Here is a 72,089-nt window from a genome sequence, read left to right on the forward strand (position 1 = left end):
GCTGTGGGCTGTCCTTACCTGACATGTCACTGCTAAATATTTCAGAGAGGCTCCTCTCACACCGTGCCCATATGGCCATGCTTGACCCAGTCATAGGGGTGGCTAGAGTCAATACCCTGCCACTGAAGAGAAACAGTTGGCTTATTCTGAGATGGGAAAGCAGAGGAAAATGCTTGCTGATAGTGGTTTAGCAGGTAATTTCACCAGGTATCAACATTTACAGAAGTTCTGATTTCAGAAGTGTGTTGGGAGATTGTATCTGCCAAATCCCCATGAAATACAATCACTGCCATTACTTGCAGTGGAGCAGTACCAGGGGTATGTCTACACCGTGTGTCTTCAGCAGCAGCTGAAATATGGGATAGGTGGTAGTGGTCGGCATATCCACCCACAGCTTCACCACCTGAGCCTTGCAGGCAGGTGAATAAATAGGAATGTGTGCAACCAAACAGATATTCATATTTCCCTAAGTCTTCTGTTTACAAAGAAACCCAGCAAGCTGCTGGCAGTCAAACCTTCAGCCAATGCTTCATTTATTAGTGTGATTGTTTGCAAAAAGAGTGAATTTCACATGAAATAAAAACAACAATTCATGCTGCGTTCAGTAAACACAAAGCAGACTTCCATTTGCCTTTGTTTCCTCTTGGGTGCCCATGCTTTATATAGGCTACAGCTACAATAGCTTTAAGATATTTGTCTCATGGTCTACTAATGTCATTATCACCCTTGCAGATAGAGCATATTTCACTATCTCTTTTAAAAGTTCCGTAACATTTTTACATCTGTCATACTCCTTTTCCCCTGGTAATTAGTGGGTGAAAACGAGAGAGCTTCACCTCACTGTCCTCTGAAAAAACTCACAAATTTCATGGTAGCTCAGTTTTACAAACTGTACAACACAAGAACATTTCTAATTAATGCTGTTATTTCCCAAAGAGAAATGTTCTTCACAGAACAAAAAACCCTGACTGTTCAAAAATTACTCCAGAAAGTCAAGCAGAATGATAAGCTAAATGAAGTTTTGATAGAAGCAGGTGCCTTGCCACAATGGCAGAGCTTTTTAATTGCTTCTGTTGAAATAGTACTTCTGTTGAAGAATTAGGTCTGTTTAAGTAAGTAGAAGAACAGTAATTTCTGAGGCTAAAATGCACTTAGTGACAACAAGATGCCTACTCCAGCCTAGTGCACATGAATACAGCAGCAGTGAACATGAGGGTGAGCAGCAGACTCTTCAAGATGGAAACTGCAGAGGAAACCTTCTATTGACAGCACAGACTGACACCCTTTGAGGGATGCCCCTGTTTTAATTAAACTCTCCTTCTTGTCACCAGAATGTAGGTACTCAAACAGTCCAAGCCAGACTGAAGTTTCAGCCCAGAAAGGCTCATGGCTTAGCTTGCAAAGGTGATATTATGTGCTGGGGGGTCCTGTGTGGCCAGCTGTGATGCCCCAGCCTTGGTCACATCATGCGCTTGACCTGGCCCTGAGCTCCTTCAGGAGCAACTGGAGGCTGGTGGACAGGAGCTGAGGGACGTGTGTTTGTGGTACTGGCTGATCCCCTACTGCAGTTGCACCCAGGCATGATACCGAAAGGCTTGAATTGAGCTGAAATTTTGTCAAAATATGAACTGGTACTTCTGGCTGATCTCTGTTAACTTTTGCCCCAGGCCTAGTGACCCTCGTGTCCTGCCACCCTGGTTTCCATGACACAGAGTAAGAAGCTGGGGTTGTGGGCTGAGAGATGGGGTCAGGTAGCCAGTTTCCGAGCAGCCGGCTGTCTCTCTGGCTGGTGAGTACTGTGTTCCTCTCAAACTGCCCCAAGTCATTGCAACACAAAAATTATTCATTGGAAGACTTTGCCTTGAGGGAACTGCAAGCTCTATTTCTTTAATGATTTTAATGGTCAGAATTGTGCCAGGTCAAGCCATTTAACTGTGTATTTAATTAGTCATCTGTATGCATGCAACTTAAAGGCGTTCAACTGTGCTATTTTATAGGAATTAACTAAGTGGGCAGTAAATCATCTATGCCAGCGATAAAAGTATTTATAGTGGTACTCTTTTTTTTTTTTTTACTATTATTGCTGCATTATTTGTACCGGCAGAGGTCTGCATAAGAATAGTTCTGCTGGAAGAGATAGGAGAAACACAGTTTGGGGTTTTGGGATTTTGACTAACATCGACTAGAAACAGCAGTGGGCAACACAGAAGGAGCTGGAATGTGAAGTTCACAGACAGACAACTCAAAAAGTTATTGCCAGCTGCAGGCTTGCTGTGTTAAAGAAAATAAACACACAAGCAACTTGGCCCTGTGGAAGCTCATAATTTAAAGAGGAACAGGAGAAGAAATATGACCTGAACTGGTAGGTAGTAGTTCTCTGGCTTGAATAAATCTTAAGAGTATTTGGGTGCTAATAGTTCACAAGTTTGCACTGGCAAAATGCTGCCTGGAATCAGCACAGTTAGCCTCCTGTCTTGCTTGTTCTGCGAGTGAACAAATAATTTTCTATATAAGTACCATTGAAATGCTGCAAGGAATTATGGGACCATGATCCTGCATAGATATAACGTGTGTTTTGAAGCAGGGAAATGTTTTTGCACCTACATCACAAGGAGAGTCCCTCCTAAACAGAAGCAATGTGCTTTTTGTTAGTTCTGCACAAATGTTTTCTATGCTGCCTTTCACAATAAATCTTTCGGGAGAACACTGGCAGTTCATAACGAGCACTGACCTGTGAAACAGAAGAAAACAGATATTGTTAAAAACCTTGGCTCGCTTGCTCAGGGGTCATGTGACAGGGCCAGGTAAATTTTGAAGCTGTGCACAGGGAGTTGTTTGAGCAGTACAACCTGCAATAACAACACAACCGACCCGAGTGTGTAAGCCTCTTTGCACTACCTGGCATGTTTAGCCCGATAAATAACATCACGAGACATGCATTCCCATCGCGCTGTTATTGCAGCATGACCCAGATGGGCGGCCAAGGGCTCTCCGAGTGCGTGGCTTGCTCTCAGAGAAAACAGGCAACGGAGTCAGGTGTCATAGAACCGTTGCTGTTTACACAACCCTGCCACCCTCAGCTCAGGGTGGAAGCAAACAACAGGAGACATCCTTTCTGACCACAACTTTTCAAGCAATTCTTGACCTCTGATCTTCTCCCTTGTCTTTCATTCAGGTCAAGCGCTTGCTTGCTACCGGCTTTCTTGTTTTTCTGGTGTTCCTGCTACAGACACCTAGGCGAACATATGCTACTGTCTGCAAGCACAGTATGTAGCCTGAAGATATACAGTTTAGCTTCTGCTCAGACATTCCTTCCCACGTGCCCTCTACGGGTGCTGTGCCTCCAGGAGGTGTCCATGGGGAGTGAGGGCCATGGACAGGGTGCAAATCTGCAGAGAGGTGCTGCAAAGCACTCCTGCCTTCCTCAGCTGCTGAGAGTTGAGAACGGCTGCCTGGTCTGACTGGAGGGATGGGGCCCACACTTGTGCCATTGTGGGAGGCGGCTGTATCCAGATCTTGCACAAGACTGGTGAGAAGTTGAACTGGGACATTGTTTCTTCCTTTCAGTCATCAACTCTCCTAAAATACTCAACTATAGGTACGATAAAACACTTCATAAATTCATGTCATGTTCAGAAAATACTTCTATCCAAACAGTTAATCCTGAGGAGAGAGAAAAGATTTTTGAAAGTGTGGCATTTTTTTCTTTATTAAAAACAGGAAAATAGGCCTTTAGGAGTAGCTTTTCCCATTCTGAATCTAAAATATGTTTGGTTGAATAAACCATTTTCTTTGTCCTGAAATAAATGAAACAGTTCATTGCACGTAGAGCAGAAATAGCTGCTGGTCAGCCCCAAATGATCGTCTCAGAAGGATGGGCATCTGCCTGTGAGCAATGTCTTTCCCTGCTCTCCTGCTCTTAAGCTTCCTTTCTGCTTCTCTTCACACAAATTCATCCCTCCTTCCCAGCTGAACCATTTTTCACTGTGTTTGCTCTTCCTCCCTATTAATTTAATCAACTGAACAAATCTGCTGCTCTTCTGAACGGACAGGTGCCTTCTACCTCACCATCCTGCAGTCACCCGGCTCAGCCCCTGGCTTAGACGATCTCCCTGGCGGAGAGGTGGGTGGGTGGGTGGGTGGGTAGGGGCACATAGCTGCTGGCCAGGAGGAGTACTCGGGCGTTTACTTCTCTGTCATGAGCCAACTGGGGTAGGAAAATGCTCTTTGACAGATCCGTTGATGTGCTGCTCCACTGGTGGCTCCTAGACGTAGATTCAGACACCTGCTTTGCTCCTCACCCCCTGCCCAAACCACCAGTCCTTTGGAAACGTAGGACTCATTCCTCTGGTCAATGCTGAGCGAGCTCTTTTGTCCTTCTGCACAACTGCACAGGATCAAACCAGAAAGGACAAGAGTTTTCCATCTCCTGCAAAGCCCTTGGAAGCCCTTGTGAGCTTTTGCTGTGCTCGCTCACCGCCAGACCCTGCAGGAGCTCTGTTTGCTCTTCCTGTGGCTGCAATTACCAGCGCTCCCCTTGGCAGCTCTCCCGCCCTGGTACATTCCTTTTTGTTATGCTAATATACTTCTAACTAGCTCCAGCTTCTAAGACTGTAATACACCCATTTTGATTCTCTAATCTTCTTCTCTCCGTGCATTAGGGCAGAGAGCAGTTTGCCAAGGGCCTGGCAGAACATGTTTAGCTGACTGATTCTAGTTGTTCCTATTAGATCTTGGCATGCTTCTGACATTTGTCACTTCCACACAAATCACACTCCTAATCCTGGGGTTTAGCAAAGTTTGGATGGATTTGGATTCTACTACATCTTTTTTAGGGGAGATGATAATGCTCTCTGATGAAAGATCTCTGGATGGAAAGCCTCTGTGCTAAGTACAAGCATGAGAAGAACATCCTTTCGGTCCAACATTCTCTCTTTTTTTAGTTTAACAACGGATGCCCGTGTTGAGATGGCACTGTGAGTGCATTGAGGTTCTGGACTTGTACTCAGTACCTTGGGGGTGAAGATGTGATTTATGGTTGTCGTAGAGGCATGTACAAACATGGACATAACTTAGATCCTTCATTCCACAATGTGGCCCTCACAGAGCTGATCACTCAAATTAAATTCCCAGGGAGCTCTGCTTCCTGGTGGAAACCCTTTGAAGTGTTCGAGCCTCATGGGACTGTCTGTCCTCAGGAAAAAACATGAGTATTTTCTTAGGTCTTGAACATACAATATGACTAAAAATGTTTCAACGTGATTTTATACCTATATTCCTCTTTCTTTGCAAAGATGGATGGCCTCTGGAGTGCCAGTCTTTAGCATTCGTATCACTGTACCTTTTCACTACTGCTTTTTTTTGTTGTTGTTGTTTCCACTGATGCAGGACGAGCACTTGGATATATGGCATTATGTCTAAAGGTCACATAACAATCAGTTCACTGTATCAAGTTTGGACTGCAATATCACGTGAGGGATATTATGCCGTTTTACATATAAGCAAAGCGCATATCCTACCATAAACACCTACAAAAAAGTGGGGGGAAATGTAGCCCAGCATGCAAGACAGCCAGAAAATTGTAGTGTGAAACACAACAAAGGCAGTTCCACCAACAAACACAGAAGGGTTGGGCTAGTGTTCAGATAAAAATGTTTTTAAATTCTTCTTCTAAAGTAAAGCCCTCACCTTTCCTTACAAACTTCACCTTCCATTGCGATTGCTGATGAGGCTGTGGTTTGAACCTCACTAAGAATCCACTGCCATTTGGGGATGGGGAAGTTGGAAGGGGAAGATTCCCATGGGGTGTCTAACTTTGAAGGCATGGACATCAGTGAAAATTCACATGCAATTGTTTTTTGTGTGTCAGAAGTTGAGGGTAAGGTCTGTGGTGGCTGGTGTAAACAGCTGCACACCAATGCATCACATGTGAGCACATGGGAAGTAGATGGGATGTTTTTTAGTAGCATGAGCAGAGATGAAATGGCACAGCTGGAGTGGGATTTCTTCTGGAAGACAGACTGCTGCTGCCTCTGCACAGATTGGTAGGCTCTCGCTGGGGTTTAGTCTGTTTGTTTAACCTCTCCGACAGTAAGTATGACTTGGAAAACCTTCAAGTTCTGTGATAACACAAGCTTTGACTGGGTACAAAATGGGACACCTTTCAAATGTGTTCGGGTGGAGCGGATAACTGGCCAAAGCCAAAGAGCCCTTCCACAAAGCGAGTCTTTCCAGCCGCCTCTCAAGATGTGAGCACCAATGTTGAGCTTATCCTGTTCTCAGACGGGCATGATATTTCTCGCCTGTAGGAAATCCTTCCTTTATCTCTGTCTAAAAGGAGAATGGGGGCACTGATGCTCTCTGAAATCTGAAGCAAGAAGCCTTTTTCCCTGCCTTCCCTACTTCTGTGTTGCTCCCCAGTAAAATCTCATGTGGATTACCTTTAGTGTGCTTAATGGCTTAACAAGAAACTATTATTGCAAGGAAATTAGATGTGTTTAGTGTTTGGAAATTTGCTTTGTTGTTGGTGGTGGTGGTGTGTTGGTCCTAACTTGCCTTAGAAAAGGAAGATTTTCCCTGCTCCTGCTTCAACATCATGGAGGTTTTCTCACTCCCAACTGCTACAGTGCTTCATGCAGCCAGGGAAGAAAAACATCTGCCTCACAGACTACTGGCAGGACAAGGCTTTCTGGCTAGGCATCCTGCCCCCATTATTTATATTTTAACAGCACAGCAATTAAAAAAAAAAAAAAATGCACAAAAAGGAGCCAGCGAAAATGGCTGTAAAATGATGCCAATACGTGATCAGAGATCAGGGAGTGTTTGTGCCCCCAGCCTCAGTAACCCACTAAGTATTAGTGTAACAAGTTAGGTTTTGAGAGAGACTCCTTTGAGCAGTGGAGAAACTTTTGCCGTAGTCCCACTATACCACGCAAATCAGGTTTCCAAAACTGATGTGCCCTGGTAGGCACTGCTGGGCACTCAGTTTTCCAGCACTGCTTCCCACCCTCACAGGAAAGAAGCTGGGGCAATGCGCAAGGCACTGAGACCCCTGCCTCTCTCTGCCCTGTCCCATGGCCCGTCGAAGCCCCATTTTGTTTTACTGACAATGAAAATGAAATGACATGAATGACAATGAAAATCATTCACCTGATTTGTGCATGTAATCAATTACTTCACTTGGCAAGAACGAGGTGTATCTGTGTACGTGGTGGCTATAATCACCACGATAACTGGCATACGGATTGCAGTTGATTTTCAGCTGTGGTTATGTCATGCCTTGTACTGGTTGTTTTTATAGACAATGTAGAAGTCAGGCTACACTTCAGATGGGGTTTAGGTTTGTAGCAGTCCTCTCTTTTCGAACAGAAAAGCATTGGCAACCCCCAAATTTTAGATGGTGATAATTTCAGTGGGGAGGGTAATCCAGCTCAGAATATTCCAAAAAACTAACAGCAACAAGGAAATGCAAACCATGCTTTTATCTGATCTTCCGAGGAGCCTGACCTCTGCTTAGCCTGATGCAAAGCAGCCCTGATGAACGCATTGCCTCGGTAGTGCTGGCTGAGCTATTTCCAGCACAAGTCAGAGGTGATTAGAACAGTAAAAAGCCCTCTCCTGTAATTTTATTTTAATGATTCTGTGGGGGTCACCAGCAAAACTTTAGTCCAAGCAGTAATGGAATATATGTTCATTTTATTTTTCTGTCATTCAAATACTGTAGTATAAGAAAAACACACAGTCATAATCACATAAAATTCTGCGTATTAGCTACTTTTCTTTTACAATAAAGCATCTCTGCAAGAAAGACAGAAATGGAGAACGTGGCATAAGCCCTGATGACCTCATAAGCCATGATAGCTAAGGAATACACTTAATTCCTTTCTGTGATAAATCTGGAATTCATCTTCCATTTATGTCGTCTTTTTAACAACAGCAGCATGGTTACTGCTTCGGGGCCATGAAATGCTCATCATATGGATGGTAAATTTGTTGTTGCTCCTGCATTTAATTTGGTGAGTAGCCAAACTTCACTTTCTATTTCTCCCTTCCTAGCACCCTGCCCTGCACCTTGAATGCCCATACAGGGCAGCTAAGCCCCGTGTCTTGCCTGGCAGCAGCTGGCACCTGCATTTTGGACAAGCTCTAACCACAAACTGCATGTCCCCATGGCACTGGGGAGGTTGAGGACTTGGCAGCTTTCCATGCTTGAAGGCCCCCATTTTCTGCAGGGGTGGGAAGCAATGCTGCTTCCCCAGTGCAGGAGGAAAGCCCTCCTGTGTCTCCTCCAGGCCCTGGCTGCAAAGGAGACGAGGGGATGCTGTGGCAGAGTTTGCAGCGAGCCCACCAAGCCCAGGTGCATGGCAGTGTTCCCAGTCGGCATGACTTGCCCAGCGTTCCTCCCAGCCACTGCGCTTGCAGGAGGTGTCTGGAAACCACCCAAGCAGCTCGTGTTCCTGCAACCAGGGCCTCCACTGTCTGGGCTTGGCTTTTTGAAGCCTTGCGTTAGTGATACTGTGTCCATAAACCAAGGTGGCAGGCACCAGGAATACAGATTATGCCGCAATTTGCAATCAAAGCCTTGATGTCAAAGTGGGAGAGTGGCATGCCCTTCCTCCCGAGCCTCTGTGCAGTGGGTGGGCTGAGGGAACACACCCTCCTAGGGCACAGGGGCTGGCCAGCTCAGTGCTCCTCTCCGGTGCAGGGCATTGACAGCACAGATGCTGCGTGAGCGCCCAGATCCAAGCACCGGACAGGATTGCATTGCGCCATGCACCATCTAGGTGTAGATTAAGCCCAAATTAGACGACACATGGAGTGGGGACCTACAGAGGAATACAGCTAGAGACACTGATGGGGACCAGAGGGAGTGATGAGGCGGCCCAACCTGTCTGCACGGCTGCAGCATCTGCAGAGTGGGGCTGAAGACATCAGTTTTCTTTTTAGCATTGCAAAGGAAAATTTTAGTGACGGTTTGAAGAGGAATAATGAGCGAACTTGGTGTATACTTCAGGGATGTTCCTGTCAAGATTAAGTGCAGCAGGAGAGAAAGCGTGGGAAGGCTTGTTTGAACCCTTACAAGGCAGGCAATTAAGGCCAGCATTACTGACACCACAGAGGTCAATGCACCTGTATGGAATAGGTAGTGATGGGTCTCAGAGGAAGGATAAAACACTGTCCATCCCACCCCCAGCCACCCTCCCAGGCTGATGAATGCTAGCTATCTTAACCCTTAGAGTTAGTACAAACTTCCTGCTGCCAGTGCCAGCTCTTGCAGAGTATCACAGGGTTCCTTATTAGCCTTCAAAGTGACGTTGAAGAAAGCCTGAGATAATGACGCAGATCAAAAGAGACAGGTTTGTTTAAACAGTATTTTCACAGGCAATATACTATTTCAATGGGTAACAACATCTAACAAACAGGAACCTGCATGAAGGTGCCCGACAAAGCTTAGCTTTTATCCTCTGCAATTGAAATAAATGATTACACAGGCAATATTACAAATCAAGAGGGAACACCCAGGCACACTGGAACTTCAGCGCTGGAGCAAAATTTTGGCATTGCTACAGCCAAATCAGGCACTGACCATGCTGAGGCTGGGATTTTTTGCGAGTCTCTAATGAATAAACAGGACAAATGCAGTTTTCAGCGTTGACTCAGACTGACATGAGTCATTTGAAGATTCCAGTGGCTCCTTTGAAGCACGCTTAGTTGAAGCTCAGACAAATAAAGTGCTGATGTAGCTGATTAATGAAATACAGCCTTAATTTTACTTGTGGGTTGAAATCAATGCAATCATTAACCTGTTTGAAGTGCTTTACTGAGTTAGGAGCTAAGACTTTGTAAGAAGATGCCTGCGGATTGAGCTCTGATAGTATTTTGCATGAACTTGATAAAGCTTGGAAAAGTAGCTTTTCTAGTTGACATAGGTGTCCACAGTCCTGTGGAATAAAAGTAACACTTGGAATAAGTCACTCCAGAGTATTGGGAAGGCATGCTTTAATGTGCTTTCTTTCATCACTGAATGCAGCTGCTTGCGGGGTAAAACCTAGGAAGGTGCTGAAAAGAGTACAGCAACAGCATCCAATAATTCAGAAAAGAAAATAAGGATGGCATACTGCAGGGAACTCTAAGCATCTTCTGAATATAATAGCCATGATACGGATTTTGTTCTGGACACCTTGATTAATATCTCCTACTCTCACGTAAGGTACCATGGGACCTTTTAAAGACCACTTTCTTTTACAGAGCCTCTTAACAGCATAGCTCTTCCTAATCATCTGCTGGAGCAGGATTTCAGTATTGACTGGAAAGAATACTATATACTAAATCACCAAAACTATTTTCTGGAACGACTCACTTTTATTTTGGTGATCTTCTATCCAAGTAATAGCATAGGCCAACATTTTATGACAATGGCCTGATTTCTTTTCTCTGTTCAGTTTTGTTCCTAATAAGCTTGTAGTTTTTCCATCAAAGCAGATTAATTTTCACTCTCAGTTCACTGGCGGAGGCATCCCGTTGCACCACACATAAAACTCTGTGCGTGTCTGTGGGAGAACACATGTGAGGGTGTGCACAGCCCAGCTATTAAGAAATTGGCCTGCTTGCCTGTTTTTTGATTTTTGAGGAAAAATAAGCCATCTTTAATTTGCTCTCAATTTCTCCCTCAAGCTGTTGTGCAAGCTGACATAACAGCTGCCTTTGGTCTAAAGACCCCTGTACCCCTTTTCAATCTCTTTCTGTGGACACCAGCCTGCTTCTTGTGTTGCTGACGCGTCTCCTCGCAACCCTCATGCAGCGAGGAGGCCGTGGGAAGAGGAGGCAGAAGCATGGGGATGCTGCCAGAAACAGAAATCTCCAGCAAAACATGGCCTTGGCACCGGTGGACAGCATCGGTAGCCGTTAGCAATGCAGCTGCCACCTTACAATAGGATACTCCAATAGACTGGATAAGTGAGCCGTAGTTCCTTTGCAAACAGGTCTCCATTTCACTAAATGGTTAGAGTATTAAAGTTGGTGGAAGCCAGCAACAAGGTTGCTCCATACACCATACAGCTGCTATAGGCTGTATGAAACTTCAGATTTTAATTTGGTATCTTTTATTCTCTATTTTGATTGGGAGGAGAAATCTGTTTTCTCCTTTTCCTGATACTTATGTACCTTTTTTCTAATGGATTAACCTCATTCTCCATCTGGAGGCCTGGGATTGCACCATATTTTCTTTGCTTTTACAGCCAGCTGGAAAATCTCCAACCCTGAATAGGGCTGTATGCCTTTGGCTTTGACATTTGGTTTCTAGTCTCCACTAATAATCAGGGTTAATTTCTTTGCTTGTCCCAATGATCTGTGGGCTTTGAATTGCCCTAATTTATAAAATGCTTCTGTCTCTTCAGTGGCCCTTCTGTCCTATGGCTGGCATTCCAGCAGCATCTTGCTCTGTGTTGGGAGTGTGAGAAGTACATCCTAAAATAAGTATCTCTCTGCTTTCTTTTCTCTCCCATGGGGAGGATGAGGGTGTGCTGAATGTATGCACACTGGTTACCTGGTTTTATGTCTCCTCTTCCCCCAGAGCTCAGACTCTCTCATCTTTCTCCTCAAACTGGAGCTCAACTTTTCCTGTGAAAGCCAGAGAGATATACTGGCATCATCTTTCACAGTGTATCTGGCTTTTTTTTTCCCTCACAGCTGCCCTGTACAATCTGGGCAGTGGGCAAAAGAGCAAAATTTACACTATCAGGAAGCAATCTAAAGTTTTGTTCAGCCCTGAATCTCCCTCTTCCCCCCAGACCTCCTTCATGTGTAAAAAGAAACACCCATCCCAGCACAACAAGTACTTTGGAATGGAGCAGACATTGCCATATTAGGCATAAAGATGAAATCGAAAGGTTAAATGATAGGAGTGTTAGAGAGCCAGAAATACTAGGGTAAATAATAGCTACAAATTGCTTCAGTCTCTCAGAAGCAAGAGGCAGTGAGTGTCATCTGGCCCCTGCCAAGAAGACCATTTAAGAAACATGGCAAACGGAGAAGGGAGCTGTGTCATGGTGAACTGAGGAAGATGATACAGAAAGTCATCTTTCACAGCTCTTTCACAAGAGATCAAATGACTGATACTAACTGATGTATCGCAGAGCTAACTGAAAAGTGGAGTGGGTGGTAGATCCTCCAGATCTCCTGTAGAGGCTTCCGCTGGGACAAGACATTACTCATTCAGCAACCCTAAAATAAATGAAACAGATGATAAGCTGAAAGTAAGAAATATAAATTCTCGTATTCACTGGTCCTACTTTCTCTGTACACAGACAAAATGACCAGGACAAGCAAAGGAATTAAACCTTCTGTAACAGGACACCAGAATGGCTGTAAATTATTTTAAAATTCTTTTAGTCTGACAGCACCCTGTCAGTCCGTGTTCTTGTAAATGAGGATTAGGTGCACAGCTTTTTTCTGAGGAGACAGCAGCGGGGCATACGTGCAGCAGTGGGGTACAGCAGGCAATCCTGCAGGCCAGGATAGCGTATCTATGGAGAAACCACCAAAATCTCACTTGCATTGTGCCTCGTGCTGCTGAATGCACGCGACCAAACCAACACTGTTTCTGTGAAGCAGAAAGCTGTTGGGGTTTGCTAGGAGACATTAAAACCATCATCGTTTGCGCAGCTTCTCAGTGAGCTTTTGATAAGACCACCAATGAGGGATGAGTGGGAGCAAATAACTGACTATGAGACAAAGGAGAAAGTCCTTTGCCAATTAATATCTGGGTAAGCACAGGAAAAGAAAAGATCCCAGGGTTTGTTTCCATTTGTGGTGAAATAATTCAGATGAGGGATGACATAAGGAGGTATGGATATTTGGAGCTTATGAGATTTAACTTATTTATGCTGAAAAAAGGGTGACTCTTTTAGTATGTCTTACATCTGTGAGCAATCATATATTTCACTGAAGATGGTAGATAGCATATCTAAGGATTAAAAGAGAGAAGAGTTCAATGCCCTTAAGTTAAATGACAATTGATCTGATAGGTCCTACCCACAGAATTGAATGGGTATCAGAGGAAGTGAAAAGCCAAGGGGGAGCAAGTTTTCTGAGCAGTTTTGGCCAGCAAGAGGCTTAGAGGGGTGACCAGGGAAGTGCCCCATGGCACTGGGGGAAGCAGGACATTTGTCAGTGCTTCGTAAGGAAAAACAGACTGTGTTAGAGAAAGTCTTGACTAAAACATCAATTTCTCCTCCTCGCAGAAGCAATCTGTAGCATCCAGAATTGAGGTTAAGCATTTGGGCTAATCGCTTAGCAATATCGTACTGAGCTGGGAGAATTAAAAATGGTGACCCAGGGAAACTGGCTAGGAACATTAGGTTGCTTTAAGTAGTAACAATGCTATGCCACAGTACTTTTTTTCCCCCCTTCTCTTTTACCCCTTAATTTCCAGCTTTCAAGCTGTGCTGGTCTGGAATAACTTGTCAGCAGAAATATAGAGGGACAGTCCTCATTGCCCCTTGTTTTATGAAAGAGCTTGTATAGTGCCATTGCCTCTGGTGGAGGGGAATATATTCTGCAGGACAGAAGCATTTCTCCAAGCCTTTGCTCTTCCATAAAGCTCCCTAGTAATGTAGCCTTTGGAAAATGGGGCAGTGGCTAAAAATTACTAGTTTAAATGGGATACAGTACATCAGATTGTCTCCCTGATGTCCACAGCCTAGGGCAGAGCAGTGGCTGAGCACTGAACATAATTTACTAGAAGGAAGAGAACTGACCAAGCAAGGAATTGTTAGTGCATTTGGAATAAGTTTCCCATGTAATAGCAAGACTTACATATGTTTTCGATGAAGTTTTATTGGGAGAAGGAACAAAGGAATGCCTTGCTCTAGATAAATTCAGCAAGTCATATTGTGTTTTAAATATGCAAGGATATTTCGGAAAAGACAAAAAAAGAAAGCTGTCAAATCAGAGGTATGTGTGGAAGGGCTGCTGTGCCCAAAGGCAAAATCTCCTTTTTTTTCTCTGACCATTCACAGCAGGTTTATGTGACTGTATATTTGGCTATTTAACAAACAATGGACCACCCCCCTCATGCAATGCACAGTACTTGTGCAACCATCTGGGAGACAAAGATGCTTTCCCAACAGGCAAGGAGTGTCAGGAGACCGGTGTCAGTTTTTAAAACATTATATGTCCCTTTGGTCAGACACTCCTATCCTTCAGCTACACAGGTTGAAAAGAGCAGAATTTGTCCCAGGGGATGCAGCTTACTCTTTCTCATCTCTCCTCTAATACAAACATTTAAATGCTATAATCAATAGATCAAAATGGAGTGGTTGCTGGGTAACTGACAGTAGACAAATTACTGTCACTTAACTGTTTGAAGAACAAGTTATCTAATGTGTCCCAGTTTGTTTTTTAGCGATGGGAGAACTGGGTTTTTCAAAGGAAAAAAGAGCTTTTGCTTGGAGTTCAGACTGTTTCTAAGTGGGACTGTGAAACTATTCAGTTCATTTTCCTCTCCAGTTTCTGGTTGGTGGTACTCCAAGCTTTCCTACTGTTCTAGATACTGAACTATCTATTTCTTCTACTTAGCGAATTAAACTCCCCAGACATCTCGAGAAAGGCCTCAGACTGTTAGATTTACTGTTGTTCTTTGTCATCAGGTATTTGGTATTTTCTGTCTTATAAGCTAGAGTTTTAAGTTCTTGGCATGTTCTAGAAAGAAATTGCAGTTGGGGCCAAAAAGCAGCAGCAACCCTGTCAAAGAGCTCTTGTTCCTGAGATTCCCTTCTTATTTTCTGGTCCTCGGATACATGCCAGAGGCCCGAAGGCTGGTTTTACCAGACCAGCCCAAAGTCAGCTGGTACAAGAAGGCTGCTTAAGCAGTGCTGTAACATTTACCCTTGTTCTGTGCTAGTGCTTAGCACCGTAGATTATAAATAGAATCTTGCCCTGTGATCAGTCTCACATACAGCTGGGAAGTCCCCAGGAGCTTATAGTTAAGATCTCTAAAAACCTCTGCGACAGAAAGCCTAAATTATTGACTCTGCGGTCAGGGGGAGAGGAGTTCACCAAACCTCTACAGCTGTTTTGTAATGGGCTCCTCTTCTGACAAGTCCCAGCTCAGGGGACACGGTGGCCCCTCTCCTGCAAAGGCATTGCCTCCGTCCTGCTGTGCTCTCTCTGAAATACATGTCTTCTGCTCTGGTGTTTTTGTAAGGCAACTTGCAAACCAAGCTACAGCAGTGTTTCTAGCTGGGGTAGCTGCCTGTAGCTTGGGGTGCAAACTTGGGTCAGGGAGACCTAGCAAGACATTTATCATGCTGGTGTAGATATACATGTAGCTGGCTTTGGGCTCCACACTTAATCTTTGCTGCATCCTCTTGCCTCCTTGGTTCACGGATGGTGGGGGACTCCCCGACAGGGACATGGGGTAGGTGGTAGGTGTTCCTCAGCTGGGGCAGTCCTGGACTTTTCCCGGACCCACATGGGAGGTGCAAAGGGAAAAGGAGCCTTTCCTTGTGGTAGAACCTGGGTTGGGACTGTAGCCAAATAATTGCACCCCCTGTGCCATCTCCACCAGAAGATGTCTGCTGTGGACCCAGGTATCCGTGGGTGTTCTCTGCTTTGCTTTCTGCCTCTCCTGCCTGTGCTTTACACATGTACAGAAAAAATCTGGGAAGCCCCATGAGGAGACAACCCAGTTCCCTGTGCCAGGAGGACATTACTTCTCTGGCCCCATGGCACTGCTGTTCCCGGCACTTGGACCCCCAGTCCCATCCCTGGCCCCCATGAAAGCTGCAAAATGGCATTTTCCAGACCCATAGGTCACTATCTCGTCACTCACTGACACTCCACTGAAGAGCTTTGGATAATTTAAACAAAGACACCTTTTGTGAAAGTTAATATTCAGCAGAAAGCAAGACGTGCCTGCAGATGCATTTTGGCCAGGCCTTGCTGGCAGTACCCTCAGCCAGCCACCCTGCCTGCCGGCAGCAGCGCCTGCCAGCACAAGCACTGGCTGCATCCCACCAGAAATTGCTCTACATGGACTGGAAAGGCTGGGATGGCTCAGGCAGTGGCGCCCACCTGTCTGACAAGGCTTGAATGACCGTGTGCCCCTTCTCCAGTGGGCAAAATCTGGGGACATGGCCCAAGGAGTAGCCTGGGTCACAACTGTTCCCAAAAGAGGGTTTGAACAGGGCCACTCTGTTTTGCAGAGAAGGGCATTTGTGGTCTATGCTAGGAGGACCAGAGAACAACATTTTATTGATTCATTGTATTTATTAATGAATTTTATTTATTAATAAAACATAGCTATAGGGACCAGAAGAGCCCCCTGAAGGCATTTCAAAACAGGCTCTGTGTGTCTGGCAAGGGGCAATTTGTGCAGGCATGAAGGGAGCCTTTGTAATCTGCAGATCGTGGGGGTTTTATGCTGAGAGAGAAAGAGGTAGGCAGAGCCCACTGCTGTTGTTGTGGGAGCAAGGAGTGCAGCACGGATGGATTATCCGGAGAAGACTGGGTGGAATTTTCCTAAGGTTTAGGCAGCATAACGAGCCGGGGCTGCAAATGACTGGAGGCAAATGATTCATTGTGCTAAGTACCATAAAGCCAAGAAACCAGATGTCTTGACTGGGCAGAGGACAGAACAACACAATGTATTTAGTAGATTTATCAATAGAATAATGAATATTTTGTTGAGATTGTTGTAAGTTTTTTTTTTCTGATGTCCCAAAACTTTGTACCTAGATAAAGCACGAAACACTCCAGTAATGGTTACCAAAGTACTTTCCAGACTGAAACATGAACAACATGAAAAAGAAGACTTTAAATCTGAATATACTGAGATTATTACCCAGTACTGTGCAGCCGATTCATACCCATACATTGGCATTGATACCAGTGGGACTGAATGGATCTGAGCAAATTGAATATGCAGCCCAGTGATTTTATATTGATGTATAAAGCAAAGGGCTAAATTTAAAGTTCATAATGACTGGAACAAGAGCCTGTTTTCCTCAGTATGTATAAAAAGTGCCATATGCCTTGAGAAAGTGTGTAATATTTGTGCTAATGTTTTTACTCCAAAGCTTCATAGTGCTGCCTGTACATGTGGATGTAGTCTGCTCCAGCAAGCTTACAGCCTGGCTGAACGTTATGGCATGACATCTGCCCTCTTAAATACCACCTCACTGGCACAGAAGGGTTTCATGGAGACGTAGCTGAGTGTTTCCTCCAAGCTGCACAGAGCAAGATGGTGGCTCATAAGGGGAAACGGAGTGATTTAGATATGGCCTAGGTCTCCCGCAGGTGGGCATTAACGGGTCCACTTGGTTCCCACCACAGGAAGGGTTGGTGAGACTCTTTGTGGGGACAGTCAGATCTGCTTTCTTCTAGAAAGTGTTCAAGACAGACCCAAGCTTTGATTACAAACCAAATACCATTCACCCATTGAAAACTAGAGAAAATATGCTTTAAATAGGTGTTTTCCCAAGGGACTCTTTCTGCTATTGACATCCCACAAAATACGTGGAAAACTGCATTTTTTCAGTAGTGTCATGTGCTGAAGTCCTTTGTTCCAGAACCCTCACTACTATTGTAGCGCCCAGCTCTCCAGCTGGGGTACAGATCTGCCCTGGATGGGCCACCAGAGCCTTTCTGCAGCCCTTTGAAACTACCAGGCACTGTCAGAGTGGTGGGAGACTAGAGGGTTTGGTTCTGCATGTGAAGCTCTTGAGGAAGTTTCCTAAGCGAAAAGCCACTGTCAAATGGACTGTGGGATCCATGTAGACTATGGCTGTTTCTGGTCTGCCTACCTCTTGCTGCCCAAATCAGAAAGAAGACATTCCCTGAGGAAAGCTCCCCATTTTGTAAGCAGTATTGCTACCACATGTTCTAACGAGAGTACAAGATGAAACACAAGCCTGTGAAGCTTGCTTTTGGGTTGAGTAGATAGTTTTTCTAATTGTGCATCACGTCCTGACTCCAGTCCTCTCCACTCCGCTCACTCTGATCCATTACTGCATAACTGGCAGGTCTGTGTGAAAGCAGGCATGGTAGCTGTGCTTCTTCTTTGGTCAGAAACAGGTGTCAAATCAGTATAGCAATACAATCCTAAAATAGCAAAAATAAAAGGAAGAAATGCAGATAATCAAGTTTTTTGGGGGTGGGTTGGGAGGTTGTGATGGTTAAAGAACACTGTGCATTAATCACTTTCCATAATACTCCTGAAAGTGTCTTACCAAGGCTTTATTTTTTATGTTTACTAGTTGAACCATTGCTGCAGCATGCATTTAACTTTTCACCTCTGATGGAGCAGCCCATTCCGGGAGTTGAAGATCTTCCTGATTATCCTTTCTGTGGAATCTCACTCTGTTTCATGTCTGCAGTTCACTGCGCAGTTAGCTCTACTTGAAAAAATATAAAGGAAAAAAAAAAGAGGAGAAAAAAAAGTCACTGTTAGTATCATGAGTTTTTTTTTCCACTTGAAAAGGAATCTTTGCCCCTTTCATGACTTGAAGTGTTTTATGAATCCTACTCCACTCATGACAGAGCATTCAGGCTTCAATAGAGGAGCTGCAGCTCTATTTCATCCTCATCAAAAAAAGGAAACTTGTTTAAATGCCTTCCCTGTCCCGGAGAAGCTTGTAGCTTCTGACTGCCCAAAGACATGTCAAATTGGGTTAACTGCTGTCTCGTTATTACTGTAAACTGCACTGTCTGATAATCAGACTGGTTGAGATAAGCCAGTCTGCTGAACAGGCAAAACACTGGGAAATCCCACTGCGGGACAGCTTATAGCAAAACAGGGCACTGTTTCAAATGAAAGTCTCCAGATAGGATATTGGCAACTGCAGGGGATGTGACTGAAAATACCCAAGATGGTTTGATCATGAGCATCATATGACATTATTTTCTGCCTGTCTTGGGTTCCCGAATGTAACAGAGAATCTCCCTCCTGCGAGGTGAGCCATTGCCACCAGTACATTGAAGATTAGGATCTGCCAATGGCAAGCCATTTTAATTCCTTTGCAGAGAGATCAAAGCAGAGAGACCATGCAAAAGCCTGAGTTCCAGTGGCCCAAAATAGCACACAGATTTTGGATTAGGATTAACATTGCTCAGGCTGCTCATTACAGCTAATGCTTTTGGGGAACTGATCCTTACATCTCCTTTCTCCCTCATGCTTCGTTTGGGTCTGAATACAGAATGATAGAATCATAGAATCATGAAGGTTGGAAAAGACCTCTAAGATCATCAAGTCCAACCATCAACCCATCACCACCATGTCTTGAAGTGCCATATCTACACGTTTTCTGAACACCTCCAGGAATGGTGACTCCACCACTTTCCTGGGCAGCCTATTCCAAAGGCTTTACTACTCTTTCAATAAAGAAATTTTTCCTAACATCCAGTCTAAACCTCCCCTGACACAATTTGAGGCCATTGCCTCTCATTCCATCACCTGTTACTTGGGAGAAGAGACCAACACCCACCTTAATACAACTGTCTGTCAGTTAGTTGTAGAGAGCAATAAGGTTTTCCTTCAGCCTCCTCTTCTCCAGACTAAACAATCCCAGTTCCCTCAGTCGCTTCTCATAAGACTTGTACTCTAGACCTTTCATCAGCTTCGTTGCCCTTTTCTGGAAATGTTCCCACACATCAATGTCTTTCTTGTAGTGAGGGGCCCAAAACTGAATACTGTATTTGAGGTGCGGCCTTTCCAGTGCCGAGTACAGGGGCACGATCACTTCCTTACTCCTGCTGACCACACTATCCCTGAATACAATTCCTGATATTCAGGAGTGCTTTGATGCTGTTTGAGATGCTCACAGGTAAGGGACCAGGTTTCCAGGAGAGCTCATTCAGAGTTGTATAGTGCCTGCTACATACCTCTGAAAGTCTTTCTGGAATATGTGGGCCACACAATGTGGGGCAGAAAGTGTGGAGAGTGGCAACTTGAGGAGGTTGGGAATAAAGAGTATGTGAGGACCTGGACCTACTTCTTCCACTCCTATTCAAAAAAATATTCTGTCGATGACGAGATGGGACACCGCTTCCAAAAAAATGACACTTCAGGAACCAAAAAAGGCATCCATGAATCCTGAGCCACAAAATTATGTAATTTCTTTGTGCCTAGGGAAGAAAAAACTTTTCCCAGTAGGACCCACCACATTACTGTGGAAACTATTTCTATCAGCTGGAGCACCTCTCCTTATGTCTTCTACAGTGAGTGGTGAAAGGATTGAGAGCAGCAGCAGACCCTTCTCCTGGTCTTGCTGTGCCCATGCATGCCTCCTGAGATGCTGTAGGACTGGGCAGGAGTAAGCAGTTCAGGCCCTTCTCTTGTTCAGTAGACCTCTCCCAGGTGGTCTTCTGTCACCTTTGAGGCCTACCTGGGTACAGCCTGCCCAGACTCTTGAGAAAAAGCAAAACACAAATGCGTAGCAGTTTTACCTCTGGGCTCAATGACCTGGCTGCTCCTGAAGCAGTGAGTCTAGCAGAGGACAGGTTAGATGGACTGCAGCTGGGTAGTACACCTATGATGCACACATGTAGGGTTTACTTCTGATGCCCTTCATCCTGTGTGTGACGAACATGTGATGCCTGGGGTAGGGTGTGAAGGTGATGGAGAGCTGCTCCGTGCCCCTGGTTGCTGTGACTTCCTGACCATCAGCCATCCAGGTGGTCAGCAGAGCTGGTAAACCTCTGCATTATTCCCATCCTCATATGGCTTGTCTGTATGAGGCAGCTGATAGTCTAGGTCCCCAGAAAGCTCCATCCATGCTGGTGTCCCCACATCTGATTTCCCCTGTTCAGTTAGTCTGCTGCAGCTTGACACTTGCAGTCACAAGAGTCTAAACTACCTGCCTTCTGAGGTCACCAAATTCTGGTTGCTGAAATACCTCTGTGCTAGCTGTCAACAAGGAAACTTCTGGTTGATAGCCAAGGACTTCTTCCCGTGCAAGACATTACTGTAAAAGATTAAATTCCCACCTGCTCTGTTAAGCAAGAGGATTTCAGCCATTTGCATGTCTTGCAGATCAAACCCAATGATGAACCCAGAATATTTTGGCATATAAAATCTTGTGAACAGGAATGTTCTTGTTGGCCCCTGGGAGTGATAGTTTGGCAAGGAATAAATTCAGATTATTGCCTCCAGGGAACAGGGGATTTTCCTCCACTGTCTTTGTTTAGAAAGAAGCACAGAAAAATTTTGAAGATGTACGCAGAGATAAACTACAGAGTAAATATGAGATAGAAAGAGAGAGGCTGGGAGAGGGCACTGCTTGGCTGGGAAGCTGGAACTGTCGGAAGAGAGGGATAGCTGGTAGTGTTGTTGGGCGTGCACGTGTGTGTGCATGCTTATGTTACACAGATGTAATTTTTGCTTTTTTCCCACTCATCCATAGATAGGTCAGAGGTTTTGTTTATGTTGTGTGAAGACATCGGGCCTGCTGTCTCTTTGCTTCTTCCTGAGTGTGTATGGCCAACATATTGTGCTAGTAAGTGTCACTGGTGCCAGCATGGTGAAGGGCCGTGGGTGTTGGATGGGCAGTGGTGTCAACGATGGTGTCTGAAATGAGGGAAGATTAATTACTTCCACAGCTTGAAAATATTAGCATAATCCTAAGGCGCTGTTGATTAGCTGGTGTAAGAGAGCTGCATTCAGACCGTGTAGTGTAACATAGTGTGGTGTGGGAGAGTGCACACAAACAACATGAACTCTTCCTTCTGCACGCACCTGGGTTGTTCTTCACCTGGGGCCAGACCCTCAGGGCACTCAGCAGCACCCTGGGAAGAAATGTCCCTGAGCAACTTTCTAAGAGTACCTTGAAAGTGTGAAAAAGTGATTTGCTGCATTGAATGGACCACCTTCAGTCTGCTGGATAGACCCTTTCTGACCTAGTCACTAGGGGGTATATTGCTTCTTTGTGTGAACATACGGCTCACATAGTATTAATAGGAATTACATGTGCTTGCATCAAGAGAGCACTACACCCCTAAGGAAATCACACATGACCCTGAAATCTTTCACTGCATCACCACTGTAATTTCCAGAAGTCCAATAGTCCCTCAAAGTTGGAAAAAATTTCATACATAGGTAGACTGGAAGTCCTAAGGACAGGACTCAATAAGGCTCAAGACTCAGAGTTTGGGATTTTTTTTGCTTGGTGTGATGCCTGTGCCAGTGTGTCCCACTACAATGGATGAAGCTCAGGTCTGTGGCAGGATGTTTGGGCTGGGGTCTCTTTGACTTTACAGTCCAGCTGGAAGAACTCACTGGAACAACTTTGAAATATGGAACCCTCAACCCTCCAAAGGGGTGAATTCCACAACATCTGGACAAGGTATGTGTCCAGAGGTTGTGGAAATGCCATGTCATTTATCTATAAAAATGGTAACCTTTCTAGAATAGGGTCATCTAGAGGATCTTAAATCAGTTTACCTTCTCTTCTTTGGTGGATGTCCGTCTCCCTGTTCAGGCTAATATTTTATCTCTTCTTTTAGAGATTCCCTAGCCAGGAGACAGTATTAGTCTGAATTCCCTAACTAGGCTAAACTGTAGTTAATACAGGGGGCTTTTTTCTTTTCCCTCCTCTCCGTGTCCCCACAGCAAGGTTGGCAGCTCAGCCTCAGGACCTACAGCAGAGGAGCAGAGGAAACCTGCTGGTTCTTTGCACTTAACATGACATTGAAAAAGGCAATCCAAAGACACAGTCAAACAAAAGGCACAAGCAAATGCATGGTTGGCTATTTTGCTTCAAGATCTCCAGGCTAGTGTGCACCCACTTCCCAGAAGTAGCTCCACACAGTGTAGAGCAGTGCGTGGTGTGCCAGGTCAAGGTCTCAAACTCAACAGAGGGGCTGGGACAGAGCACATGTCTGCTAGCTCTGGTGCGGCATGGTGCAGCCAGCTCAGTCAACTCTGCTTTCCCCCACCACAACTTGCAGCTCTGGATTGAGAGCTGGCTGAGCACTATTCTGATCTCTGTTCACCTTGGCTATGGCATGGCCTGATGGCATCTCTCATGGAGCCACTGCAACTCCAGGCATGTGCTTACTGGTGTGGAGGAAAAATTTATACTGGTTTTTCCCCCTTCTCCATGTCAGTCAGTGGCAGGACCTCTCTGATTTTGATAAGACACCTACTCCCCATTTAGATCAGGACCCATTTTCAGCTTTTGGTGTTTATTTTTTTTGCCAAAGCTTCCCTGGATATGCAAGGAGGGAGGCTCCCAAATTCATTAAGGAAACGTTTGTTTGTTGACCCTATGGTGCGTTCAAAAGGTACAAACTAAAGGCTTAAAATCTGTAGGACACAACATTGAATTTATGAGAATTTTCAAGTCAGCCTCATGATTCTGACTCATGAGGTCTAGATGTTTGGGTCTGGTGATGTATGCAAGCCTCTTTCTGTGCCCTCCACCCCTTGCCTTTCGCTCCCTCTCTGGCCCCAGCTTAACAGATGCATCACGAATTTACTACTTGGGTTCTCTGTTGTTATTGCACTCATGGTTAGCTGGTTTTGAGGGGAGCTAGGGCTCTGGGTACAAATTTCCATGGCTATTTTTAAGCTGCATGAATTGCCAATAAACTAATAGCTGGTGATTTCCGAGTTGCTGATTTGTCTGCATGTTCGTAAGAAGGAATGCAAACTGGCTCCATTTTTCCAATTCAATTTTGCATGCTCTTATCCTCTGATGTGGACTGGGGGCCCTGCTATAACTCAATTTAGTTTGCAACAGCCAGTCCATTAGGACTGGAGAGCTGACTAGTGAGTCACTTATGTTCAGAACATTTTAAAATGCTACTTAGTCCTGGTACTAACCCCCACGATGGCTTTGTGCCACCCACTGGCAAGATACAGCAGGCAAGGAGAGTAAACATAATGCATTTTTTTAACGTGAGATGTGCTCCTTGGGGAACTTAGGTCAGATTCTGGCCTTAACAGTATCTAGTCTAACTTCATAGATTTTCACAGCATTGTTCTGAACTGATTTGTCACCAGTGGAATGAAAAATGTTTTTTTTGAGATGGACTTCAGGCCCTAGAAGTGACTTCGTCGTTCACAGAAGGTGCAACTTGGCCCAGTGCAAGCGGTATGTGCAACTGCACTGGGCTGTGAGGAACTGCTCAAGAGGCAGCAAGCTAGGAGTCTTTCTGTGCACAAGGTAAATTAAACAAAAGAAAACTGTGAAAGTAATAAAGAAAATATTTTTTTAATTGGCAGAAGCCCATGTTATGTGAACATACTCTGATTTATCTCACCCAGCCCTTAAAGTCTCTAAGAAGAATCCTTAATAGACAATTGTAGTTAAAATTTTTGCACTTCTTGAAAAAAGAAAATCAATGAAACCACTGGGAAAAAAACCAACAAAAAAACCCCCATGAAATTAATGACAAAGTAGTACTTTTTCATGCGGCACATGAGCAGAACTCATTGTTATGGAATGTGTTACAGCCCAGATGTATAAAAGGTTAAAAAAACAAGATCACCTGATAAGGTGGGAGAAGGTTCCACCAAGAGCTATTGAAGCTGGTGGCCTGGGCTTGATCTCTGGCTCAGGAAATCCTCGAACCACTGATGGCTGGACTGTGGGTAAGAAACCCAATAAGGATCATGTTTTCCCTTAGCAGCTGTCAATAGCCACTGTCAGAGAGGATGGGGGGGTAGATGGACCCGTATTTTATGTGTGAATACTTTATATTTTCCTGAGAAGAAGATGGAGATTTGTATGGAAAGGTGGTCTTCCTTTCTGCCTTGTGGTGAACTTCAATAGTATCAGAGCTAGCTAATTTACCTTTAAGCTATCACACCTGGTTTTGCATATTTGAGATGAATTTTCAGAATGAAAATATCAGTGAATTTTAAAGTTACACAAGAATTCAGTTAGCTCTCTGACTTCGAATTCCAAAAGCACTTTCATGGATAGGTTTCTTAAAGAGTTTGGAATATTTATTTCCTGTGAAAGAATATGTTTTAAATTAAGATGTTTGTTAAGGAAACAACTTTTCTGTCTTTGGAAAACTTGTGGGGCTCTGGCCAGAAAGCCGCCAAATGCCCAGGTAGTCTTACTTCATAGGTATGCCATATCACAGCATCTTTGGACAGAGCTCTTGCAGATTGGTGTGGATCTAAACATTAGCCCAGACTCCATGTTATCCTGGTTAGTAGCATAAAGAAGAATATTCTTTATTTCTCCCTCTAATGCCCTATCTAGACAAATTTTCCATGGACCCAAAATGGCACCCTCTATTTGGCTTCTATGAGAGTTAGACCTCTGTGAAGACCTAAGCGTTGAGACCTTAGACTTAAATATCCTTTTACTGGCAGAAGCAATTTTCGTTAAGTGATTTTTAGTCTGATGCAATTCCTTCCAAGGGCTGCAAGGGATGGGGAGGATCCCTTTACGTTTTAGTGTAGTTAAAGTTCCTTTAGTGTGAATTTATAGGAGAGGTTTCTGAAGCTACGTGGTGGATTACACAACAGTCTCATTGGCAGATGAATAAAAAAGAGTTAGGCTGGCACCCTTTTCTTTTTTTCGATAATCTTTGCTGAACTTAATTACCTGCAAATTATACAACTGCAGGGCAGGCTGGACAGTAGAGAAGAAACCAAGATAATATACATACACTTCTCTGTTAGCAATCACAATAGTGATCAAGGAACATGACTAATTTTCACTCAGCATCAGGCAGAGACTGGCATTTGAAACTCTCAGCTTGTTTTCTTCATGTCTCTGTGACTCAGACCTACTACATAGCCTTCCCATTCAGCCATCCCCAATAAGGACTGAATAATCCTTCTGCAGAGCTGGGGAGGGCAAAGAACGGGCAGTGCACACCATACTCGGTGCTGCGTGGAGAGGATGTGGGAAGGACCCTCTCTTAATGATGCTGGGCAGTGGCACGGCTGTCACTATGGACAGGGGCTGGGGCACAGCGTGGGGCGGTGGCTGATGCGCTGGCTTCTGGTTGCTGCCAAAATACCAGCTGGGTCTCCTCCTGGTATGGGCTCCCCTGAACTCTAGTGAGGGAATATGACCACCATCCCCCCTATAATAAATTCTCTCCATTCTCCCTGTACCCATTCCCCACTGACTCAGAGCTGTGAGATTTGCCACAGTATTTCCTGCTTCACATAAAACATGAAAAACTGCATTGATCTGATCTCCAGATCTCAAATAATCAGTTCTGAACAATGGAGCATTAAACACAGAGACCATGAGGACTGGAAACTCGTGCCTTCTCTTACTGGAGAGCTGGGAGCATTCCTGCCTTCTCCCTTGATTAATGTAGGCATTTATTTCAAGTCCTGGCTGGGTGTGGGCCCTAGACTCGCAATAACCTAGTTGATAGGAAGGCTGGTTTATATCACTTTTAGAGCTCTTAAATTTTCCCAGATCTCTTCTCCTCCCTCATGTCTCTACTAAGAATCCCTTGATATTGAAGTAGTTTAGATTTGGGTGAATATAAAGATACATGGAGAATATTCATGCTGACTTTTAACTTTTCCTGAAGGTGTGGTGTGAATACAGTCCGTGTTGGTCTGTGATGGTGTGACTGTAGTTCTGGCTGTCATTTGGCCAGAGCAGTGAATCACCTGTCCGGCGCAAGCCAATAAGCTCTGTGCACTGCAGTCCTTTGCCCTCCTCCGTGCGGTCTCTGCTGGTGCAGTCCACCAGTCCCAGCACTATGCTCCTCTAAAATGTGCCTCTTTCTGAGCCTTCATCCTTGCCTTGCCACCGCGGGAAGCCACCGGGCACTGGAGGAGCCTGGGGGAAAAAGAATGAAAAAATAAATCACTGATTCGGAGCAGGCAGCAAAGAGGTGAGTGCTCAGCTCTACCTCAGCAGATCAGTCCAGTGGTGTGCAGCTGGAAGAAGAGCCCCTGCCTCCACCCTGCACACTGCACCCTTGGAGCAGGCTGAGTTGGAGCTTGCGAGTGCTCGTCTGTGGTACCTCCCGTGTAGGGGACTGAGCTCAGGGCAGGGAGTTTGGCTTTCAGCTCCACGAAGCATTCCAGTCCTTGCATCATCAAGAGGAGCATCGTCCTGCATTTTTTTTCAGTGTCTCTCAAAGTCAGAGGTCCAGAGGCAGAGCTGGGCAGTGAGGACAGTGAGATGGCTGCTCGCACATCCAGGCGCTGTGGTGGCCGGAGTCCACTCCAGCACTGTCAGCTGCTGCTGGCCTGGCCCACCTAGCGCTGCCTCTCTGAGTTTTCTGCTTGAGTCACGTACACCAGCAGCAATTTGGCACCTTCTCTGCTCCCAGCAGTAGCCAGGGGCAGAGTGTGGTCCCCCCGCACCTGCAGCACCTGGGGCAGGTGGCTGCCCTTGGCCGGGAGAAGTGGCATTCTCAAATATCTGGTTTCCATCCAGTGTGGGCCCCTTTCCATTGACACAAGGGCGCTGTGCCCTTGATAAACATCTATTCTAAAATGCATTTAAACAAACCAGCCCTGCAAAGTTCTCCATGGCTAGACTAGTGCCTGGCTCCCCTCCAACAAACATGGTGGGACAAAAGCGGTGTTGACGGGCTTCTTCCTTTATGTCCCTAAAGATCTCTTCCCTTTGATAAATTAGCTCCTTGCAGCAGATGGTGGAGAAAAAGACTGTGATACAGTGTGAGGAGGGGTGGAGCGAATAGCCAGAGATGGAAACAGGAGTCTTGGAGAAGAATACATGCACACTATCAAAATAGAGATCAGACTGTTTATGGAAAAGAGCTATGGAAACCCAGCATGAATGTAGAGAACCAGATGCTCAGCCTGCCATTACTCCACGCTAGCCTGTGACCACATGACCAGTGCTGCAGGGAGCCTGCAGGGACCCGAGGGCTGACGCATGCACAGACTGTGCAAAGCATCTTCACTCTCTAGTGTCGTTGACCACAGTTTGCCCCAAGCAAAGATCAAATGTCCTGAATCATTGCAGAGTACTGCCTTGACACTGATGGCTTTATCCTTGTGGTTTGTTGCAGGTAGCACTGCACTCACCCATGGAGTTAATGCCAAGTCCAATTCAGCGGGCTTCCTCAGCTGTCACAGGAGCACAGGTGTGTTGCTGGTTCTGATTAGGAAGTGAGGGGAGAGTTAGTCCAGCATCTCTAACCGATGAGTGGGCTGCTTCAGCAAACACAAGGCAAGGGGCTGGCCCTTTTTTTCAGTGTGTTTCTGTTCTGCTGGGGATTCTTTTCTTTAGTTCCACGTCCTCTATAAGCATGATAGCCCTAAGCAGTCAGGAACATGACTAAGAGATGCCAAAATCATGCGGTTTGCTTTGAAATTACCAGACCAAAATTTACTCAGCCTCCTTTTTTTACTTTTTAGAAAACATGGAGCTTTTTAAAATTTCAGTCATTCTGAGAGCGTGTTTGGAACCTATTTTCTCCTCTCAATCCCTCATTTTCTAAGAAACATGGAGGCGCACTGGTATCTTTATTTCTGATGACAGAACATGGTTCTTTTCTCAACCTACTAAAATACTGCAAAGACCTGTGACCACAGTGGGAGGCATAGGAACGCTACCTTTCTTATGCTGTGTTTTGAGGGCTGCCACCAAGTGTCCTTAAAACAGTACCTCCAGGACACAAGCTGAAAGCTTGACCTTATGTGCAGCCAGAGGACAATGTCCAAAGCACACATATAGCTACTCTGAACTGTACAGAAGCCTACAGCTGGGAGGACACCTGGGTATTACCCCATCATGTTACTCCTCTTGCCTAGGCAGGCAATCAACAGGCTTCTCTGGAAGTCCTCAGGTGTTTTCCTTTGACTTCAAAGGTGGATGTAGGTCTACCGATTTCACCTAAATAGAGCAGAGTCTTTAACCCATAAAGGCCAATTAGTTTAAAAATCTCAGAGAGGCGATGTGGTGGGAGAGCTGGCACTGTGCCTGAACCAAGAATAATTTATCCAGCAAATATTTCATACTCTTTCTAACTAAGAGAAGGGTGAGTGAATGTGCTCTAGTGAAGTTTTGCAGGGAGCGTGCCTGGCTTTCACAGTGGTCCAGCACCGAGAGAACAGCAGGGAAGATCAGCTCTTCCAACACATACTCTTCCTGCCTGAGTTGAGGCACAATGACCTTGGCAGGCATGGAGCAGAGATGGTGGCAATGTGGGGTGACATAGCCAGGATCCTTTCCTGGAAGTGGGTCTGAGGACAGCTATAAACTGTACGCTGTGATATGCTGATTCAAAATAAACCCAGACCATGTGTGTAACGTTACAGGGAGGTGTTGAAAAGCAAATGCCAACATCTGTGCCCTAAAGAAAGTGTCTCTTGTTGGTAGAGACCTTGCAGACTATCCTCTTGTGCACAGCCACTGAGCTGGGATTTGAAGTCAATGCAAGATGATATGCATGTGTACAGTAAAAGAAGTCATCTCCCAGTGCCTTGGTGGCCTCTGGGCCCCAGCTGGCAGGCTGTGCTGCCAGGAGGGAGGCTGAAGGCTGCCCAGGGCTGTGCAGAGCAGGAGTGCTCTGGTGACTTTGAAAAGACATGTTTTGCCTATGCACCACATAAATGTGCTGCTTCTTACAGGGAAGCATCAGGGACCCTCACTGCTGGTCACTGCCACTGCAAGCCTTGTCTCTGAGCCCACTGCGTCAGGTTGTTCTTCCCCGAACCCTGTGCTTGCAGTCTCCATTGCATGAGAACATGAAACCTCAGGGCAAAAGCAGCTGCGGTGACAGCAGCGTGAAGGCTCACTGTCAGCAGTGTAACGGCACCATCCATTGCATTCTTACACCATCTTTTTGTCCCCTTTGCCTTGAATCCTTCTCAAGCAGATTTTGCCGCTTCAGTGTGTTCATTTTTCTTTGGTGCTCGCCAGTTGCGAATAATTCAAACAGAGGTTTAATATAAAACACATGTGCAGTCCTGCTGAAGTAAAATAAAAATTATTACAGTCTTTCATGCAGCACATCCAGCTGATCTGCCCAGGTACACTGTGTAAAGGCAATGGGAATTGCCCACACGCCTATAATTAAATAGTGTACTTTGTCCTCTGGTGGATTAGTGTCTGTGTGCTCTATTTACAGAAAAGTGGTTTCAGACATCTTGTACAAATGTTCTGCGCTGTCTCCAGGTGCCCTCACTTATGCACATTATCTGGATAACTGTGTATGCAGAAGCTTGGGCCTTGTGCATAGGCAACAGATATATTTTTTCCAGGTGCCAGCATAAAATGAGCCTTCAGGTGGAATTATATCTACTTATCTAGACAGTTTTCCTTATGTAGTGAGCCTACTTCCATATTTGTGGAGCAACAGCTAGTGCCACAGCACAATACACAACACGTAGCAGCATGAGGTTTAAAAACACTTTAAAAGGGCTAAAAAATGTAATTATGGAAAAAAGAAGATGAGATATCCATGAATAGCAATGAATATATCCTTGGACTATTTTCTTTTTTCCATTTCATTTATGAAAATAAATCTAAATTGTCGATTATTTCTTTCATTCTGCTCCCAGAAGGTGTTCACAATTCCCAGTTAAATCCATTAGGCCCACGGAAGTCCTCAGAAGATGCCACTCTGCCCAATGTACCATCCTCAGTTGCCTGAATGACAGCTTAATCCTTGTGGCACGGATGCTGACTCCTTGTGCTGTTGATGATACGTAAGTCTTGAAGCACAATTAAATGCTGTAGGCCATATACAGGCATCGGGCAAATCAGAGAAAAATGGTATGAATATAATTTCATAGAATCACAGAATGGGTAGGGTTGGAAGCGACCATCTAGTCCAACCCCCCTGCCATGGGCAGGGACACCTTCCACTAGACCAGGTTGCTCAAAGCCACATCCAGCCCGGCCTTGAACACTTCCAGGGAGGGGGCAGCCACAGCTTTTCCGGGCAACCTGTGCCAGTGCCTCACCACCTTCATAGGGAAGAATTTCTTTGTGATGTCTAATCTAAACCTACCCTCTTTCAGTTTAAAGCCATGACCCCTTGTCCTATCACTACAGACCCTGCTAAAAAGTCTGTCCCCATCTTTCTTTTAGGCCCCCTTTAAGTACTGAAAGGCCGCAATAAGGTCTCCCCGCAGCCTTCTCTTCTCCAGGCTGAACAGCCCCAACTCTCTCAGCCTTTCCTCATAGGAGAGGTGCTCCAGCCCTCTGATCACTTTTGTGGCCTCCCCTGGACCCGCTCCAACAGGTCCATGTCTTTCCTGTGCTGAGGTCTCCAGAGCTGGATGCAGGACTGCAGGTGGGGTCTCACCAGAGTGGAGCAGAGGGGCAGAATCCCCTCCCTCAACCTGCTGGCCACGCTGCTTTTGGTGCAGCCCAGGATACGGTTGGCTGTCTGGGCTGTGAGCACACATTGCTGGGTCATGTTGAGCTTCTTTACAGTCAAAACTCAGTTAAAACTCTGATGCAGCATGTGTTCTGAAAAAAAACGTTAATGTTTGGAAGATCTATGGGATCAAAAGGTTTGGGACTGCACATGGCTGATGGCTCTGGTTGAATTCAGTGCTTGGCTGGGCTTCACCAGGCTGAAGGAGTGCCCAGTTTTGTGAGTGGAAACCTCTTTCCTCAGATTGTGGTTGGGAAAAGGCAGTCGGTGCACTATGCTGCAGCCAGGCAGTGGAAACAGGAGTACCTGTCTATGGATATGTCTGCCCTGGCTCCCCACTAACCAGTGTAGGTAGTCCCGGTTGGGATCCTCTGCTTGTCCCAGGCAGTTGCAAAAGGAATGGGGCTAGGGCCGAGCACAACTTCCCGGTCTGCAGATTTCTGAGGCTTCTGTTTCATTCCACATGAGAGGAAAAAACACGTTATCTTCTCAAATGACACAAAGCAATCGGGTTAATTTGAAAAATGTTGAAGCCTCTATCTTATCTCATCTTGCAGCTCCTTCTGCCCATATTTTATTGTCTGCTCTGTGCAGACACACTGGAATTAAAAGAGGAAAATAATTGATTAGTGTAATAGCATGGAGCTTACTTAAACCCAGGCGGCTGAGAGCTAAGGATGAAACTGTGTCTTTGAGGTACTTGTGATTTTGCCTAGATAAAGTGGCAAAGGGGCCACTTCAGATCAGACAGGCCAGGCCTTCATCACAGCACATTTCAAGGTGCAGATCATTTCTGGGCCATCTGTTTGTCGCTGCGGTACAAGTTGAAGATCTGGTGTATTCTTCCCAGAGACAGAGCTAAGGAAAAAAGAAAGAAAGAGAGAAAGAAAGAGAGAAAGAAAGAGAGAAAGAGAGAAAGAAAGAGAGAAACAGAGAAAGAAAGAAAGAAGGAAAGAAAGAAGGAAAGAAAGAAGGAAAGAAAAGAAAGAAAGAAAGAAAGAAGGAAAGAAAAGAAAGAAAGAAAGAAAGAAGGAAAGAAAAGAAAGAAAGATGAAGACATGGCTATACTGCAGACACCCCATGAGGTACTCTGCCATGGTGTGTGGCACAGCAAGATGGACACTAAGGGTATCAGCCTCAATGGACATGAGCCATTCTCCACATGGCTTGGAAACACCAAAGTCCACTGAAATGCAGCCCCTCTTGCTTTCAGTGCAACTGGCCCAAATTCATGTATGGCCTCGAGTTTTCAGATTTCCAGTACTGAGGTTACATCAAAATCCTTTCGCTTTAAAAGACAGAATTGCAGCTAGTGACCTTTTCCTCTTCTCAGAACATGGGACTGAATTATAAATTTTAAGTGCAAATATTTATTATCCACTGCTAATTTGGAAATGGGCTGAAGAAAGCAAATGTGAAAGGCAACAAAAGCCTGTGTTCAGCAAGTGCAAAGCCACTGATTTCACACACCCAAGGATGAAGGTAGAAATCAGCTTTGTTTTGAGGTCTAGATTTTGAGAAGAGTTCAAGACAACAAAGATTGCGAAAATGAATAATCTCAGCCCTCTGCTACCGTGTTCAGTTGCAATACCTCTTGGGTTTTTCACTCTGACAATTATGTCTAGGGTCAGTATGGTTTTGTCTTGCAGTATAGGCAAGCTCTTTTACTCTTTTATAAGTAGACAGAGACAAATACTAACAAAGATCGCTGGTCTATAGAAGAGATTATTACAAATGGGTCTGAGGTCTTGTGGGAGTAACACAGTAATAGTAAATTACAAAAGAAAAGTCACTGCAAATCAGAAGCAGCTACTTATTTCTTCTGCATTTATATGAAAGTGGATTCGTTGTGCCACTTGCACACAGTGAAATAAATGAACTACAGAGCAGCACCACAAAACGTTCCATTTTTCAGTTCTGTTTAGAGTGTTAGCTTCTTAGCATTTTATTTCCTAAAGTCTGAAATACATATTAAGTCTCTTAATGAGTAGAAGCTTGGATAAAATAATCATCATTTCCAGAAGTTGTCGCAATTTTGAATACTCAAATTTTAGTCATCCAGAATCAGATTTTCATAGGTGATTCTAACCTGCATCGTGGACATGAGTCTGAGCTCACTGGCTTGGACATAAGATGCACAAAGTTGTGGTCATTAGCAAACTTTGGGGTAGAGTGGATGGCAAAGAGGAAGGTTAGGATCTTGCCATCTGTTGGCACAGCCCTAGGTATGCTTTTGTCTGGTTTGGTACACTAAACAGCAGTTTGCCGTGTTGCTGGCCAATGAGAAAGGAAGTGGCCACTGCATCCCTCTTGGAACAGCTGTATCAGAGGGGTAGCTGGGGTTCTGGCCAACCCTGTGCCACGTCCAGCAACACAGGGCACCTGGAGCAAGAGCTGAGGAACATGTTGGGCTTAAACATGCTCCCTGGTGCACTTTCGTAAGGGGAGAACAGGCATTTAGACTGAGATCTAAATTTGGACGTGCAGAGTCAGTCAGCATGTAGGCCCTAGCTATTTTTCTCATTTATACATTGGACTGTTAAGCCCATCCAGAGTTTTCTTTGTTTTGTCATGTTGTTTCATCATCAACACCTTCATCCTGCTGAGAGCTGTTGGGGAATGGGGAAAGGACAGCTAGACTGACCTCTGTGAGGGTGCTTCAGTTCTACTTCAATTGCCAGGAGATGGTCTCTGCTGCCAGCCGGATGCCACCAATGCAAGTAGAGAAATGCAAATTAACTGTTTATGTAGTAAAAGTAGATGTTAAACTCATTGATCCACAAGTGGTTGAGAATTAATAGTGCCACAAATGCAGAGATAAGACTACGTTGCTACAAGGGATGGCTGGGTGCTCAAGGCTGTGGACTTCCTTCACCCTGGTGCAGAGCTGGAGCAAATACCACCAGGTATACTACCCAGAAGCCAGTTCTGGGTAGACCAGGCTGGAGTCAGGCAGGATCCAGGAAAGTCCCCTAGCTTTGTTGATATCAAAATACTGGCAAAAGGAAACTCTTTCAAATGTGGCCCAGATTTTTAAACTCATTAAAACATTATTCTGTGTCCTTTCAAGGCATGCGGATAGCCGGCCTCCATTTCCCAGTTGCAGTAGGAGTTAGGGATGAATTTTTTGTCTGGACCTGAACAGGAGGAGCCTAAATGACCTCAATGTCTATTTCAAATGAAATTTAATAATCTTAAACATTTGACCAGATATTGAAACTGACAGATAGACATTGATTTCAGTTGGATATTTGTGTAGGAGTGTTTGATGTCTTCACACTTTAAAGAATGAACCAACTGAACTTTCAGCTTTTTCAAGCTGAAAAAAAAAAAATCAAAGTGAAAGAATGCCTGAATTCACTTGGAATATTTTTATTTTAATGCCTCCAGTAATTTTCCAAAGCAACTAGAAATTATTTAGGAATTCCTTATTCTGACAAGACTGGATTCTCCCCTCAGCTGAGCTTTGTGGAAGAAAGAAGAGTAGAAGAGAATGTTTTAATGTTTTAGTGGACAAGAGGAAACTAGGTCAGAATGAAACTTCTGGTCCGTTTTACAATGAATTCTGAAATATTTCCGTCCCCCTGTAATGGCTGTGCATTACTGGAATGAAGATCCTCTGTGCCAAGAGGGAGATCCCGTCCCTCAAGAATTTCTTTTTATAGGAGAAGTTGTTATTTTTTCCCCAGTGTTCTATCTGTCACCTAGATAGTGAAACAAGATGTTTTAAGTAGCCATTTTCTATCTATGACCCACTGCCCTCAACTTCCTCTAGCTCTGGGAAAACCCTACTCATCTCCTCTGCAAAGTCTTTGTGAGTAATTATTTGTCCCACAGCTTTGTTGCATTACATGGGCTGGAATCAATCCAGGAGCAAAGCTTCTACATCAGAAGAAATTTTAGCACGTAATTCTACCTTTTGTCTTGCTGAACATCAAAACTCAAAAGGCTGGCATTTGTTACAAAATGAAGTTCTTCATGTATTTAATTTTGGAAATGCTAAGTATGCCTTTATATGAAATACTGTATTTGGAAAAGGCCATTATGCCTTATTTTGATTAGGCAAAGACATCTTGGTCTGACTTCTTTATTGTTTAGCTTTTAGGTAAAGACACAACACAACATAAATAATACAAGTATCAACTAAAAGCCATCACTAGTTTTCCACTGAAAACTATAACTTGTGATCAAGTAATTTCTCTGTTAGCTTTTTTATTTTATCCAGTCACTGTTTTCTGAAGGAAGAAAAAATCACCTGGAAAATTTCCATCCAGTGTTACTGGAAACAATGTTCGTGCTGCTGTGTCCATCTCCTTTGAGGTCAGCAGGCTGGTTATTTATCAGCAGTGATATATGACAATGAATATACCCTTATGTAAGTCAGCAATTTCAGCTATTTTGAAATCAGCAAAGTTTATTTAGCACAGGCATGAAATCCAAAGCTAACAGAAGCTAAGCAGAATATAACCCTGCACAGGCTATGATGACTGTGATAAATGCTGCTAGCCTGGCTTGTCTACAAAACTGGCTATAAAGGATTTGCTAGTGGGAGGAGCGTTAAATAGCACGGCGGCCGGGCGCAGCGGGGCATGACTTCCCAGGGAGCCCGTGGCAGGCTGTCTCTGCAGCCCCGCGTCTCGGGAACTGCTCGGCTGCACCCAGCAGCAGAATCCTGCCCGCACTCGGGGCTGCTTTTCAGGGTTCCCTCTCTGCTGCAGTGGGAGATAGGGTCTATATGCGCTCCATGGCTTCATGCTGAGGTGTCAGCACTTTTTGTTAGCTCCAGGTCTTAACGTGCAAAGAGGCAGATAAACAAACTGTCCCCCCGTCAGCGAACTGCCTGGCTCAGCTGCCCCCATGCCAGGGAACAGATGCGTGGACCAAGAGCTGGCAACTGTTTGGTATCAACTGAAGTGTAATTTAGACCTGTAATATATTCTGTTAAAATGACGTTTTAATAAAAGTAGATTAAGGTGTATAAATAACAAGGAAATAGTACATTTGCATCAGTTTAAACGCAAAGGGAAGAAATTAAAAGACCTTTCCCAGCAGAAATGCTCGCTTTGAGGGAGATATTGTATCTGCTGCTGAATCCCACCCTGTGCTCTTCGTTAATCACCTCCACACAGTGATACCGTGGATACTGTATAGCGACATCAGTCATCACTGGTGCAGTGCCAGCGCTGGCAGCGGCTTGAGCCCACGAGCCAGGGGATGGTCAGCTCCCAGGGTGCTGTCTTACAGTCACGCTGAACGTGCCTCAGAGGGCTGATCCGAAGGAAAGTCAGGGGAGCGTGCGGTTAGGAATGTCAGGTCCGTGCCCCACAAGCTCATCCCGCAGTACAGATCTGGGGCAGAAGAGATATGAGGAAGTGAAGCACATCTCCACCCAGTGTCAGAGGCACAGAGCACAGCAGTGGGCTGCCCTCATGTCCTGCACAGGCCTTGTGCATGCTGCGGAGCAGACCGGTCCTGAGCTGGCATTCAGCTCGCAAGGACAAGTTACTTTTTCACAGACTTCTTTTGAAAAAATGTGGGTGGGTAAAACAAGTCTGTACCAGTTCAGAGCTCCACAACCCGGTGAAGGTGATTGAACTGTAAGTCAAGGGCCAGCAAAACAGGTTTAGCACCTTGAACTCTGAGGCCAGTGGCTGCTGGCTATTCCTAGACAGACAGAAGTGCCTTTATGGATCTCAGCACTTACAGTTATTCGGTTGCATGTTTCCCATCTGGCCACAAGGCATGAAGGCCAGTCATCTGTTTATCTATCTATCTATCTATCTATCTATCTATCTATCTATCTATCTATCCATCCATCTATCTATCTATCTAGATATAGATATAGATATAGATGTAGATGTAGATATAGAGTTAGAGATAGAGATAGAGATAGAGATACAGACAGAGATAGAGATATATGTCAAAGCCCTCTGCCTAGGAGGAGTCAGCTTTTTGCTTGGTAATATACCAGTGTATTGGTTTCCCCAACTGAAAGAAACAGAGTTTTTCTTTTGAATGCTGGAGAAAGTGAACCATGCTGTGTACTGAGAGCTATGACTGAAAGATGATAAGAGCAGCAATGCTTTTTTGTGCTAATGCCTTAGTCTTGTGCTGACAGCTTTATAGCTGGGCCTGATGTCCCACTTGTTTGTCCGAGACTGTCTGGTCTTTCCCTTACTCTTTGCAAGGCTGCTTCATCCCAGCAGGATGGAAACTTTCCTGCTAAATCAGACTGTTGTGGTGTGGCAGCAAGAGACCCCACCACATCAGTCCCTAAAATATGTCTGGAGTGGTGTACAGCACCCACACTTCTTTATTTGTATTCATTAACCCACTTCAGTGACTTTATCAGTTCTTCACTCTCTACATTGCTCCTGTATCCTGGGACAGGCTTCAGGGGCAAAATAAACAAGATTCTTATTAATCAAGGCTGAAAGTCAGGCTTTTCATTGCAAGACTAGAAATAAATTACAAGAAAAGACAATGTAAATACAGTGCCTCAGATATAAACTGAGTAGTTTTCTAGTGCCCAGGCTTTGCTATATGAGAGCACCCAAACGTGAAGCCCAGGGACAGGGATACAGCAGCAGCTCAATATTTTCTTCACTTTCTGGAGGTAAAGCTGGGTGAGCTCTCTGTGCAATGTACCTTCCAGCTATGACTTGTGGCAACTTGAAGGGTCCTGGACCATGTTTTGCTGTCACAGAGTCCTGTATACTCTTCCTTATCTTTACATAGCCACTTCACCCTCTTCTCCTGAACTACTGCTTCATTACAAAATTTCACTTCATTACCCTCCCTGCACTTACTGGGACAAGGGATTTTAGGTGAAAAATGAAAATTTCATAAATTACTCCATTTGGAGGTGGGCTGCTTGGGTGATTAAGGACTCCTGTCTCTGATTCATCTCTATCAGCTTACTCTTCAGTTACTTTTGCCCAATAATGGCCAATTAATGCTTGTGCCTGTTGGACGTACATACACCGCATACTAAATAGTACCAACAGCATAAAAAGCCTTAACTATGCATGTGTCCTCTGAGGGTTGTGATCTGTGTGTTACCAGCCTCCTAGAGAGAGCACACAAGACGCATTGACAATACCAAGGACAGAATTGTGGGAAAATTATTTGTCTAGTCCATCTTTTACCCACCAGCAGTTATTAGTATTAAGAGCTTTGGTTTCACAGCTAGTCAAAAAGTTCAGAGTAAACATTCCTCTACTGAAAAATTGCACTTTAATGTATTTGCATGAAATATTGGATGCAGTGAGGTGAAATCTGTCTGTTCCAATAAGCTTGCATTTAGAAAAATGAAAATTAATTGCTTGGATTCAATTTTGACCTTATCAGAACATAGTATTTTTTGTATTTCATTTTATATCACTTAGCTTTGAATTAACATGTTACAAATTATAAAAGTTTATGTTACTTATATTTTCATGGGATTCAGGTCTTGTCAAAGAAAGGAAACAATCTTGTTTGACATGATTATGGATCTGTTTGACATAGGTATCTTTATTGATACAATAGTTAGTAACTTCAATGCAACCTGCAGGACAATTTGATTTAGACATTTGAATTATGCAATTTATGGGGATCAAGCTAGATGGATTAAAAATCAGCTTACCAATGTATCTCAGAATGCAGTTGTCATTGAGGAATTATCAAAGAGCATGCATACGGCTGATTCTAGTGAAGCTCCCTGAACATCTGTTCATTGTCATAAAGTGTTTTGTAATCCATATACAGATATAATCTTGTCATGGAGTAATCATCAAACTGTGAAGACCAACAAATGGTCCAGGTATGGCATTGTGAGGAACACATTGGGATGTTTAACTGCACACTTAGAGTATTATTCTTCAAGGATGAATTCATCTTCTGGATTGAGACTAGTATGACTTCAGGTTTGCAGGAGGTTTTTTTTAATAAATAGTTGTGTGAGCCTGCATCTAAAGCAACAGAATGACTGTGGACACACAGAAGTCACAAGAGAGAGCAAGGGACCCGCCAAGGGAGTTTTAACTTCAGTGGGATCAAACCACTTCTCACAAGAATGGTTGTCAACCCCTCAAAGAGGTACAGCTGAAGGGTCATCTCTAGATCATATCAGTCACAGTATGGCCTGTAAATCTAGTTATATTTTGTGCCCTTTTTTTTTCTTTTAGCAAAAAAAAAGAGAGAAAATGAGCAGAAATTATCTTACTGTTTCATTGTAAGTTTTTTGCTAAATATAGCATCAACTACAGTGCACGTTGCCTCTGACTTTTGCATGATTACATCTGCACATTAACCAGGGGCATGGAATGCAGTTTCAGTCCCCAGCTCTATGAGGGCGGTAATCCAGGTCCCCCATCAGGTTCAGTCCTATGATATGCGTAATTGCAATGACCTACACCTAACTGGGATAAAGTCATCACTGTGATTTTCAGTGGCATTTCAGTTTAATGGACTCATTCGCATTTGTCGCTTCCACATCTCAGATTGCTCCCCTTAATATTTATATATGGAAAATATGTCATCCAAAAGAAGTACTCACTGCTCTCCAAAGAGCTGTTCTTCTGTAATTTCCAAAAGAACGGTGAAGAAGTAGCAAACAGACTATCTGCCACTTTTTCCTTCTCCAGAGGTTCCTCATTACAACCCGGATAATCAGGGGAAGAAGAAATTCCCACTCTAACTGAGCCACACACAGGACCTACACATAGGAGCTCTGTATAACAGACCCACATATGCACATAAAAGCATTCCAGCTGCAGTCTCAGCTTTTTTCTGCCTTTCATTTGTGCAACACTCTTTTCTGCCTTGGGATGTGCTTTCTACTTCTGTTATTAAAAGACATGAATATGAGTCTCTCAGTTAATCTTCATTACCAAGACACCAGCTTCTAGGTAATATTTTGAAATCTGCCTTCATCAAGATGGCAACAGTACCATCATTAGTGGTGTCTTGGTCTTCTCTAATGTAGCTCCTGCCATCATAGACTTTGACTAGATTCATAGTCTCAGAGGTTTTCTTGGGCGATTCCTGGCCCAAAGCATTGCATCTTCCAGTGATCTGGAAACTGAAAACATTTGTCTGAGATGGTACAGTTACCAGCTGGAACAAAGCTGTTTCATTTCTATTCCAGGTTTGGGCACAGCTGATGAAGGTAGTGTTTGACCAGAAAGATACCTCTTGTGTTCATGCCATTGACAATGACAGAGAACAAGACAGGTCTCAAGCTATTCTTTTTTTGTAATGAACTGTTCAGTTGACGAGGCTGGAGCCAACAAAGTACTGTCTACAGAAACAACACTATCATGTTGATTTTCCATGAAAACCTACTATTCAAGGATTGGCATGAGGCAGTCAGAAGAAACTAATGAGATTTACGCTGGCTGGCCTTAAAACACTTACCTCACAGAAGTGAACTGCTTATCTTGGAGACCACAGTTCTCTCCTGGCTTACCAAAACCTCTCTACTTACAATATAAAATGGCAGATCTTCCTAATTGCTTTTTGTTTCAACACAAGTTGTTAACTAGCAGCAGAAAGTATTATAGTCAGTGCAGTCATGTATATCATACATACACATATATCACACATGTATTTGCAGAGGTATCATGGAAGCCATGTATTATTTTGAACTACATCCCCAGCTGAAGTTCAAGACAGAAGTTATATGCATTTCAGCAAAAAATATATAGCCAGGAGACTACAGTTTTGGGTAGTCTTGAAACATCTTGAAGAGTCCAAGGGGACACTCAGAAAAATAGAGATATGGAGCTAAGAATTAGACTGGCACTAGGACTAGTGCCTCACCTAAGGTCGAAAGTACCTCAAGAAAAGTTCAAGCAGGAATCAGTACAGTACAGGGGTTTCAAAAATAGCACAGTTTGTGACACACCCTTCAAGTCTTTCTCTGAGGTTTTCTCACAGTAAATAAGGAGACAACTCCCATATAGAACTTGCTGCAAAAGACTTTAGAGACATAAACATACACTGACAAGCACAAAACAAGCCTTCCCTTTATGACAAAAGTGCTTCTGGTGTTAGGGCACATCAATGTATATCCTTTGCTATTTTAGTCAGTCTTACCAGATGGGTTTCTCTTCATTAGGAACATGTATTATCAGTATCAGAGACGCTTGGAGGTTCTTTTTTGAGCTTATAGGACTTTATTATCTCTTAATGAGCACCTCTCATATTCTAAGTAAAAGAGCTGAATCCAGCAGCAAGTTGAAAGTAGTGAGGTACATTTAAGAAGTTGGTTTTAACAGTTGGCTGTGAGAAGGAGGCAACAGAACCTGCAACCAGAGCTCTCATGCACGCCATTGCATTGAGCACTGTCACTTCCCTCCAGTTGTACAGCTGCTGCACGAGAGGAAACCAGTAAAGCATCATCTCAACGATTTAGAGACTTTGAGGTTGAGCTCTGCCCACTCAGGATTCAGGCACAGATCTCAGCCCTTGGGAGGAACAAGTTCATGTGCGTCAGCTGAGCCACAATAACGAACTATGTTTTCTCTCAGCGTAAAAGGTGATAGTTTAAGCATCAGTGAAAAGCATCTGACCCCATGCATCTGAGGCTAAAATTGTGCACGATCATGCTGTACTTCAGCTGGTGCAGAATAACTTCTCCAGCACAGGAGCTCAGCTGTAGCTGAGGTCTCCCCCATGAAGTGGGTAAACCCATAACAGCAGTAGCCATCAAAAAGCTCATAAATGAAAGCCTAAGTTATAAAACTGTCATTCTGTCACTGCTGCATCGCCATGTTGTACAGCAGGGAAAGCAGAGAAGTTGGCTTTTGGGGGCACTGAGGGATTTCCTATGTGCAGCATTCCACAGAAATTGGATTCTTGCCTGTGGGTGGCAAGCAGATAGCTGCCGGGGGCATAGGTCTCCTGGTGAAACAGAGACCTCAGTACAACTCTGCAGCATGCAAGTCCTTTCCTCATCTCTGCATGCCACAGAGGGGATAAAGTGCATCCCCAGAGACCTACCAGTAGGCTGCTGAGGTCTGAAAGGCCAGCCTCCCCTGCCCCCTCTCCCAGGCCCTCTCTCCTCTGGGGCTAAAGGGAAAGTCAGAAGGGCTTGATGATCCTAGGTCTTGTGAAACTCCTTTTGCCTGTTGCATGCTGGACACCTACTCTACACAGTCCAGCCAGAATGGAGCAGCAGCTTTAGTGTTCACTTGTAAAGTTCTTGTGTTTAAGAGCTTCCAGCTTGTCATAACTATTGCTTCAGTGGATAAAAATTCCTGTAACTGGTGACTGTTGTGAAGGATAGTCAAAAACTCCGAACTACAGAGAACATATCTTCTTCTCCCAAATGTTCTGCTACATACAAGAGTACAGACAGGAGCCTTAACTAGTTATGTTCTTTCTTTTGAATAGTTTTTTCTAGACCACCAGTCCCAAAATACTATTATCAACTTTATCCCTTCCACACAGCATTCAAACAAGGGCTTTGCAATATGTATGATATATGACCTTCAAAATCCTCAGAAAAGAAACCCACACTCTCAAGATCAGGCTGAGGGGCCAGCCCAATTAGTGCAGGCATCCTCTAGGTTTATACATAAAAACAGAGCAGTCCTCTCAAAGTACCCAGCCTATGCTGCTTATCTAGAAATAGAAATGAGTGAGTGCCTCAGAGGTTGTCCAGGGATGCCCTAGACAGACCCATTCACCCTCTGAAAGTCCATTAGACGTCAGATGAATTAGTTATGCCCTAATATTACGTTCCTCTCTGCATTGTCCCTAAAGAATAATGTTGGCTTAACAATAGAACTGTCGGGAGGATCATGTTATTTAGACAGGACCATTGTCATCGGAATGGGGTTGTTTGTCCCATCATGTGTGTGCTGCACTGTCTGACCACTAACACTGTTGAGGTCCCTCAGTCGCATTAGAGGTTTCAAGCCCTGTGCAGGGCAAAGAGGATGTGGTCTCTTCTTCAAAAATATCAAAGTCTAGTAGAGTGGAAAATGACTAGGAAATACAAATAAATTTTCCACCAACTGTGATTTTGTGTGTGTGTGTGTGTGTGTGTGTGTGTGTATGTGTGTTTGCAGTTGCACAAGCAAGAACCATTCTCATCTGTAGAGGTTCCTTAACTGCAAAGTCACCACCCCCTGTAGAGGTTATTAGTAGGTTATTGCTATTTTTTGTTAAAAGACAGTTAATGAGTAATGGCTACTGTAACTTTCTTCATCAGGGCATTTACTCAATTCTTTGTAGATTCATTAATTTCTTGCTTCATTAGTTCTTTGGACAGAGGCTTGTGCTGGGCCCTTTGTTTTCCTGTACTGTTCTTTTTGGCAACTTAACAGTTATTTGTTAACTGCTTTTTACTAAGATCCTTAAATTGATCATACTACCTAGTTCATGTTAAATCTCACTCTATCTAGTTCCTGTTCTCACCCAGCAACTGAAATTCCTTTAGTAAGTTGTGTCACTGTTCTTCAACAAATGTGATACTGGTCCTTCAAACAAATGATCTTGCTGAACATAATTTCACTGTAATTTCTTCCCACATGTTACACTGAAGAGCAAAATTAACTCTCAACAGGTTTTAATCTCCAACTCTACATGTAGCATAAAGTCTAGTTATAACAAAGTACATTCATAAAGAGATTCCACAACTATTAAAACTTCATGTAACTTGTCATAAGGATTAAGTCTTGAAGTCTGCAGTGGCAGATGAAAAAAGTTTCTAATGATAAATTTGAGGTTTTTCAGTGTCTCGTCTCCTTTCCTCATTGGGTTGCTATGAAGCAGAATTAAGTCATACAGACTGCACCTGATCTTTCTTGCTTTTCTTCTAAGTTCAATTCTAAACCTAACCTTGAGTTTTGCTTGTGGTGAAGAAAATGTGAACATTCCTATGACTTTTTCTGTCTGTAATCTATGTTGTTCTCAATATTTGATGAAACTTGATTTCGGGTTTATAGCTGTGGGGTTGTAAACTTGTCAATAAAATATCAAGAATGGCTCAAGCTGGCACCTAGACATAGTTACATATAAGGTTTGTGGTTTGAAGACCTGTTGTGAACCCATTGCTAACTGGGGGCAACTGGACAGGCTGACCAGCAGCTTATTGCCTTGTAATGCTCTCACATCCACTAGTTTTATTGTTGAGAGAAGGGCGAACAAAATTCCCCGTTCATTTATTGCTTAGTTCTAATAAAGCTTTGAGCATGATAATTGGTGTATATCTTATTTTAGAGGTAAAACTTTAGCTGTCTTTCCTATATGCAAGATAGTATTATCTTGCCCATGTTAAGTGCAGTAAGGAACAAAATATTGGTGGACCAGAGAGTACACTGAATCAGAGAGAAAGTAAATCTAAAAAAAACCCTAGAATAGTGAGGCTTGTAGTTAGGAGTCAATCAACGAGCACCAGACAGTGTCAAGAAACAGTGGGCACTAAAATTTCAGCTTTACAATTCAGCTCTCTAACCCGAGAGAGCATTTTGCACAAGGTGTGTATTGCATTTAGCCTTCTCTTATTATGCCATATAGAGCCTTCCTGAATATTAAAAATACCTTTTTTTCAGGTTGAAAGCAAGAAGATGAACAGGATCACTCATGGGATTTCTGTATATTGTCTTGTTATTGACTGATCATTTCTGCCTTTGGTGATGGGAGTATGTGCAAGACAGAGCAGGTAAACATTTTGTATTTTTACTGCCCAAAATTGTTACGAGGGAGAAAACCACTGAAATGGGTAGTTCTGTGACCATATGTAATTCTTGAGGGAGCATTTTCCATAGCATGATTTAGAGTTACATGGATTTCTGCATCAGTTTGACAAAATTTACTTGTCCAATATGTCTGCTTGCAATGGGGAAAAGCATGCTATAAAACTATAGTTTGACTGATGGCTGTATCTTCCTCCCATGTCACACTTGCCAGGACAGCCAACTGTTTCACACTAGATTTGGATAAATTCTGACTGCAGGCCATCGTAGCTGCTGGTGACCCCGTACTGTTGCAAGACATGTTCTGTCTCCCCAGAATGCCAGCTAAATATTCTTTCTTAATCACATGCTGCTGACAAAGGTTCATGAAATCCCAAGAGTGCCACTTGATATTAAGACAGAGATCGAGCTTCTGGTATGCAAAAGGAATGACTGTGTTTTGGAAGACAACAGATTAATGTAAAGGATGGTATTTCCAAGCCAGACTTCTTAGATAAAGCAAATGTTACAGTGCTATTACATGACATTACAGGTGGGAAATAAATGATAGGGAGGAAATGGTGATATAAGGGTGCTACAGCTTCTGCGGCAGGCTGCTGCTCTGTTGCACCTAGGTTGCCCCATTACAATCAGCAGTTTGCACACCTCATGCAAGCAAGGTTGCTTTGCTGTGGTTGTACTGAGACTGGTGGGAGCAGACATAACTTTCTTCTGAGCAGCCCATATTGCATTTGTAGCTAAAACCGTGTTGATAATGCGTGAATATGGTAACTGTTGCTGAACAGGGCTTGCACAGTGCCAAGGCTTTCTCATTTCTTCCTCTCTCACCCAGCGAGTAGGCTGGGGGTGGGCAAGAGTTTGGGAGGGGACACAGTCAGGAGAGCTGACCCCAGCTGACCAAAGACCAAATGACATCATAGTGAGGAACAAATACTCAGTGACAGGAGGAAAAACGGATGTTTGTGGTGATGGTGTTTGTGTCCCCAAGCAAACCTTGCGCCTGCTGAGGCTCTGCTTTCCAGCACCTGGCAGGACATCCAGCAGCCATTGGGAAGTAGCAAAAAAGTTCCTCGTTTTGCTTTGCTGTGCATGCTGATTTTGCTTTGCCTAATAAAAACTCATTAGCTCAATCCATGGGTCTCCTCAACTTCTGTTTCTCCCCATCTTGTGGGAGAGGAGAGTGAGAGAGCATCTGGGTCTGGCTGTTGGCCAGGGTCAACCCACTTCAGTGGTGGTAGGTTTTTTTCCTTGCGTGCCATTATTAACATATCCAGATGTAAGAATTCACATTGCTTAACACAATGATTTATAATGGATTGGTCAGCAAGTACTGAAATACATGGAAAAATCTCCTGCAATCACTTTCAGCTTTCTTGTCCAACGAGTAATCGGTAGGCTTATTTAGCACTGCAAAACTTACACATCAAAATCAGTTTACACATGATGGTCCACTTTCTAATCGAGTAATTTCAGAGAAGAGGGTCAAAACTTGAAATATACTCTAAGAACAGATTGTTCAAGTTGTGAATATTGTATTTCAATTAAAATATTTCTTCTTCCTGTGATAGCTGTAATGGGCTGGGGCTTCAGCTGAGGGGGAGAGAGAAAAAGTCTTCCCAGATTTTTCCTGCTCATACTTACCTTACAGATTAAGTAGTATGGTGGGTTTTTTATTTTAACATTAGTTACAACAGACTTGTCAGGTACACAGGTACCAAACTTCGCTACAGAGATTTATTGTCTGTCACCCACACCCTCTTAGCGTATGTTAGCCATCATTTTATCACTGCCCAACAAACCCACAGGCCCCATGTGAGGACCCAATGGCTAACAAAACACTGCCAATTGCACAAAGCCACCACAGCCACTGAAAATCCTTTGAGTCCTAAGAAAAAAATCTTTTCACATGATTTTCCTATTTACAAGTACTTCAGATGTAACTGAAATTTCTAAGATTTACAGAGAGGTGAGTGATGGTTAATGTGACCATCTGGTTCCCTCAGTATTCATGACACTAACATGCAAAATGCACGAGTGTCTGTGGAAAGTGTGTATGAAAGTCAAAGGTGACTGAATAGACATGAGTTTTCAAATGTGAACAAGTTTTCAAACATTGCTCTTTTCCTCTGTGTGGGTTTGCAGTGCTGAGAAAGAGAGAGCTCAGTGAATGTTCTGACCTCTGGGAACTGCAGGAACAGCTTAACCAAGAGTGATGAAAATTCAGCTGCTTCTTCTTAAAAACTTCTACACCCAAAATTTATTTTCATTTCTGTTCAGAAATATAAAGTATGTTCAAATGTCCTCTGAAATGTGAATCCTAAATAAAATATTTTTGTTACAATGTTTATTTTTTCTAAATTGTATGTCTTTTAAGTTATTTGCATATGTGCTTTGTTGCATAACATTAGGTACAACTACTGATTTGTGAAGAAATACTGAAGTAAAGCAATATAAAAGGTTTTAAAATCTTCAGGTAACAAGATAATTGCATGACAAACAAATTCTATCACGAAAACATTATTTGGAAGATTATCAAATTTTGTTTCAAAGTGGTTTGTCTCTGCTGAATTTTGCTACACTTTAAGCATTTCATAGAAAAAAAGAAGGCATTTTCAAATGGAAAAATCTTTTAGATGGAAAACCTTTGAACAGTTGTTACCCAATTAGTTTGCCAGATGGTAGGAAGATGGTCTTTCCTATATTTTGTGATCATCCTATGATCAAGGGGTAATTCAGGTTGGTTTCTGCTCACGTAATGTTTAATGAAATATTTGCTCTCCATGTTGCTCAGAGAGTCATTAGCATTCGGAATGGGAGTTCTGCCTTATAATTGTTATTTTTATTTAAAAAGCTACTTACATTTCATAAGAAGTCAACAAAGTGCACATGCACACTAGCAGATGGAGTACTTTTGACTTTGAGCTGGAGTGACTTGCATTTTGACTTCTCACCGGGTTAGGCTGAACTGCCTTACACTTGTCAAACTACTGACTCTGTCAGCAAGACAGAGATTTTTAGTTGACAATGCAAATTGTTCATGAAACATGCATTTTTGTGCATGGTGAAGCAGTGAATTCCAGTGAAATAAAACTGTTTTTCTTAAAACTATATTTTGGATGACATTCCATGTCTGTTACTAATGGTTGAATAGGTGATGCAGTTCAAATGATGTTACAAGTATTTTTCATATACCAACTCCAGTTTCAACTTCTATATTCTCATTTTAATTATTGCCTATGACTATTGATGTTCTTTTTAGAAGTTTTCATATGAAAAAGAAGTTAGAGAAGTTCATCTGGATGCTTACCTGGATTTTGTTGGCAGTTGTTTGTAACTTAACACTGTACAGCCTGATTTTGCTTGCAGAAGGAATTGCAGCAAAATGCTACCAACATCAGTGAGCCAAGGACAATACCTACTAAGTCCTGTACATGAGACCTGTAGTGGTATTGCTGTGATTTCAAACCAGTCACCATTCAGCCAAGAAAGGTACGGTAGTGCAGTCATGAAACAGCTCTTTATAAAATCATTTATGCCTTCTCATTTTTCCTAATAAAATTGCTTTCCTTAGGGAAAAGCTCAGGCAAGAAGTGATGTTGAGACAGCTAAAGTGGCAGTGGTAATTTAGGAATAAAATTGAGTGCACCCCACAGAAGGGAAGAACACTGTACCTTCTGCCCATAAGTCCTCTTTTGTCAGAGTTGATCACACTCCAAGGTTAGCAGCACATTCCTGCAGGATTACCCTGCCCTGCCATGTTATTTTACCTGGACAGAACTTCTGTGGGACCCTGGCTGACTTTCATATGGACGTTGACCAGTGTTGTCCTCACTACAGAAGTCCTGGCTACCTTCACATCCTCAGTACCAAGGAATTCCGTAAGAGTGAGTGTAAAGTTAAAAAAGAACAAGAAGGAGGAAAACAGGCAGAAATCTGCAAAACCAACACTATTCGTGAGGTTATCTTCTGTAAAAATTAATGAATAAATCAGAAACAATCCCCTCCCAAACCACAACATAACACTTGCTTCCCTGGGAAGAGCAGGGGCAGATAAAGTGAAACCTGTGCACATTTCTGAAAACTCTTTGTAAATATAATCCCTGCTTTGAGCTAAAGGAACAAAATTGGACTCTTGCTCTCAGAAGTAAAGTCCCTAGCATCAGCTGCAAGAGGTGTCTCCCAGATTCAAATGGAACAGGGTTTTTGCAAGTAAAAATTCTGAAGAAGTGAGATAAAGACAAGACTTTCAGAAAGAATTCAGTAACAAATAGCCCATTCATAGGAATATAAAGCTATACATGTACCAACAGTTTTCTGATACCACCATTACTTAATTATGAAAAGCACAAGTGCAACAGAAAGCTTGATTTGAATGTTAGCCCACATGGCACAAAGTGCTTAAGATGATGCTGTATTTGCAAACAGGACATTAGGTAGATTAGCACAATACAAAGCTATTCAATTAGAGACAGAGTGACCTTTTACTGCTTCTGCTCAAAAGCAGCAGAAGGAACCTCACCTGTAATGAGCTATCTCTACTTTGTTGCTGTTTTCTAGCACTATCTAAATGAACGTAGTTTTTTGATATTGCAGATTAATTTGGATGTCCCTAGCCTTTCAACAGGGAGATTTCCCTTTCTCAGCTTAATGTTCTGGGTGTTGTCAATGAGGTCATACGTATGTTCTCAGTAATATAATGGTAGCTTCAGTTTAACCATCAAGATATTGATTTCACCCTTGGGAAACTGCGAAACTGGGTGTCATTAAAATAACATTTTCTTCTTCGCTGTGACTGCAGTAGTGCAGTGTCTCCTCTCATGTACCAGAGAACAACATTCCTTGCTTACTGCCTTTCCTATGGTGAAATTTGTGTGTTAAGCGGTGCCTGCTGGAGGCAACAGCAGTGTTGCATGCACTACCTCACCTCAGTACAGTTGAAATCAAAATTACAACCTAGGCTAAGATGTGGTTTCTCCAGGAAACAAAGGAAAAGTCATTAAAAAACTCTCCTGACTTCACCTAAGAAAAATAACTATCATTTATACATCAAAACTAATGAGTACCGTGTGATCAAGATCTCAGTTTTATCTCTCTTCTATATGATGAAGTGCTATGACCCCCTCACGTCATGCTGGTAAATTGGCTCAATAATGACTCAGAAAATGCCACCTGCACTTCCCACTCTGCAGCTGAGTTTTACTACAACTCCTTTAATTGGAAATACAATTTTCCAGCTAGGTTTTCTTCCTTAAAAAAGTTATTGTTCTTGCATTTGAATACCTTGTACTTGCTTTGTTTTAAAATGTAATGCTTGGCACATACAGTGTGTGTTTCTGAATAATATCCTCCAATATAACAAATACAGCCAAGCGTACAGTGTCAGATAATGATTTGTTGAGGGCAGGAGCCGGTTTTAGTTAACATAGGAGAAAAGCAGCTCACTGCGCAGCACTGGGTAGTTTTCAGGTACAGCTACTTGACTCTCGAGCAGCTCTCAATGCTGCGAGTGAAACAATGAGAAGAAATTATATAGGGAATTTAGTTACAGGAAAGTAAGGACCAGGTGATGGGAAGCGGCTCCAGGGAGGATATCTGTGGTTAGTGGCATGTTCAGTCAGGCTATGCCAACCACCTGGATTTCTGGGAATTTAATCCAGTGCCAGAAAGCCTGGGCAGTTAGTTAGCTAAGGAGCATCTCTGTCGAGCCACCCCAGCTGCACCCGGAGGTGCGGAGCTGGTTAATGAGTGCCCCTGGTCCCAGCCTGTCAGTGACAGGAATGCGGCTGAGTCAGGGGGGAAACTGTGATCTCACTGGGTGGACTCACCAGAGAGACTGAAAAGAAAGCTCTCCCTCCTCCTGGAAATCCCCAGCTGAAGGCGGCACAGGGAGGGGGCAGTGCTTCTGCTAACTGTCCAGGACAAGGAGACCATACAAGTACATCGCCTTGGGGTCACTGTTAAAAGGAATATTTCCATCCCACCCCTCACACAAGTATGTTCAAAGCAGGAATAGCTAAACCTTTTTTCCAACAAAGGCAATGCTAACTTGTGAGGGACTGGAGGCTAGATTTTCAAGGGGGTGAAGGGCACTAAAGAAAGCACTTCTCCATGGTTTTCTCTGGACCTTGGTCCCTCCAGCCCTGCCATGATGATTACCCAGGCAGCATATACACTAGTTTACTCCTGAGCTTTCGGTTGTGGACCAATTAATTCCTCCCAAGAGGAAATCCAGAACTGGTGGAGGAAGACTTTGGCCCAGGATCTGCTCCACACAGCCAGTGAGGATGTGGGCTGTGCAAGGGTTCACTGCTCAGCCCATCAGTCTTTCAGCATTTTCTACGTAAGTCTTGAGCTCCCCCATATCCCATGTGTGCATGCTTTCCTGAGATAAAAGTGCCATGCTTGTGGATTGGCAAGGCTGTTTAAATATATCTGCCTTATCTTGAATTGGTGCACTAAGAACAACTAGGACATTGCAGGGACACCAGGGAGCAAGCTGGGGCTGAAGAGGTCAAAGGCATCACAGATACCCTCCAGACTCCATTGGCCATGCAGCTCCCACCAGATGGCATGGCAGCTTGGCACAACAAGATACAACCACTGTGCTGAGCTTTGCCAGAATGCATTTCGGAAGCTGAATCCAGCCTTTTCCAAGGCCAGAGATGCCACCAAAAGGTCTGGTACAACTTCACGTAAGGGTCACAGGAGCCCTGAGTCTTTGGTGAGGAGGTCTTCACCAGCCCGCCTCTACTGTACCACGTTCAATGTCCCTCAGGTCTGGAACTGGGGCTCTGTCTTGAGCCCAATAGACCAAGGAACCCTGCTGCCATCTCCATGTCCTTGACTCTTAATGCTAAGGAGGAGGAACCAGAGGACAGGCCACCTCACCATTGGATCTTCATCCCTCATGACCATATCACAGAATCACAGAATCACAGAATAGTAGGGGTTGGAAGGGACCTCTGTGGGTCATCTAGTCCAACCCTCCTGCCGAAGCAGGGTCACCTACAGCAGGCTGCACAGGACCTTGTCCAGGCGGGTCTTGAATATCTCCAGAGAAGGAGACTCCACAACCTCCCTGGGCAGCCTGTTCCAGGGCTCCGTCACCCTCAGAGGGAAGAAGTTCTTCCTCATGTTCAGACGGAACTTCCTGTGCTTCAGTTTGTGCCCATTGCCCCTTGTCCTGTCGCTGGGCACCACTGAAAAGAGCTTGGCCCCATCCTCCTGACACCCACCCTTCAGATATTTGTAAGCATTTATAAGGTCCCCTTGCAGCCTTCTCTTCTTCAGGCTGAACAAGCCCAGTTCCCTCAACCTCTCCTCATAGGGGAGATGTTCTAGTCCCCTCATCATCCTCGTAGCCCTCCGCTGGACTCTCTCCAGTAGCTCTTCATCTTTCTTGAAGTGGGGAGCCCAGAACTGGACACAGTACTCTAGATGAGGCCTCACTAGGGCAGTGTAGAGGGGAAGGAGAACGTTCCTCGTTCTGCTGGCCACACTCTTCTTGACGCACCCCAGGATCCCATTGGCTTTCTTGGCAGCCAGGGCACACTGCTGGCTCATGGTTAACCTGTCGTCCACCAGGATGCCCAGGTCCTTCTCCGCAGAGCTGCTCTCCAGCAGGTCCACCCCAAGCCTGTACTGGTGCATGAGGTTGTTCCTCCCCAGGTGCAGGACCCTGCATTTGGCTTTGTTGAACCTCATCAGGTTCCTCTCTGCCCAGCTTTCCAGCCTATCCAGGTCACGCTGAATGGCAGCACAGCCTTCTGGTGTATCTACCACACCTCCCAGTTTGGTATCATCAGCAAACTTGCTGAGGGTACATTCTAACTCTTCATCCAGGTCGTTGATGAAGAAGCTAAACAAGACTGGGCCCAGTGCTGACCCCTGGGGGACACCACTTGTTACCAGCCTCCAACTAGACTCAGCGCCGCTGATGACAACCCTCTGAGTTCTGCCATTCAGCCGGTTCTCTATCCACTTCACCGACCACTCATCCAGCCCACACTTCCTCAGCTTCCCTAGGAGGATATCATGGGAGACTGTGTCGAAAGCCTTGCTGAAGTCAAGGCAGACAACATCCACGGCTCTCCCTTCGTCTATCCAGCCAGTCATGTCATTGTAGAAAGCTATCAGATTGGTCAGGCATGATTTCCCCTTGGTGAATCCATGCTGACTACTCCTGATAACCTTTTCTTCCACTTGCTTGATGATGGCCTCCAGGATAAGCTGCTCCATCACCTTTCCTGGGATGGAGGTGAGGCTGACCGGCCTGTAGTTCCCTGGGTCCTCCTTCTTGCCCTTTTTGAAGATTGGAGTGACATTGGCCTTTCTCCAGTCCTCGGGCACCTCTCCTGTCCTCCAGGACCTCTCAAAGATGATGGAGAGTGGCTCAGCAATGACATCCGCCAGCTCCCTCAGCACTCGTGGGTGCATTCCATCGGGGCCCATGGATTTGTGGACATCCAGATCACTTAAGCAATCCCTCACACAGTCCTCCTCGACCAAGGGAAAGTCGTCCTCTTTTTAGGCTTCTTCTCTCACCTCCGGGGCCTGGGATTCCTGAGTGCCAGCCTTAGCACTGAAGACTGAAGCAAAGAAGGCATTCAGTAGCTCTGCCTTCTCTGCATCCTCTGTCACCAGGACACCTGCCTCATTCAGCAGCGGCCCCACGTTCTCCCTAGCCTTCCTTTTGCTGCTGATGTAGTTGAAGAAGCCCTTCTTGTTGTTTTTGACATCCCTTGCCAGCTTCAGTTCCAGGTGAGCGTTGGCCTTCCTCGTCGCATCCCTGCATGCTCTCACCACGTTTCTGTACTCTTCCCAAGTGGCCTGCCCCTCTTTCCACATTGCATGGACCTTTCTCTTCTGCCTGATCTCCACTAGAAGCTCCTTGTTTAACCATGCAGGTCTCCTGCCTCCTTTGCTAGATTTCTTTCTCAGGGGGATGCATTGCTCCTGTGCATGGAAGAAGTGTTGTTTAAAGAGCAGCCAGCACTCATGGACCCCCCTGCCTTCGAGAGCCCTGGCCCACGGGATTCCTCCCAGTAGCTCCTTGAAGAGGCCAAAGTCAGCCCTCCTGAGGTCCAGGGTTTTGATCCTGCTTATCGCCCTGCTTACTCCACGCAGGATCCTGAACTCGACCATTTCATGGTCACTGCAGCCGAGTCTACCTCCAACCTTCACATCCTCCACCAGTCCCTCCTTGTTTGTTTACACAAGGTCCAGCAGCGCACCTTTCCTTGTTGGTTCCTCCACCACTTGCATCAGAAAGTTATCATCGATGCTCTGTAGGAACCTCCTGGATTGCGCCTGCCTAGCTGTATGGTCTTTCCAGCTGATGTCAGAGTGGTTGAAGTCTCCCATGAGAACCAGGGCCTGCGGCTGTGAGGCTGCTTGCAGCTGCCTGTAGAAGGCCTCATCAACCTCCTCCTCCTGGTCAGGTGGCCTGTAGTACACACCCACTGTAATGTCACCTGTGTGAGCCTGTCCCTTAATTCTAACCCACAAGCTTTCAACTTGTTCCTCATTTGCCCCCAGGCCAAGCTCAATGCATTCTACTTGCTCCCTCACATATAGAGCAACTCCCCCACCTCTCCTTGTTGGCCTGTCTTTCCTAAAGAGTCTGTAGCCATCTATGACAGCATGCCAGTCATGCGAGTTGTCCCACCACACTTCTGTGATGGCGACCAAGTCGTAGCCGTCCTGCTGTATAATGGCTTCCAGCTCCTCCTGTTTATTGCCCATGCTGCGTGCATTGGTGTAAACACACTTGAGCTGGGCTGTCAATCTCACCCCTGTCCTTGGCACTCCAAGCCTAGGCTCATCCCTAGTGAGCTGGGCAATATCCCCTTCCCCCTTCGAACCTAGTTTAAAGCCCTCTCAATGAGCCCCGCCAGCTCGTGGCCAAGAATCCTTTTTCCCCTTTGAGACAGCTGCGATCCACCTGTCGCCAGCAGGCCCGGTGCTGTGTACACCTCCCTGTGATCAAAGAAGCCAAAATTTGACTGATGGCACCAGTCCCTGAGCCACCTGTTAACCAGGTGAGTTTTCCTGCCCCTTTCAGTGCTGTTCCCTGCCACTGATGGGATGGAGGAAAACACCACCTGCGCCCCTGATCCCTCAACCAGTCGCCCCAGTGCCCTGAAGTCCCTTTTGATGGCCTTGGGACTTCTTTCTGCTATCTCGTCCCCGCCAACCTGCATTACCAAGAGGGGGTAGTAATCAGAAGGCCGCACCAGACCAGGGAGTTTCTTCGCAACATCCCTAACCCGGGCCCCAAGGAGGCAGCAGACTTCCCTGTGGGATGGGTCCGGTCGGCAGATCGGGCCCTCTGTTCCCCTCAGAAGGGAATCACCTATGACAATGACCCTCCTTTTTTTCTTAGTTGAGGCAGTCGTAATTCTTGGGGCTGACTGACTCGTTCTAGGCAACCCCCTGGATGGAGCCTCACCTTCACCCACTTCCTCTGTGGCCAGTCCCTCACATTCCAGAGCCCCATATCTGTTGCTTAAGGGCAGCTGGGCCGGTGAGGGAGGCCGGGGGGAGATTCTCTTGCCCCCCCGAGCAGGGACCTGTTTCCATTCCCCCCCATCTCTTAGGTCCCCTCTTTCTGCTCGGTGGCAAGAGGGTAGGGGGTTCTCTGCTTTCTGTGGAGCTGCTTCCTGCTGCCTCTGCCTCAGGGAGGGCAGGGTGCGGCTCCACCAGTCGATCTCCCTCTCACACTCCCGGATGCTCCTCAGCCTCTCCACTTCCTCCTTCAGCTCTGCCACCAGGCTGAGCAGGTCATTCACCTGCTCACATCGAACACAGCCGTTGTCTCTGCTGTCCTCCGGTACGAGCGCCAAGCTCAGGCACTCCCTGCAGCCAGGGACCTGGACACCCGTGTTCTTGCGTGGGGCCTCCGTCTGGGTCCCCACACTCCTTCGAGCAACAGCTTTACCACGGGTTACCATGAGCAGTTGGTGCTCCAGAGGCAGACCACTCCTCTGAGAGCAGGTGAAAGCTGATGCCGAGTGAGTCAGCCTCAGCGATTATTTCTTTCTAGAACAGTTATACATGACAGGTGGCAATAGGCACTTGCCTCCCATCCAAGAGGCAGGTCGATGACTGGTCCTTGTGACTAAGCATGTACAAACCAAGTAGCACTCTCCTGCTATGGCCCATTGGCTACAGCAGGGAAGCGTAGCTTATCAGCATCTCCCCCCCCAAATCTGGTAACCCTGATTGTGCAGTGTGGACCACATGGGTTCACAGACTCTGCAGAGTGGCATTGCAAACATCTATCACCTGTGTGACCACAATGGATTTTTTCAGTCCTTAAATCAATGGCTCTGTTAAGTCTGACACCTTTTCTATGGGAGTGGCTTTGAAGTGTGGTGATGTGGTTCCAAGAGGGCTCCCGGTTCCCAGGCAGTCACCTTAGAGGTGGCCTTCCATCCTTCTAAACTTTGCATCCCGGTTGTCAATCCATGTGATTAGTCCCAACAATGAGATACCGATGTCTATAACCCCAAACCTTCCCCACACAAAGCAAGGACTGCCATGGGTTGCAGTTGAGGTTGTTTAGCAAGTAGGGCTGTGCTGGGGAAAGATAAAAGCAAGTGCTGTCTGAGTGAAAATCTAGGAGTCAGAGTTGCACCCTATCTGGTGGTACCCCTCACCCAAGCCTGTCCCATGTCAGCTGGGCTCCCCAAGGCTGAGGCCATCCCAGTGCAGGGCTTCTGCCATCATGTGCCAAGAAGCCACAGGTGCAAGCAGGACAGGAGCAGAATGGGGGTCAGCTTTGTTGGGGCCTAATGCTGAAGGTGTGTTGCCTTTTTCTGGTGTGCTCTGTTGTGGTTCTGTGCAGAGTACAGCACGGATGATGACAAGTGAAGATATGGGGGCATGCTGGTGAATGAACATGAAGGGCTTTGGGACTGGGACCATGATAAGGTTTGTTCTGAGTTTTGCTGCAGTCGGTCTGCTTCAGCAGAGCTGATCGTGAAGAGCGTGAGCATGAGTCATCCCTCACCAGCTGATTGGAGGCCCCAGGCTCCCTTCATGGCTCATAAAGGCTGCATAGATACAGCCCAAATATCTCTGCAAGCATCAGAACTCAACTGTCAGGCACCACTATTACTCACAACTTGTCATTTGACATGGTAAGTCCTTTTGAATCTGATTTTCCAATAAAAGCTTCTAAATCTGTGCATTTTTTTTTTGCTGGCGGGTAGACATCCAAATGATAATGCTGTCCAGGGAGAAACTCATGACTAAGTCTTCCTGGAATTCACAAAATTTACATCCTCCTACTTATTCCACTTTGTAGCTTGTTGTCACACACATACCTTGAGACTACTGAACACAAAGGATGTTTGGAAAGGAGACAGAGGGACTGCTTGCCATTATCACTTGCTTTCATCTGCTGCTGAGCACCTTCTCAGAAAGAACCACCAGCACGGTGTGCTCACAGCTGGAGTTTCTCCCCAACACCCTGAGTCCAGGCTGGAACAACCTTCACAGTCAGGAGCCTGTAGCTAGCTAGGTCAGCTGCTGTAAAGACAAACATCCTCATGCCTGGATGCTCTGAAAGAATGGCTCTGCTGTCAAGATCTTGGCTTGTCCCCTTGCAAGATGGGAATGACACCTTTTCTCCACACTAGTTATTTGAAAGAAGAGTTTAGACTGCTAAGATCAGGACAGTGTTGCTGAGTCAATAAATTATCAATTTCCCCTGAAAAACTTTAATCAAAAAACCCCTCCCTGCCAACTCCACTACAGATCAGCATCAGATCAATACTGCAAAACAATCCCTCCAAATTCATGTTTCTCTGTTAAATATGGGTCTGACCAGTTTCCATTTTGTAACAAAAACACAGACCAAGACTGCTGTAGATAGCATCTATTTGATTTATACTGGTCTGATCTGCCCTATAAATTCTGGGGGAAAGGCCATCTTCTGTAGCATTGCTACAGACAGGTGGAGGGGGAGAAGGGGCAAGAGGTAGTTGAAAAAGGGTCTGCAGATTTGCCATACTAAAAACACTGGAAGTAGCATTCTGGTCTTCTGGGTTTGCTGGATCAGAAGGGGAACTCTCGGGAGTGTTTAGTGATGTGACTGAAAAGAAATGAAGACTGCAGATTTTTTAACAAAAGTTTCCTTATTTCACCTGTTAATTAATACTTGATGTTTCCTAGGCATTAATAAAAGCAGACAAAAGACAAAGAGCTTTGAAAAAGCCATCTTGAAATCCTGCCACTCCCACCTGTCCACACTGAGCTTTTTTTTTCCCCACACAGTCTCACTATTTCACTAACATTTCACTCATCCTCTTCCCCATAGTCTGCAGGGTTTCCTAGCCTGCATTTCTGATAAAAAGGAAATACAAATTCCAGGGGAAGGGACAGCCTTTTGCTGTTCGTTAGGGCAGAGTCTTGCTCAGTCACCGGGATCCTGATCTGGAAGCAGGACCTGTATCTACTGTGCCAGTGTCAGTGACATGAAGAGCAAGAGCCGCCCTTGTCTGTAGGCTGGGGACCCCATGGTGCTGAGTCTCTGCATGGTGCTGTGCACCACTGTCACATCTGAAGCACTGCAAGCGCCCGCAGCGGGTGGTATCACAGCGCAATCAGCCTCTCCTCACTGAGGTCCCTGTAATGCCAGACGTGCTGAAGAGTCACCTCTTAACAGAAGGCTAAACATTGTCTTTTGCTCTTACTTGGCAGCCATTGGTCTGAGCAGCTGCATCTCAGCCCTCACAGAGAGGGCTCACATCTGGGGGGTTCATAAATACGCCATCTAAAGCAAAAGAAATGTTCCTACTGTCACTCCTGCTCCTTCTACCTGTGAAAATTCAGCCCTGTTGACATGCAAAGGCAAACATAAATGACATATACTTGTTAATTATTACTTTGATCACTTTCACTTTTCTTGGAAATACAGTTCTACATTTTCACTCACAACCATGTTTGATACCAAATCTGACATGGACCTACGGTATGACTTGTATAATTCATACTTCATCTTTCTTCAGACAAAGACATTAATAATTCTCCCCTTCATTGCAACAGGACATATTGTACTTACATTTTCAAAGACTTAAATGACCTTTCACTTTTATTTTGACGATCTTTTTTAAGTGAGGTTACGGCTTTTTTTAGAACATTAACTTTTAATCTAAACCCATGCCTAAGACCAACTGTGTCCTTTTCATGCTGAACATCATTCAGCTCCTCCCTTTCCAGGAGAACTCCACCCAGAATCTTTTTGGTCTCCAGCAGTGAAAAAATGCTGAGTAAATAAAACTGCAAGTGTCTGAGATGGGTCTCATACCCAGCCCTTCAATGGTTAAGCAAAGGTAGTTTTCAGCTGTGCTGACTTCATCCCTTTGGGTTTTTTCCATCCCCTCAGACACGTGTACACTCTGTCTTTCCTCTTTCTGATGCAATGCAGCCTACATTATTGAAACACTCCATTGCTGATTTACTAATTAGCCTTTATTACCAGAATTGGTCTGACCTTATCTACCTTCAGTACTGTTCTTCCTGGCTCTGTTCCTCCAGAACATTCTCATCTATTCTCATATACAATGCACATTCAGGAGCTTGTTTGGGTTATGAGTCAGAAGATAAACCCATTTCCCAGTCTGCAGCTGTAGCTGGAAAGTTCCTGAGGCTCAGCTGTAATCTCCGATATTCCTTACAGTGATTGTTATTTTCTTCACAGGGTAGATTGAGGGATCAATATCTAAAAGCAGTAGAGGTATTATTATAATTTGCCTGGCACTTGTAATCCGGACTAAAGACTATAGAGAAAATTTTGCAGGCATAGAAATGCATGCCCTGAATGTCACAATGTTTTTTCCTGCTGCTAAGCAGAGGGGGAGCATCAAGAATCTCCAGCATGAGGGGCACAGTCTCCAGAGGCTGGTTAAGGTTTGTTCCACCATGTACCTCTTGCTCAGACAAGGACAACAGAGGTTGGTGGAAGCTGTTGTCCCACCTTCTTGTTCCCAAGCAGCTGTCTCAACAGTGCTGTGACATAAATAATTCAAATAATGTTAACTGAAACCAAACACTAAGCAACCCAGAAAACCTCTCTGTTGGAGTAGGCAGCTGTACGCTGCAGTGTCCCACAAACATGCTTGTCTGCTCACCATGCTTAGGTGGCATATAGGAAGCCTGCCCAAGGGGGCTGATTCACTAGCAACCAGGAAGATTACACCAGATTACAGTCAAATTTAGCTAAAAGGCTAGGTCTGCTGTCAGAAGTTGGAGAGTTCAGTCCAACAACAAAATGTGTTTACCGAGTTCTGTGCAGAGCACATGGAATACTGCTGGTACTTGGGGTTTCATACAGGCAAAAAAGCTGGAGTATTTCTCTGAGAGGCTCTATCGAGTTGTTGTTTCTACAGAACTTGTCTGTTTTCTTCAGAGACGTGAGCCTGCTGCTTTCAGTAGAGAAGTAGCGCTCTGCAACAGCTCAGGGCTTAAGCAGGAGTAATCATATAGGTTGTTAAATAGCTATTCATACCCTGCGCTTTAGCAATGTCACTCCACACACGCGTGGCAGCATGGCAGATTTCATGTTTTGTTACCCAGATGAAATGTGGGAGGAATTCCCTGCACTACATGAATGTGCCTACATCACTCTAATCACAACACAGTTTATCATAGAGAGTAGGGAAAAAAATTCTGTAAAACACATTTTTGCCCTGGAAATGGAACAATTTCCCACAAAGTGGGAAGCAATTCTTATGGAAGGTTCTCTGCCTTTTGCTCTCCCTCATGTCAGAGAGATGCACTTTATACTGTTTTTTTGTTATGTTTAGCATATTTTTAAACACAAATGCATAGCATTTCTAGCAGAACACTGTGGATAAACCTGTTGTGTAATGTTGTCTCCCACATTTGTAATATAGACTGTACAGACTGCTGATACATGGACCATAATGTACGCAAAGAGGCAAAACTCTTTCCTTGTGAGGCATTGTTAAATTCTCGATAGCATAGAACTGCCCACTTACGAGCAGGTTGCAGCATATTGTAATGTTTGGAATAACACCTGGAATTTTCCCTATAGATTTTGTCCTAAGAGAAGATGGTGCATCCATTTTTCGTTTTCTTTCTAAAGCTACAGCAATTTGGCACTCAGTCCCTCTTGCTGAGGAAGAAGAAGGGGAATGTGGTCTTTATTCAGGCATAGCCATTTTTCAAGAAAATACAGCTGACAATGACAGAAGACTTCCCAATAGAGTACACAAATCAGGGACAGAATAAGCCAAAAAACTCCAAAGTGTTCCCAACAGTGCAAGTAACCCTCCTCAAACAAAGAAAATGGTTCCTGTGGTAGCAACCAACTTCCTGTTTCCAAGCAGATGCTCTTGAAAAGGGATGAATTTACCAGTTCTTCTGGCAAAACTATTATCTTTTGATTGTGCTGGAACAGCTAGAAGATTGCAAGAGGCTGGCTAAAAAAGAAAGCAAAATTAAAAACTAGCTGTAATATTAGCATAGTGGGAAAGGCCATCACCTGCATGAGCAGCATCCAGCAATGGCAGACTAGAAAGCTCCACCCAAAAGCCTAGAAATTCTCAAAAAGCATACTCAACTCCCCAAAGACATGAAACACTAATCTGCCTTTTCAGTGGGAGTAGTCACAAAGAGAGAGAACAAAAGACAATAAGAAAAAATGATCAAATTACAATGTATGTAAAAAGGACTGACTTTAGCAAGAAGCAGCTCACAAAAGGTGAAGCAGTTTGGGCTAGATTGATAATCAGGATGAAAGGCAACGGCATTTGAAGGATATTGACCCAAGCAACCATGTAACTCCACCAAGACTGAGAGTCTTGGGCAAGGCTAATGAGCAATCTTCCATTGGAAGACAGAGAAAAGATGGGATAGGCAAAGTGGCTGCTGCCAGAAAATGTGGTGGCATAAACAGGGGAAGCATGCCCAAATACAGAAGAGACAAACTACAGAGAAAACACTCTGAATACCATGATGAAAAAAGTGCACAAATGAGGGAAGAAAGGAACAAAATCACAGAAGCAAGCAGGCATCCAGGAGGTGAGTACTTGCACATACACAAGCTCAGTGCAGCACAGAACGGCAAAGGAAACCACCAACCACAAAACACACAAATGAATAGAAGATGTCTGTAAAGCTTGGTGGAGTACCAGATGCAAGAGAAGGGCTGAAGCCATGAATAAACTAGCAGCCAGAAGCCAAACAGGCACTGCAACATGACTCCGTGTTTTAAGTTGCAAAGATGCCCTGAGCCTTTTACAAGGGAAGAAAGTGAAATTGCAGCAAAACAAAGTAAATTAAAATCATATGATGTCACGTTCACAAAATCAGAAACATAGTGTAACTTAAAAGTAGTGTAACAGGGAAAGGGGAAGGCTGGGATTTCAGGTAGAGAACAAAGAAGCCTCTACTTTTATTAAAATATATGACCCTAACAACCCCAAAGCCAAAAGAAATGTTCCTTTCATAGACAAATGGCAAACTGAAGGTGTAGCAGGAGGAACTAAATCTTCTGTTCCATCAAGGCAGCCAGAAGGTTAGTAAATTACCATTATGCTATTTTTTTTGATGGACCACGATGTCTTCCAGACTTGTTACATGTGGTAATAGATAAAATAGTTTGGCTATTCTAGGAGCTGAATCGCAGAAAATCAATTCCATTACAAGAGCAAAACAACTAACAATGGGAGCTGCAAAGAGAATGGAAAAGGAGATCATATTGTCATAGAGGCCAAGAGCTGGATGATTAGCATGGTACTTGCTTAGAAACCAGACAAGCTATTTGCCAGAGACCCTTAGTGCTTCAAACAAAGTGCTAAAAAGATCTCAACATCAAAGGCCCGCAAAAGGAGAAATATAAACTGACTTGATATCAGTAAAACATGTTTGCCACCAGTGCCAAAAATGGATATTAATAAATGTCATCAGAGCTACTTCACCATATTTGGGATGTCATCACATTGATAGAAATGGCAAAGAGCGACACTTAGGGTAAAAACTTTCAGTGTTAGCAGAAAAATGTACAAACAAGATTCTTAGGGAGTCGCATCATAGTGGATGATGTTCTGGTGGCACAGATACAATGACATCTTGGGGAAGGCTGCTGCAAATCATGGCAGAAATCTGCACTGTCTTCTGGGACCACCCAGGGATGCTAGACTGCAGTTGGAAGTGGTGTCACATGCAGGAGTCCACTGACCATGCAAGGTCTATGATCTGGCCTCGGGAAGGTAGAGGTAATAAAACACACATCCACACTAAAGGGATTCAGTCAGTTTACAGACTATTGGCATTGGTGAACTAGCTACACTTTTTTCCCCCAGAACCTTTAGGTGTAAGTAAATTTTCATTATTTCTGTTACACAAATGTGGTATATGGTTAACTCAATGTGGCATTGCTATCCCACACCTCAGAGACTGCCTACCCATCCCAAAATACTGGACTGTGTACAGAAAGATGTTACAGAGGTTGCAGAAGTGGCAGTAGGTGGCTTCTGTGTTGAAGGCCACACTGAAACATGGGCTTGCAGGACTGTGTACATGTGAAAAGTACGTGATAAATACATCCAGAGTGTCCAAGCATGGGAAACCTTCAAAGAGAAGGTGAGGAGACCATGAATGACTAGATAGCTTTTTAAAAAGCCTTTACTATCAGCTTCTGGAAGCTTTAATCCCGTGCTACTGATATTGCAGAGCTGGCATTTAAATATACTCTTTAGGACACTGTGATGTACCTAGCTGGCTTCTTTTCCAATGGGATATTGTAACATGAAGCACGGGAGTTCACCAGAAATATGACATCATCAACTTCAAAGAAATACAGGCAACTGAATGACACAGAAAACATTAATCAAGGTAGTTATGAGGCAATTTCAAGACAGAGGTTAAAAAGAGTCTGCAAACAAGCCATATAAACCAACAAACAGCCAGTATTCAAGCCAATCGTCCTGTTGGGAGGGAGAACAATCAAGTAAGGAATGACCTGCCTCCAAAGACTGGTGAGATGGGATGAATGGACCATGACAACATTGTATGTAAAAGCAGCCATATAGCAGCAAAAGTTTTGTCCAGGACACATCTGAGCCAATCCAGAATAAAAGCTGGGAAAGCACAGGTGCCATAGCCAGCTGACCATAAAACCCTGGGGTCACTTCTGATAAGTGTGGGAAAATTCAAAGGCAATTAAAATAAACCACTTCCCTAAGACACCTGGCAGCACTGCAGGCGTGGAATTTTTCATTGCAATTGCCGAGTGCATTTCCAGTAAAAACTGCTACTCAGACTCCTAGGGACCAGAGATGTGAACAACATAATCACAGCAACTGACCTGGACAAAGCAAGGAAGGTGTGGTGGGCCTGCAATCTCATGGTGTGGTTCCACAGGGGAAATCCGGGTTACACCAAGCCTCATTCCAGTTACCTGTGCCTGGGAGGTCAATTGTAGCAGATCACCACTAGCGGGAGAGGGCTAGAAATGTTTTTTCATGTCCAGCAGAAAGTTCTGTGATCACCACAATTTGTGACTTCTGCAGAAAAATGTACTGAAGGCATTTGATGTTGATTGTGAAAACCACAGGAGAAAAACACACATGTAAAAGAGGGAATTTGTAGTCCAAAGATGGGGCTCCCATTCTTGACTGTGGTGTATTCAGGGTTGAAGTTCTTTACTCAACAGCGAGAAGGATTCTTTGTTGAGTCTTCTGTATCTCAGGAGAACATCTGTAACTAGAAACATATCCAGTGCTGAGATCACCTGGATTTTCTCATGAGTTTCTTTCCCTTAATTCTCCATGTTTCTGTTCTTTTCTGGGGGGAACAAGGGGAAGAAACAATTATTTTTGCTAAGGATAGGCTGCAGAAAATGAATGGGAGCAGTGTCCAGAGGGGAGTGGCAGGTCATGTGATATTCCCTCAGGCATTCTTTCACTCTTGACTACTTCAGCTTGGGGGGTATCCTGACTTAGATGTGCCTCTGCCTATCTGTGTTTTCTGGGTACTTGTCCAGTGTCCCCTTGAGCCGCTGTTAACCTTCAGTGATTACTGCTTTGTCACACTCTTGTTTTACGCTTGTACACTGAGCAGAGCCAGCTGCCTTAAGCTTTTGCTTGATTCTTCAATGCAGAGAGATATAAAACAGCCTTTTCACTAAAGAAAATCCTTGAAGTGGCACAAGGCTCATGGTCTGTAGCTACATTAATTTATAGAAAAGCCCTTGTTGAAGACAAGAAAAATAAAACTAGATTTTTCATTTTATCAGATCATAATGCCAGCAGCATAACTTCCGATTTAGATCCTATCTCCACTAAAGATAGCTTTAAATTTTTATGTACTGAATGGAAAGTTACATTCAACGGGATGTATAATTGAATGACATTAATAGCTTCTTCATGAATTTCTTCAGTGCTCCTGGATGTAAGCCTCGCACTGCATTTTTCTGAGAAGTCCTGAATACCAGCTAATGTGGAAGTGTCTCTTTGCACTGACCACCGCTCATCATCTGTAGGCATACGAAGCTCCTTCCTAAATCTGTCTATAGGAAGTTTTAATACCTCCTTTAGTGATAGCCAGAGGGTCTGGGCTGAGCACAGCCGGTTGGCAAGGCACGTGCTTCCCCATGCCACCCATCTGCCACCACTTGTGCCTCTTCTCCCAGGAAAGCCTTGGGTATAAGGTTTGGACCAGAAGGACGACAGGCCTGATGTTAAGGGTTAAAAAGCCAGAACAAGCTGCCATTGCACACAAGTGGTATTGACCTGAGTTCATAACACAGGGATGTTAAAAACTAGATGGGGCAGATTTCTTTTTTTCTCAATCTGTTGGAATCTTTTAGGTTTCACAATTTTTCTGTATCTTATATCACAGCAGAAATTTGATATACTGAAAGCCAAGCCAAATCATCTTCTCCTCTTTCCTTCTGGACCATGTTCTTCAAAGTGTCTTTCGATTTCAAAAGTGTTTTTCCTCTTTCTTCTATTTTTGTCTTTGGGAAGAAGTCATATGTAATCTTTGATCTGCTCTCCCTTTCCCACTGCCATCCAGAAAGCATCCCCTTGGCAGTAAATGCCCACACCTTTGGCTATGCCCTCTCACCGCCTCCCCATGAACAGTGTGGCCAAGCAAGTGTAGTGGTCCTTGGCATTCTCCCTCTAACTGCTACTATAGCACCTACCAAGCATGATTTAGCAAATAGTTAATATTTTTAATTTAAAAATCACTTAAGAGAGATGTCTCAAATGTAAAAAGTATTTTCCAAATATTTCAAGGCACAAAGACCCTCCACTGAATCTATTGTCATAGGCATTAAGTTTGGGTAAAATTCTGTTTTGGTGACTGGCTAGCTGCCCCCCAGGTAACAAGAAGTAAAGTGCCAGCACCTACATTTATAAGAGAGAAGCAGAAGCTGAGCTTTTGCACCCTACAGCACAGCTGACTCTTGAGGGAACTGGCCTCATTTTCCAATACTGGTTACTCTAGTAGGTCCAAACGAGGCTCAGCAACTTTGGAAGTCAAACCTTGTTATTTAGGGACTCAAGCATAGATCCTGGATCGAGCTTCAAATGCCCAATGTTTCCGTAGGACACAGCAAAACATATTATCTACAGACACCTACATGTGAAGCCTTCACCAAGATGGCAATGGAGGTGGCTAGACTACTATTGATTTTCCTCAGATTATGGCTGTCCTAAGTAGGGTTCTGTACTGTTGTAAACTGCTTTTCAGAGCGCCTTTTTTTTCCTGGGATCTGGTATGCCTCTCCTCTATATTTATCTCCTTTGTTCAATTTCTTTGAGTATTTTGCCAGTTGATTTGCTTAAACTTGAATTGACTTCATTTAATTTCTTAATGTTCAGTCTCTACATAAGAAAAAAGGGCAAAAAAATGACTCCTTGTTTTACTTCCATCACAAAAATTGTGAGTATAGTGGTGTCTGTCGTGGGCTTATACCCAGTAAAGCAAGATAATATGTGTCATACAGAATGGGGATTTGAACCAGAGGACCTTTAAGGTCCCTTCCAACCCTTACCATTCTGTGATTCCACGGTTCTATGATTCTATGATACAAAGAGACAGAGCAATTTTATTCAAAAAATATCTGTTAAGCGTAACAGCTCATGACGTATCCTCTCTTTGCTCATTCCTTTAATGCCAGAGGGTATATACACCTGCAATGAATACAAACACCTACTATCAGTAAGGAATCTCATCCGGGTGCAGACTGGTACAATTTAGCTGTGCCCAAATGGCATTCCCTTAATGCATGTCCTTCCTTCTCATTGCTTTTATAGTTATTTTCACCTGAAACAGATTGTAAGGTACCCCTTTTTCCACAGAGATGGGGGATGAGTTGCCTTGATTTTGAAGAGCGCTTTTGCACACTATTACAACTACTGTGTCTTTGTATTGCTATGACATCTACAAGCCTTGGTAAAGGCTCACAGCACTGTTGGTCTTGGACCAGATAAGCATATTATGTCCACAGTACCATACCTTATTTTATGTCTCTTTTAATGACAGGACACAGGAGGCTGGGCCATTCAGTCCAGTTAAGACCGCTATGTTGCGCCTTCTCTTGCCCCAGCAATGGCAGCAGTAGCAGTTGGTTAATATTATTACTGCAGGAGCTGATGGTCTGTTGCGCACTGAGAACTGCAGCCCCAAGCAGGGAACAATTGCAGAGCAGAGGCAGTTCCCCCTTGGGGAGACTGCAGCATAGCAGAAATAGGAGGACTTCGGCAGATGGAAGAGCACAGCAGGAGGGTACTGGCTAAACTGGTGGAGTATTCACACTCACAACAGCACACGGGCAGCCTAATGCTGTCAGGTTGCCCTTGGACAACTGCAAAAACAGCCATGCCTCCTTTACATGCAAACAACCGCAAAACCAGCCATACCTCCACAACTTGCCTTGTGATTCTTCCAGCCGTCACCTGAGTGCACAAAAATCAATCTGCAGGTAGAACAGAAGCAGAAATCTGCTTAAATCCATCCTTACAGACTGAGAGGTTGGAGCAAATGAACATGGCTGCTACCCAGGGATGTGCTGAGCTCCCTGCGGCCCCAGGCACATTGTCACCATGAACCCCACTCGAAAAATGTGCCAGAGAAAATAACGATGGTTCTAAGAAGAATTCTGGACTCCTGAGTGTGCAGCTACCAGGGATGGCCACTGCCCTAGAAAATTCTGTCAGCAACACCAGAAATAGCATTTCAGAAAGGGACCTGATTCATTGACATTTGCTCTGTGAAATCTCACACTGATGCAATTTTGGGTAAATGCACACACGTGCAGTCAACCCGTTTCTACTTCAGGTAAAGAGAATTTATTTATTTCTCATGCCAACAAATCATCAGAAAGAATCTGATTTCTTGTTTATCCCTGCATGGTATGCCCAATCAGCTGATCTGGAAGTAAGGGGCGATTTTTGCAAATCGACATGGATAAGTTTTTAAGCCAGCTCCTTTTCTGCAAGAATCCTAGAAGACTGAAACGGCAACATCAGATAGGCAAAAGGGACGAAAGAAAAATCAAAAAGACAGTAACTGGAGACTCAGTAAAACCCTGACAGACACAAGGTGGCTTTGAGCTGTGTTTCTCCCGCCTTGGCTTAGTGTTGTGGCTTTGCAGACAGCGTGGGAAAGCCCTTAGCCTTGCATCGCTGGCTCTGGCCGAGATCAGACCTTGATGTGAAGAAATCCCTAGAAGAAGCTGTAAAGAGGAGTAATGACAAGGACATGGCAATGGGGTTCCCTTGCCAGACCCGCTGCTGCGGCTGCTCCCAGCAGGGAGACACAGTGCGCGTACCATATATATAACAACATACTGTGTCACTCAAGACAGGGGGTGGGGGAAGACAGCATCACGCTCCTTCAGCACTGCTCCAGCCTCTTCCAGCTCCGCCACTGCCTTCAAGATGGATAGAAAAGTGCCAGAATACCATGTTAAGGTTCTGTGCATCCCTTGTCAGTGACGCACTGTTGTCATTTCAAACACCAGCGTGAGCTCAGGTGTTTGCATGCAAGGCTGCTGGGCTAACTGCAGCAGCGCATGCTCTCATGTCCCAACTCAGTCTTCAGTAGAGTTTTAACTTCTTTGCTGAGAACTATTTATCTACCATTTTTAAACCCCACACGCACAAGGTTTCACCTATTTGAAATCTTTTGAACCATTTCCACCTCCCCGCTTCACTCCGATGTTGAAAGAACACCTAACTCATATGCACTGGTGAACACCAAAGATGGGGACAGAAATGAAAAACAGAGAGGTTAAAGCTAAACAAAATACACTTGGTGGTGTATCTTTTATGCTCTTGCTTAGCTCAGAAAGACCCAGCCGAAATCACCCTGTGATACCCAACTTGTGCTATGTACCATTTAGAAATCAGAACCTAAGGAAGATCTTCGGCTATGTTTTGTCACCAGATAAACCAGCTAAACATTAACCCCGCTTTTTGCAATCCCTAATCAGAGGTTTCCATTCATATGGCTGCTCTGTACTCTGAACCTTGAGTTAATGTACCTCTGTTTTACAGGAAAGCTTTGCTCACGTCGCTTTTGGGCTCTGCAGACTTCACAATGTGACCTCCTGCTCACAGCTCAGGAGGCAACCTGATGCTGCCTCTACTTAGGTCATGTCAGTTACCAAGTTCATGCCAGGTCCAGTGTTTAGCTTGTCAAGCACAACTTGTGGTTGCCGAATGAAGTAGAATTTTACGGACTGAAAGAAAGAACTACGATTTGGAAAGTCACATATTAAATGGACAAAAATATTTCCAAATCCTTGTACAGCAGCGAAGCAAGCCCAAAGCAGATTGCTTGCCTGGGAAAGCAGACCCTGCCAGCAGAGCACCTACAAGCCCTCAGGAGTCTTCTTCCATGAAAATAATCCAGTATTTTGGCATTTCTGGGTAATATAGCAATCTGGTCTATTTTTAAAATGTAAATAAGAGAGAGATATTAGCTCAATGTTGTCATTTATGGGGACTAAGTATTAAAAAGGAAATAGAGATAAGGGGCATAATAGCAGCAGAAGTGTCAGATTTGCACAGTAAAGGCTGAATTTTCACTTTGGTAATTTAGGATTTTTTTGTGATTTCTCAATAGCGCAGAGCTGATGCGGTTAAACTGGTTGCGGGACAGATGCAGGATCCTGGGGTAAAAATGTTCTTGCAGAGCAATTCAGTGTCTCTCTGGTCTGCCATGAAGCTGGGTCAGCAGAATGGGGTGAGGAAGACTGGAGGATCTGAAGAGGAAAAACCTTTCTGGGAATGTTTTGTGGGCACTGCTGGGCCAGCAGCCCCCACACAAAATGGCATTGTTCCCTCTTCCCTTCCCAAATTCTGTAGTTCTGGGACTTGCAGAGCTGCAGCCAGAACTCGGGACAAGTCTTGCTCTCAGTACCCTGGATGCTGGAGGTCTGACCCTCTGTGTTTAAGTGCGCCGCTTCAGACTTAGCCTGTCTCTTCTGTGTCCTAAGAACGAAGTTATGAAATGCTTTTCCTCAGCTCCTCTTAGACATTTTATTTTCCAGACCAGAAATATAACTGGATCACAATTCAGTAAACCATCCATATCCCACAACACTTCATCACATACTTAACTGTAACTTTAGCACTGACCTGAAGGGGATGTGAGCACATACTCAACCTGCTATCCATGCTAAATTATTTTCCTGAGCAAGGACTGGCAAAAGGATCAATCCTGAGCTGAACTGGGGCCTTGCCAGATTTTATTTCTTAAAGCTCAGCTGTTTTTTGCTGTTTAGCTTAAAAAAAACAAAAAAACAACAGCATTGAAAAGAATTTATTTTACAACACAAGAAAAGATCTCTTTTTTTATACTCTGCCATAAGTTATTAACAATTCAAGGGATAAAGGTCACTAAAATAATTTATTTATGGCCAGAAAGCAGAAATGAACATTTTCAGCTCAAAAAGTGAATGTTTTTCAGTCTCATAAAAGGTGAGAACTCAGGATGATAACTGAGATTGCCTCGTAGTCTTATTGCAGACTTCATGGAAAAGCTACCGGGTAAATCAGTTCTTCCTACATGCAGTCTGAGCAAGTAAACCTTTTTAGAGGTCCTCACGGTACTGCAAAGCAGTCTTGTGATCATCAGTACAGGAATTCTATTATTTTTCCAGTTTTACAGCTCCAAGCACGCTCTGATATTAAACGAGTAAGGGACAGTAGCAGAGTACAGGGTCAAATATAGCCCTACATTAAAAAACACAACACTAGTGATGACATTAGCTTTGGATTTGGGCAGAGATAAAGATACCATTTTCAGATTGCGTTGCAGCCATGGCCAGGACGAGCTCTCCACCAGCTCTCCGCAGCCACAGTTCTTGCCTCAGGATCTCAATTTTAGACTCATGCAATGAAGAGCAGTAATGCAGAAGCCCCCCCCCTCTCTCTCCATGTCCTTAATGCGAGCACTACGCCGTTGAGCCACAGCATTTGCTGCCATCCTGGTAACGAGCTGATTGTAAGTGTGTGGACCCCTGCTCCCACTCCAGGTGTGAATCCCTACGGAACAGGCCCGGTCCCGTGGGGTGCTGGAGGGAGCAGAGCCTCAGAGCAGAGCCCATCACTGCCCTGACACCCTGCTCAGCTGCCTTTCCAGCCCTAACATGCCACCCCTGCTGAGGCTTTTCCAAGAGGTACTGAGGTCTGCCAGTGACCCTCCTGCTACGGTTTTACTAAAACTCTCTCTCTCCTGAGCGTTCTTCACTCCCCGACCTCTAGGAAGCCTTCCTACAGCCTGTATTGTCTCACCTAGGTGGATCTGCTTCTCTCTGGGATTTTTCTGTGCTCATTTAAGAGAGTGGGAAAATAATATCCTCCCAAGAAATCATATATAGCTTTGCTTGTAAATCCCCTGTGACTCACCACCCTCATGAGCAGATTTCTTTTACCGTTTTTGATGTAAGATACAATCTAAATTATATTTACATGTGTCCTAGGTTTCTGCTATGCAAAGGATTTCCAACATATTGAAGCAAATCCTGGTAACTGCTTAGGACTAAGCAGTATTATCTGATTTTTTTTTAGTGTCTCAAGAATAGTAATCATACATTACTCTGCAGTAAAGCCA

Source organism: Opisthocomus hoazin, chromosome Z (assembly GCF_030867145.1).
Source record: "Opisthocomus hoazin isolate bOpiHoa1 chromosome Z, bOpiHoa1.hap1, whole genome shotgun sequence".
Classification (NCBI taxonomy): Eukaryota; Metazoa; Chordata; class Aves; order Opisthocomiformes; family Opisthocomidae; genus Opisthocomus; species Opisthocomus hoazin.